This window comes from Cetorhinus maximus, chromosome 17, assembly GCF_964194155.1.
Source record: "Cetorhinus maximus chromosome 17, sCetMax3.hap1.1, whole genome shotgun sequence".
In the NCBI taxonomy this organism is placed as follows: Eukaryota; Metazoa; Chordata; class Chondrichthyes; order Lamniformes; family Cetorhinidae; genus Cetorhinus; species Cetorhinus maximus.
This window is the reverse complement of record NC_135895.1, coordinates 78083938-78156026: the sequence shown is the minus strand read 5'-3', so window position 1 is coordinate 78156026 and position 72089 is coordinate 78083938. Positions and strand designations below refer to the sequence as shown.

The 72089-nt window shown below is 46.1% G+C and overlaps 1 protein-coding gene across 1 annotated transcript; it reads right to left on the bottom strand.

Moving 5' to 3' along the window:
• Nucleotides 1–32887: 32887 nt before the first annotated feature.
• On the bottom strand, nucleotides 32888–58276 carry LOC144692693 (uncharacterized). Its single transcript, XM_078561785.1, has 6 exons — nucleotides 58198–58276; nucleotides 49970–51090; nucleotides 44468–44540; nucleotides 37146–37286; nucleotides 33692–35652; nucleotides 32888–33003 (listed from the first exon to the last, which is right to left on the bottom strand). Exons 2-6 carry the CDS (start codon nucleotides 51036–51038, stop codon nucleotides 32888–32890), a joined length of 3360 nt encoding a protein of 1119 aa, XP_078417911.1. The 5' UTR covers nucleotides 51039–51090; nucleotides 58198–58276.
• Between the last annotated feature and the right edge of the window lie 13813 nt (nucleotides 58277–72089).

The window sequence follows — 72089 nt, the reverse complement described above, 5'->3', positions numbered from 1 at the left end:
ACTCTTGGTAACCTGCAATCCAGCACTGACTCTGGGTTCACTGTAATCCAACACTGACTCTGGGTACACTGTAATCCAACACTGACTCTGGGCACTGTAATCCAACACTGACTCTGGGTATACTGCAATCTATCACTGCATCTGGGTACACATCAATCCAACACTGACTCTGGATACACTGTAATCTAGCACTGACTCTGGGTACACCGCAATCCAGCACTGATTCTGTGATCACTGTAATCCAACACTGACCCTCGGTACACTGCAATCCAGCATTGACGCTGGGTTCTCTGTAATTCAACACTGACTCTGCGTACACTGTAATCCAACACTGACTCTGTACACTGCAATCCAACACTGACTCTGGGTTCACTGTAATCCAACATTGACTCTGGGTACACTGTAATCCAACACTGACTCTGGTACACTGTAATCCAACACTGACTCTGGGTACTCTGCAATGCAACACTGACTCTGGGTACACTAAAATCCAACACTGACTCTGGTACACTGTAATCCATCACTGAATCTGGTGCACTGTAATCCAACACTGACTTTGGGTTCACTATAATCCAACACTGACTCTGGCTACACTGTAATCCAACACTGACTCTGGGCACTGTAATCCAACACTGTCTCTGGGTATACTGCAATCTATCACTGCATCTGGGTACACATCAATCCAAAACTGACTCTGGGTACACTGTAATCTAGCACTGACTCTGGGTACACCGCAATCCAGCACTGATTCGTGATCACTGTAATCCAACACTGACCCTCGGTACACTGCAATCCAGCACTGACACTGGGTTCTCTGTAATGCAACACTGACTCTGCATACACTGTAATCCAAGACTGACTCGGTACACTGTATTCCAACACTGACTCTGGGTTCACTGTAATCCAACACTAACTCTGCGTAAACTGTTATGCAAAACTGACTCTTGGTAACCAGCAATCCAGCACTGACTCTGGGTTCACTGTAATCCAACACTGACTCTGGGAACACTGTAATCCAACACTGACTCTGGTTTCACTGCAATCCAACACTGACTCTGGTACACTGTTATCCAACACTGACTCTGGTACACTGTAATCCAACACTGACTCTGGTACACTGTAATCCAACACTGACTCTGGGTCTACTGCAATTTATCACTGCTTTTGGGTACACATCAATCCAACACTGACTCTGGGTACACTGTAATCTAGCACTGACTCTGGGTACACTGCAATCCAGCACTGACTCTGGGTTCTCAGTAATGCAACACTGACTCTGCGTACACTGTAATCCAACACTGACTCTGGGTTCACTTTAATCCAACACTGACTCTGGGTACTCTGCAATCCAACACTGACTCTGGGTACACTGCAATCCAGCACTGACTCTGGTACACTGTTATCCAACACTGACTCTGGTACACTGTAGTCCAACACTGACTCTGGATCTGCTGAAATCTATCACTGCTTTTGGGTACACATCAATCCGACACTGACTCAGGGCACACTGCAATCCTGCACTGATTCTGTGTTCACTGTAATCCAACACTGACTCTGGGTACACTGTAATCCAACACTGACTCTGTACGCTGTAATCCAGTACTGATTCTGGGTACATTGTAATCCAGCACTGACTCTGGGAACTCTAATCCAACAGTGACTCTGGGTATACTGTAATCCAACACTGACTCTGGGTTCACTGTAATCCAACACTGACACTGGGCAATCTGCAGACCAACACTGACTCTGATAAACTGCAATCCAACACTGACTCTGGGTACACTGTATTCCAAAACTGACTCTGGGTATTCTGTAATGCAACACTGACTGCGTACACTGTAATCCAACACTGACTCTGTACACTGCATTCCACAACTGACTCTGGGTATTCTGTAATCCAACACTAACTCTGCGTACACTGTTATCCAACACTGACTCTGGGTACACTTCAATCCAACACTGACTCTGTGTTCACTGTAATCCAACAGTGACTCTGGGTTCACTGTAATCCAACACTGAGTCTGGGTACTCTGCAATCCAGCACTGACTCTGGGTACACTGCAATCCAACACTGACTCTGGGTACACTGTCATCCAACACTGACTCTGAAAACACTGCAGTCCAACACTGATTCTCGTACACTGTAATCCAACAATAACTCTGGGTACACTGCAATCCAACACTGACACTGGGTTCACTATAATCCAACACTGACTCTGGGTACACTGTAATCCAACACTGACACTGGTACACTGTTATCCAACACTGACTCTGGGTATACTGCAATCTATAACTGAATCTGGGTACACTGCACTCCAATACTGATTCTGGGTACACTGTAATCTAGCTTTGACTCTGGGAACACTGCAATCCAGCATCGACTCTGTGTTAACTGTAATCCAACACTGACTCTGGGTACACTGTAATACAACACTGACTCTGTACACTGTATTCCAACACTGATTCTGGATATACTGCAATCCAACACTGCCTCTGGGTTCACTGTAATCCAACACTGCCTCTGGGTTCACTGTAATCCAACACTGACTCTGGTACAATGTAATCCAACACTGACTCTGGGTACTCTGCATTCCAACACTGACTCTGGGTACACTGTATTCCAACACTGACTCTGGGTATTCTGTAATCCAACACTAACTCTGCTTACACTGTTATCCAACACTGACTCTGGGTACATTGCAATCCAACACTGACTCTGGGTTCACTGTAATCCAACATTGACTCTGGGTACACTGTAATCCAACACTGACTTTGGTACACTGTAATCCAACACTGACTCTGGGTACTCTGCAATCCAACACTGACTCTGGGTACACTGTCATCCAACACTGTCTCTGGGTAAACTGTACTCCAGTACTGATTCTGGGTACACTGCAATCCAGCACTGACTCTTGGTACACTGTAATCCAACACTGACACTGGGTTCACTGTAATCCAACACTGACACTGGGTAAACTGCAGTCCAACACTGACTCTCGTACACTGCAATCCAACACTAACTCTTGGTACACTGCAATCCAGCACTGACTCTGGGTTCTCTGTAATGCAACACTGACTCTGTGTACACTGTGATCCAAGACTGATTCTGTACACTGTATTCCAACACTGACTGTGGGTATTCTGTAATCCAACACTAACTCTGCATACACTGTTATCCAACACTGACTCTGGGTACTCTGCAATGCAACACTGACTCTGGGTACACTGCAATCCAACACTGACTCTGGAACACTGTAATCCAACACTGACTCTGGTACACCGTAATCCAACACTGACTCTGGGTATACTGCAATCTATCACTGCATCTGGGTACACATCAATCCAACACTGGCTCTGGGTACACTGTAATCTAGCACTGACTCTGGGTACACCGCAATCTAGCAATGATTCTGTGTTCACTGTAATACAACACTGAACTCGGTACACTGCAATCCAGCACTGACGCTGGGTCCTCTGTAATGCAACACTGACTCTGCGTACACTGTAATCCAAGACTCACTCTGTACACTGTATTCCAACACTGACTCTGGGTTCACTGTAATCCAACACTGACTCTGCGTACACTGTAATCCAACACTGACTCTGTACACTGCAATCCAACACTGACTCTGGGTTCACTGTAATCCAACAGTAACTCTGGTACACTGTAATCCAACACTGACTCTGGGTACTCTGCAATGCAACAATGACTCTGGGTTCTCTGTAATGCAACACTGACTCTGTGTACACTGTGATCCAAGACTGATTCTGTTCACTGTATTCCAACATTGACTGCGGGTATTCTGTAATCCAACACTAACTCTGCATACACTGTTATCCAACACTGACTCTGGGTACTCTGCAATGCAATACTGACTCTGGGTACACTGCAATCCAACACTGACTCTGGGTACTCTGCATTCCAACACTGACTCTGGGTACACTGTATTCCAACACTGACTCTGGGTATTCTGTAATCCAACACTAACTCTGCTTACACTGTTATCCAACACTGACTCTGGGTACATTGCAATCCAACACTGACTCTGGGTTCACTGTAATCCAACATTGACTCTGGGTACACTGTAATCCAACACTGACTTTGGTACACTGTAATCCAACACTGACTCTGGGTACTCTGCAATCCAACACTGACTCTGGGTACACTGTCATCCAACACTGTCTCTGGGTAAACTGTACTCCAGTACTGATTCTGGGTACACTGCAATCCAGCACTGACTCTTGGTACACTGTAATCCAACACTGACACTGGGTTCACTGTAATCCAACACTGACACTGGGTAAACTGCAGTCCAACACTGACTCTCGTACACTGCAATCCAACACTAACTCTTGGTACACTGCAATCCAGCACTGACTCTGGGTTCTCTGTAATGCAACACTGACTCTGTGTACACTGTGATCCAAGACTGATTCTGTACACTGTATTCCAACACTGACTGTGGGTATTCTGTAATCCAACACTAACTCTGCATACACTGTTATCCAACACTGACTCTGGGTACTCTGCAATGCAACACTGACTCTGGGTACACTGCAATCCAACACTGACTCTGGTACACTGTAATCCAACACTGACTCTGGTACACCGTAATCCAACACTGACTCTGGGTATACTGCAATCTATCACTGCATCTGGGTACACATCAATCCAACACTGGCTCTGGGTACACTGTAATCTAGCACTGACTCTGGGTACACCGCAATCGAGCACTGATTCTGTGTTCACTGTAATACAACACTGAACTCGGTACACTGCAATCCAGCACTGACGCTGGGTCCTCTGTAATGCAACACTGACTCTGCGTACACTGTAATCCAAGACTCACTCTGTACACTGTATTCCAACACTGACTCTGGGTTCACTGTAATCCAACACTGACTCTGCATACACTGTAATCCAACACTGACTCTGTACACTGCAATCCAACACTGACTCTGGGTTCACTGTAATCCAACAGTAACTCTGGTACACTGTAATCCAACACTGACTCTGGGTACTCTGCAATGCAACACTGACTCTGGGTTCTCTGTAATGCAACACTGACTCTGTGTACACTGTGATCCAAGACTGATTCTGTTCACTGTATTCCAACATTGACTGTGGGTATTCTGTAATCCAACACTAACTCTGCATACACTGTTATCCAACACTGACTCTGGGTACTCTGCAATGCAATACTGACTCTGGGTACACTGCAATCCAACACTGACTCTGGTACACTGTAATCCAACACTGACTCTGGGTGCTCTGCAATGCAACACTGACTCTGGGTACACTACAATCCAACACTGACTCTGGTACACTGTAATCCATCACTGAATCTGGTGCACTGTAATCCAACACTGACTTTGGGTTCACTATAATCCAACACTGACTCTGGCTACACTGTAATCCAACACTGACTCTGGGCACTGTAATCCAACACTGACTCTGGGTGTACTGCAATCTATCACTGCATCTGGGTACACATCAATCCAACACTGACTCTGGGTACACTGCAATCCAACACTGACTCTGGTACACTGTTATCCAACACTGACTCTGGTACACTGTTATCCAACACTGACTCTGGTACACTGTAATCCAACACTGATTCTGTGATCACTGTAATCCAACACTGACCCTCGGTACACTGCAATCCAGCACTGACGCTGGGTTCTCTGTAATGCAACACTGACTGTGCATTCACTGTAATCCAAGACTGACTCGGTACACTGTATTCCAACACTGACTCTGGGTTCACTGTAATGCAACACTAACTCTGCGTACACTGTTATGCAACACTGACTCTTGGTAACCTGCAATCCAGCACTGACTCTGGGTTCACTGTAATCCAACACTGACTCTGGGAACACTGTAATCCAAAACTGACTCTGGGTTCACTGTAATCCAACACTGACTCTGGGTACTCTGCAATCCAGCACTGACGCTGGGTTCTCTGTAATGCAACACTGACTCTGCATACACTGTAATCCAAGACTGACTCGGTACACTGTATTCCAACACTGACTCTGGGTTCACTGTAATGCAACACTAACTCTGCGTACACTGTTATGCAACACTGACTCTTGGTAACCTGCAATCCAGCACTGACTCTGGGTTCACTGTAATCCAACACTGACTCTGGGAACACTGTAATCCAAAACTGACTCTGGGTTCACTGTAATCCAACACTGACACTGGGTACTCTGCAATCCAACACTGACTCTGGGTACACTGCAATCCAACACTGACTCTGGTACACTGTTATCCAAAACTGACTCTGGGTTCACTGTAATCCAACACTGACTCTGGGTACTCTGCAATCCAACACTGACTCTGGGTACACTGCAATCCAACACTGACTCTGGTACACTGTTATCCAACATTGACTCTGGTACACTGTTATCCAACACTGACTCTGGTACACTGTAATCCAAGACTGACTCGGTACACTGTATTCCAACACTGACTCTGGGTTCACTGTAATGCAACACTAACTCTGCGTACACTGTTATGCAACACTGACTCTTGGTACACTGTAATCCAGTACTGATTCTGGGTACATTGTAATCCAGCACTGACTCTGGGAACTCTAATCCAACAGTGACTCTGGGTATACTGTAATCCAACACTGACTCTGGGTTCACTGTAATCCAACACTGACACTGGGCAAACTGCAGACCAACACTGACTCTGATAAACTGCAATCCAACACTGACTCTGGGTACACTGCAATCCAGCACTGACTCTGGATTCTCTGTAATGCAACACTGACTCTGCGTACACTGTAATCCAACACTGACTCTGTACACTGTATTCCAAAACAGACACTGGGTATTCTGTTATCCAACACTGACGCTGGGTACACTTCAATCCAACACTGACTCTGGGTTCACTGTAATCCAACACTGACTCTGGGTTCACTGTAATCCAACACTGTGTCTGTGTACTCTGCAATCCAGCACTGACTCTGGGTACACTGCAATCCAACACTGACTCTGGGTACACTGTCATCCAACACTAACTCTGGGAACACTGCAGTCCAATACTGATTCTCGTACACTGCAATCCAACAATAACTCAGGGTACACTGCAATCCAGCACTGACTCTGGGTTCTCTGTAATGCAACACTGACTCTGATAAACTGCAATCCAGCACTGACTCTGGGTTCTCTGTAATGCAACACTGACTCTGCGTACACTGTAATCCAACACTGACTCTGTACACTGTATTCCAAAACTGACTCTGGGTATTCTGTAATCCAACACTAACTCTGCGTACACTGTTATCCAACACAGACACTGGGTACACTTCAATCCAACACTGACTCTGGGTTCACTGTAATCCAACACTGACTCTGGGTTCACTGTAATCCAACACTGAGTCTGGCTACTCTGCAATCCAGCACTGACTCTGGGTACACTGCAATCCAACACTGACTCTGGGTACACTGTAATACAACACTGACTCTGTACACTGTATTCCAACACTGATTCTGGATATACTGCAATCCAACACTGCCTCTGGGTTCACTGTAATCCAACACTGCCTCTGGGTTCACTGTAATCCAATACTGACTCTGGTACAATGTAATCCTACACTGACTCTGGGTACTCTGCAATCCAACACTGACTCTGGGTACACTGTATTCCAACACTGACTCTGGGTATTCTGTAATCCAACACTAACTCTGCTTACACTGTTATCCAACACTGACTCTGGGTACATTGCAATCCAACACTGACTCTGGGTTCACTGTAATCCAACATTGACTCTGGGTACACTGTAATCCAACACTGACTTTGGTACACTGTAATCCAACACTGACTCTGGGTACTCTGCAATCCAACACTGACTCTGGGTACACTGTCATCCAACACTGTCTCTGGGTAAACTGTACTCCAGTACTGATTCTGGGTACACTGCAATCCAGCACTGACTCTTGGTACACTGTAATCCAACACTGACACTGGGTTCACTGTAATCCAACACTGACACTGGGTAAACTGCAGTCCAACACTGACTCTCGTACACTGCAATCCAACACTAACTCTTGGTACACTGCAATCCAGCACTGACTCTGGGTTCTCTGTAATGCAACACTGACTCTGTGTACACTGTGATCCAAGACTGATTCTGTACACTGTATTCCAACACTGACTGTGGGTATTCTGTAATCCAACACTAACTCTGCATACACTGTTATCCAACACTGACTCTGGGTACTCTGCAATGCAACACTGACTCTGGGTACACTGCAATCCAACACTGACTCTGGTACACTGTAATCCAACCACTGACTCTGGTACACCGTAATCCAACACTGACTCTGGGTATACTGCAATCTATCACTGCATCTGGGTACACATCAATCCAACACTGGCTCTGGGTACACTGTAATCTAGCACTGACTCTGGGTACACCGCAATCTAGCACTGATTCTGTGTTCACTGTAATACAACACTGAACTCGGTACACTGCAATCCAGCACTGACGCTGGGTCCGCTGTAATGCAACACTGACTCTGCGTACACTGTAATCCAAGACTCACTCTGTACACTGTATTCCAACACTGACTCTGGGTTCACTGTAATCCAACACTGACTCTGCATACACTGTAATCCAACACTGACTCTGTACACTGCAATCCAACACTGACTCTGGGTTCACTGTAATCCAACAGTAACTCTGGTACACTGTAATCCAACACTGACTCTGGGTACTCTGCAATGCAACACTGACTCTGGGTTCTCTGTAATGCAACACTGTCTCTGTGTACACTGTGATCCAAGACTGATTCTGTTCACTGTATTCCAACATTGACTGTGGGTATTCTGTAATCCAACACTAACTCTGCATACACTGTTATCCAACACTGACTCTGGGTACTCTGCAATGCAATACTGACTCTGGTTACACTGCAATCCAACACTGACTCTGGTACACTGTAATCCAACACTGACTCTGGGTGCTCTGCAATGCAACACTGACTCTGGGTACACTGCAATCCAACACTGACTCTGGTACACTGTAATCCATCACTGAATCTGGTGCACTGTAATCCAACACTGACTTTGGGTTCACTATAATCCAACACTGACTCTGGCTACACTGTAATCCAACACTGACTCTGGGCACTGTAATCCAACACTGACTCTGCGTGTACTGCAATCTATCACTGCATCTGGGTACACATCAATCCAACACTGACTCTGGGTACACTGTAATCTATCACTGACTCTGGGTACACCGCAATCCAGCACTGATTCTGTGATCACTGTAATCCAACACTGACCCTCGGTACACTGCAATCCAGCACTGACGCTGGGTTCTCTGTAATGCAACACTGACTCTGCATACACTGTAATCCAAGACTGACTCGGTACACTGTATTCCAACACTGACTCTGGGTTCACTGTAATGCAACACTAACTCTGCGTACACTGTTATGCAACACTGACTCTTGGTAACCTGCAATCCAGCACTGACTCTGGGTTCACTGTAATCCAACACTGACTCTGGGAACACTGTAATCCAAAACTGACTCTGGGTTCACTGTAATCCAACACTGACTCTGGGTACTCTGCAATCCAACACTGACTCTGGGTACACTGCAATCCAACACTGACTCTGGTACACTGTTATCCAACACTGACTCTGGTACACTGTTATCCAACACTGACTCTGGTACACTGTAATCCAACACTGACTCTGGTACACTGTAATCCAACACTGAATCTGGGTCTACTGCAATCTATCACTGCTTTTGGGTACACATCAATCCAACACTGACTCTGGGTACACTGTAATCTAGCACTGACTCTGGGTACACTGCAATCCAGCACTGACTCTGGGATCTCTGTAATGCAACACTGACTCTCGTACACTGTAATCCAACACTGACTCTGTACACTGTATTCCAAAACTGACTCTGGGTATTCTGTAATCCAACACTAACTCTGTGTACACTGTTATCCAACACTGACTCTGGGTTCACTGTAATCCAACACTGACTCTGGGTTCACTGTAATCCAACACTGACTCTGGGTACTCTGCAATCCAACACTGACTTTGGTACACTGTTATCCAACACTGACTCTGGTACACTGTTATCCAACACTGACTCTGGTACACTGTCATCCAACACTGACTCTGGATCTACTGAAATCTATCACTGCTTTTGGGAACACATCAATCCGACACTGACTCTGGGTACACTGCAATCCAGCACTGATTCTGTGTTCACTGTAATCCAACACTGACTCTGGGTACTCTGCAATCCAACACTGACTCTGGTACACTGTTATCCAACACTGACTCTGGTACACTGTTATCCAACACTGACTCTGGTACACTGTAATCCAACACTGACTCTGGATCTACTGAAATCAATCACTGCTTTTGGGAACACATCAATCCGACACTGACTCTGGGTACACTGCAATCCAGCACTGATTCTGTGTTCACTGTAATCCAACACTGACTCTGGGTACACTGTAATCCAACACTGACTCTGTACACTGTAATCCAGTACTGATTCTGGGTACATTGTAATCCAGCACTGACTCTGGGAACTCTAATCCAACAGTGACTCTGGGTATACTGTAATCCCACACTGACTCTGGGTTCACTGTAATCCAACACTGACACTGGGCAAACTGCAGACCAACACTGACTCTGATAAACTGCAATCCAACACTGACTCTGGGTACACTGCAATCCAGCACTGACTCTGGGTTCTCTGTAATGCAACACTGACTCTGCGTACACTGTAATCCAACACTGACTCTGTACACTGTATTCCAAAACAGACTCTGGGTATTCTGTTATCCAACACTGACTCTGGGTACACTTCAATCCAACACTGACTCTGGGTTCACTGTAATCCAACACTGACTCTGGGTTCACTGTAATCCAACACTGTGTCTGTGTACTCTGCAATCCAGCACTGACTCTGGGTACACTGCAATCCAACACTGACTCTCGGTACACTGTCATCCAACACTGACTCTGGGAACACTGCAGTCCAACACTGATTCTCGTACACTGCAATCCAACAATAACTCAGGGTACACTGCAATCCAGCACTGACTCTGGGTTCTCTGTAATGCAACACTGACTCTGATAAACTGCAATCCAGCACTGACTCTGGGTTCTCTGTAATGCAACACTGACTTTGCGTACACTGTAATCCAACACTGACTCTGTACACTGTATTCCAAAAATGACTCTGGGTATTCTGTAATCCAACACTAACTCTGCGTACACTGTTATCCAACACTGACTCTGGGTACACTTCAATCCAACACTGACTCTGGTTTAACTGTAATCCAACACTGACTCTGGGTTCACTGTAATCCAACACTGAGTCTGGGTACTCTGCATTCCAGCACTGACTCTGAGTACACTGCAATCCAACACTGACTCTGGGTACACTGTCATCCAACACTGACTCTGGGAACACTGCAGTCCAACACTGATTCTCGTACACTGCAATCCAACAATAAATCTGGGTACACTGCAATCCATCACTGATGCTGGGTTCTCTGTAATGCAACACTGACTCTGGTACACTGTAATCCAACACTGACTCTGGGCACTGTAATCCAACACTGACTCTGGGTATACTGCAATCTATCACTGCATCTGGGTACACATCAATCCAACACTGACTCTGGATACACTGTAATCTAGCACTGACTCTGGGTACACCGCAATCCAGCACTGATTCTATGATCACTGTAATCCAACACTGACCCTCGGTACACTGCAATCCAGCATTGACGCTGGGTTCTCTGTAATTCAACACTGACTCTGCGTACACTGTAATCCAACACTGACTCTGTACACTGCAATCCAACACTGACTCTGGGTTCACTGTAATCCAACACTGACTCTGGGTACACTGTAATCCAACACTGACTCTGCTACACTGTAATCCAACACTGACTCTGGGTACTCTGCAATGCAACACTGACTCTGGGTACACTACAATCCAACACTGACTCTTGTACACTGTAATCCATCACTGAATCTGGTGCACTGTAATCCAACACTGACTTTGGGTTCACTATAAACCAACACTGACTCTGGCTACACTGTAATCCAACACTGACTCTGGGCACTGTAATCCAACACTGACTCTGGGTATACTGCAATCTATCACTGCATCTGGGTACACATCAATCCAACACTGACTCTGGGTACACTGTAATCTAGCACTGACTCTGGGTACACCGCAATCCAGCACTGATTCTGTGATCACTGTAATCCAACACTGACCCTCGGTACACTGCAATCCAGCACTGACGCTGGGTTCTCTGTAATGCAACACTGACTCTGCATACACTGTAATCCAAGACTGACTCGGTACACTGTATTCCAACACTGACTCTGGGTTCACTGTAATCCAAAACTAACTCTGCGTAAACTATTATGCAACATTGACTCTTGGTAACCTGCAATCCAGCACTGACTCTGGGTTCACTGTAATCCAACAATTACTCTGGGAACACTGTAATCCAACACTGACTCTGGTTTCACTGCAATCCAACACTGACTCTGGTACACTGTTATCCAACACTGACTCTGGTACACTGTTATCCAACACTGACTCTGGTACACTGTAATCCAACACTGACTCTGGTACACTGTAATCCAACACTGACTCGGGGTCTACTGCAATTTATCACTGCTTTTGGGTACACATCAATCCAACACTGACTCTGGGTACACTGTAATCTAGCACTGACTCTGGGTTCTCTGTAATGCAACACTGACTCTGCGTACACTGTAATCCAACACTGACTCTGTACACTATATTCCAAAACTGACTCTGGGTATTCTGTAATCCAACACTAACTCTGCGTACACTCTTATCCAACACTGACTCTGGGTTCACTGTAATCCAACACTGACTCTGGTTCACTGTAATCCAACATTGACTCTGGGTACTCTGCAATCCAACACTGACTCTGGGTACTCTGCAATCCAGCACTGACTCTGGTACACTGTTATCCAACACTGACTCTGGTACACTGTAATCCAACACTGACTCTGGATCTGCTGAAATCTATCACTGCTTTTGGGTACACATCAATCCGACACTGACTCTGGGTACACTGCAATTCAGCACTGATTCTGTGTTCACTGTAATTCAACACTGACTCTGGGTACACTGTAATCCAACACTGACTCTGTACACTGTAATCCAGTACTGATTCTGGGTACATTCTAATCCAGCACTGACTCTGGGAACTCTAATCCAACACTGACTCTGGGTATACTGTAATCCAACACTGACTCTGGGTTCACTGTAATCCAATACTGACACTGGGCAAACTGCAGACCAACACTGACTCTGATAAACTGCAATCCAACACTGACTCTGGGTACTCTGCAATGCAACACTGACTCTGGGTACACTACAATCCAACACTGACTCTGGTACACTGTAATCCATCACTGAATCTGGTGCACTGTAATCCAACACTGACTTTGGGTTCACTATAATCCAACACTGACTCTGGCTACACTGTATTCCAACACTGACTCTGGGCACTGTAATCCAACACTGACTCTGGGTATACTGCAATCTATCACTGCATCTGGGTACACATCAATCCAACACTGACTCTGGGTACACTGTAATCTAGCACTGACTCTGGGTACACCGCAATCCAGCACTGATTCTGTGATCACTGTAATCCAACACTGACCCTCGGTGCACTGCAATCCAGCACTGATGCTGGGTTCTCTGTAATGCAACACTGACTCTGCATACACTGTAATCCAAGACTGACTCGGTACACTGTATTCCAACACTGACTCTGGGTTCACTGTAATGCAACATTAACTCTGCGTAAACTGTTATGCAACACTGACTCTTGGTAATATGCAATCCAGCACTGACTCTGGGTTCACTGTAATCCAACACTGACTCTGGGAACACTGTAATCCAACACTGACTCTGGGTTCACTGTAATCCAACACTGACTCTGGGTACTCTGCAATCCAACACTGACTCAGGGTACACTGCAATCCAACACTGACTCTGGTACACTGTTATCCAACACTGACTCTGGTACACTGTTATCCAACACTGACTCTGGTACACTGTAATCCAACACTGAATCTGGTACACAGTAATCCAACACTGACTCTGGGTCTACTGCAATTTATCACTGCTTTTGGGTACACATCAATCCAACACTGACTCTGGGTACACTGTAATCTAGCACTGACTCTGGGTACACTGCAATCCAGCACTGACTCTGGGTTCTCAGTAATGCAACACTGACTCTGCGTACACTGTAATCCAACACTGACTCTGTACACTGTATTCCAAAACTGACTCTGGGTATTCTGTAATCCAACACTAACTCTGCGTACACTCTTATCCAACACTGACTCTGGGTTCACTGTAATCCAACACTGACTCTGGGTTCACTGTAATCCAACACTGACTCTGGGTACTCTGCAATCCAACACTGACTCTGGTACACTGTTATCCAACACTGACTCTGGTACACTGTAATCCAACACTGACTCTGGTACACTGTAATCCAATGCTGACTCTGGATCTACTGAAATCTATCACTGCTTTTGGGTACACATCAATCCGACACTGACTCTGGGTACACTGCAATCCTGCACTGATTCTGTGTTCACTGTAATCCAACACTGACTCTGGGTACACTGTAATCCAACACTGACTCTGTACGCTGTAATCCAGTACTGATTCTGGGTACATTGTAATCCAGCACTGACTCTGGGAACTCTAATACAACAGTGACTCTGGGTATACTGTAATCCAACACTGACTCTGGGTTCACTGTAATCCATCACTGACACTGGGCAAACTGCAGACCAACAGTGACTCTGATAAACTGCAATCCAACACTGACTCTGGGTACACTGTATTCCAAAACTGACTCTGGGTATTCTGTAATGCAACACTGACTCTGCGTACACTGTAATCCAACACTGACTCTGTACACTGCATTCCACAACTGACTCTGGGTATTCTGTAATCCAACACTAACTCTGCGTACACTGTTATCCAACACTGACTCTGGGTACACTTCAATCCAACACTGACTCTGGGTACACTGTAATCCAACAGTGACTCTGGGTTCACTGTAATCCAACACTGAGTCTGGGTACTCTGCAATCCAGCACTGACTCTGGGTACACTGCAATCCAGCACTGACTCTGGGTACACTGTCATCCAACACTGACTCTGAAAACACTGGAGTCCAACACTGATTCTCGTACACTGTAATCCAACAATAACTCTGGGTACACTGCAATCCAACACTGACACTGGGTTCACTATAATCCAACACTGACTCTGGGTACACTGTAATCCAACACTGACACTGGTACACTGTTATCCAACACTGACTCTGGGTATACTGCAATCTATAACTGAATCTGGGTACACTGCAATCCAATACTGATTCTGGGTACACTGTAATCTAGCATTGACTCTGGGAACACTGCAATCCAGCATCGACTCTGTGTTCACTGTAATCCAACACTGACTCTGGGTACACTGTAATACAACACTGACTCTGTACACTGTATTCCAACACTGATTCTGGATATACTGCAATCCAACACTGCCTCTGGGTTCACTGTAATCCAACACTGACTCTGGGTTCACTGTAATCCAACACTGACTCTGGTACAATGTAATCCAACACTGGCTCTGGGTACTCTGCAATCCAACACTGACTCTGGGTACACTGTATTCCAACACTGACTCTGGGTATTCTGTAATCCAACACTAACTCTGCTTACACTGTTATCCAACACTGACTCTGGGTACATTGCAATCCAACACTGACTCTGGGTTCACTGTAATCCAACATTGACTCTGGGTACACTGTAATCCAACACTGACTTTGGTACACTGTAATCCAACACTGACTCTGGGTACTCTGCAATCCAACACTGACTCTGGGTACACTGTCATCCAACACTGTCTCTGGGTAAACTGTACTCCAGTACTGATTCTGGGTACACTGCAATCCAGCACTGACTCTTGGTACACTGTAATCCAACACTGACACTGGGTTCACTGTAATCCAACACTGACACTGGGTAAACTGCAGTCCAACACTGACTCTCGTACACTGCAATCCAACACTAACTCTTGGTACACTGCAATCCAGCACTGACTCTGGGTTCTCTGTAATGCAACACTGACTCTGTGTACACTGTGATCCAAGACTGATTCTGTACACTGTATTCCAACACTGACTGTGGGTATTCTGTAATCCAACACTAACTCTGCATACACTGTTATCCAACACTGACTCTGGGTACTCTGCAATGCAACACTGACTCTGGGTACACTGCAATCCAACACTGACTCTGGTACACTGTAATCCAACACTGACTCTGGTACACCGTAATCCAACACTGACTCTGGGTATACTGCAATCTATCACTGCATCTGGGTACACATCAATCCAACACTGGCTCTGGGTACACTGTAATCTAGCACTGACTCTGGGTACACCGCAATCGAGCACTGATTCTGTGTTCACTGTAATACAACACTGAACTCGGTACACTGCAATCCAGCACTGACGCTGGGTCCTCTGTAATGCAACACTGACTCTGCGTACACTGTAATCCAAGACTCACTCTGTACACTGTATTCCAACACTGACTCTGGGTTCACTGTAATCCAACACTAACTCTGCGTACACTATTATGCAACACTGACTCTTGGTACCCTGCAATCCAGCACTGACTCTGGGTGCACTGTAATCCAACACTGACTCTGGGTGCACTGCAATCCAACACTGACTCTGGGTACACTGTAATCCAGAACTGACTCTGGGTACACTGTAATCTAGCACTGACTCTGGGTACACTGTAGTCCAACACTGACTCTGGGTACACTGTAGTCCAACACTGACTCTGGGTACACTGTAATCTAGCACTGACTCTGGGTACACTGTAATCTAGCACTGACTCTGGGTACACTGTAATCTAGCACTGACTCTGGGTACACTGCATCCAACACTGACTCTGGGTACACTGTATTCCAACACTGACTCTGGGTATTCTGTAATCCAACACTAACTCTGCTTACACTGTTATCCAACACTGACTCTGGGTACATTGCAATCCAACACTGACTCTGGGTTCACTGTAATCCAACATTGACTCTGGGTACACTGTAATCCAACACTGACTTTGGTACACTGTAATCCAACACTGACTCTGGGTACTCTGCAATCCAACACTGACTCTGGGTACACTGTCATCCAACACTGTCTATGGGTAAACTGTACTCCAGTACAGATTCTGGGTACACTGCAATCCAGCACTGACACTGGGTTCTGTGTAATGCAACACTGACTCTGCGTACACTGTAATCCAAGACTGACTCGGTACACTGTATTCCAACACTGACTCTGGGTTCACTGTAATCCAACACTAACTCTGCGTAAACTGTTATGCAACACTGACTCTTGGTAACCTGCAATCCAGCATTGTCTCTGGGTTCACTGTAATCCAACACTGACTCTGGCTACACTGCAATCCAACACTGACTCTGGGCACTGTAATCCAACACTGACTCTGGGTATACTGCAATCTATCACTGCATCTGGGTACACATCAATCCAACACTGACTTTGGTTACACTGTAATCTAGCACTGACTCTGGGTACACCGCAATCCAGCACTGATTCTGTGATCACTGTAATCCAGCACTGACCCTCGGTACACTGTAATCCAGCACTGACGCTGGGTTCTCTGTAATGCAACACTGACTCTGTGTACACTGTAATCCAACACTGACTCTGTACACTGCAATCCAACACTGAATCTGGTACACTGTTATCCAACACTGACTCTGGTACACTGTTATCCAACACTGACTCTGGTACACTGTAATCCAACACTGACTCTGGTACACTGTAATCCAACATTGACTCGGGGTCTACTGCAATTTATCACTGCTTTTGGGTACACATCAATCCAACACTGACTCTGGGTACACTGTAATCTAGCACTGACTCTGGGTACACTGCAATCCAGCACTGACTCTGGGTTCTCTGTAATGCAACACTGACTCTGCGTACACTGTAATCCAACACTGACTCTGTACACTATATTCTTAAACTGACTCTGGGTATTCTGTAATCCAACACTAACTCTGCGTACACTCTTATCCAACAATGACTCTGGGTTCACTGTAATCCAACACTGACTCTGGGTTCACTGTAATCCAACACTGACTCTGGGTACTCTGCAATCCAACACTGACTCTGGGTACACTGCAATCCAGCACTGACTCTGGTACACTGTTATCCAACACTGACTCTGGTACACTGTAATCCAACACTGACTCTGGATCTGCTGAAATCTATCACTGCTTTTGGGTACACATCAATCCGACACTGACTCTGGGTACACTGCAATCCAGCACTGATTCTGTGTTCACTGTAATCCAACACTGACTCTGGGTACACTGTAATCCAACACTGACTCTGTACACTGTAATCCAGTACTGATTCTGGTTACATTGTAATCCAGCACTGACTCTGGGAATTCTAATCCAACAGTGACTCTGGGTATATTGTAATCCAACACTGACTCTGGGTTCACTGTAATCCAACACTGACACTGGGCAAACTGCAGACCAACACTGACTCAGATAAAATGCAATCCAACACTGACTCTGGGTACACTACAATCGAACACTGACTCTGGTACACTGTAATCCATCACTGAATCTGGTGCACTGTAATCCAACACTGACTTTGGGTTCACTATAATCCAACCCTGACTCTGGCTACACTGTAATCCAACACTGACTCTGGGCACTGTAATCCAACACTGACTCTGGGTATACTGCAATCTATCACTGACTCTGGGTACACCGCAATCCAGCACTGATTCTGTGATCACTGTAATCCAACACTGACCCTCGGTACACTGCAATCCAGCACTGACGCTGGGTTCTCTGTAATGCAACACTGACTCTGCATACACTGTAATCCAAGACTCACTCTGTACACTGTATTCCAACACTGACTCTGGGTTCACTGTAATGCAACACTAACTCTGCATAAACTGTTATGCAACACCGACTCTTGGTAACCTGCAATCCAGCACTGACTCTGGGTTCACTGTAATCCAACACTGACTCTGGGAACACTGTTATCCAACACTGACTCTGGTACACTGTTATCCAACACTGACTCTGGTACACTGTAATCCAACACTGACTCTGGTACACTGTAATCCAACACTGACTCTGGATCTACTGAAATCTATCACTGCTTTTGGGTACACATCAATCCGACACTGACTCTGGGTACACTGCAATCCTGCACTGATTCTGTGTTCACCGTAATCCAACACTGACTCTGGGTACACTGTAATCCAACACTGACTCTGTACACTGTAATCCAGTACTGATTCTGGGTACATTGTAATCCAGCACTGACTCTGGGAACTCTAATCCAACAGTGACTCTGGGTATACTGTAATCCAACACTGACTCTGGGTTCACTGTAATCCAACACTGACTCTGGGAACACTGTAATCCAACACTGACTCTGGTTTCACTGCAATGCAACACTGACTCTGGTACACTGTTATCCAACACTGACTCTGCGTACACTGTTATCCAACACTGACTCTGGTATACTGTAATCCAACACTGACTCTGGTACACTGTAATCCAACACTGACTCTGGGTCTACTGCAATTTATCACTGCTTTTGGGTACACATCAATCCAACACTGACTCTGGGTACACTGTAATCTAGCACTGACTCTGGGTACACTGCAATCCAGCACTGACTCTGGGTTCTCTGTAATGCAACACTGACTCTGCGTACACTGTAATCCAACACTGACTCTGTACACTATATTCCAAAACTGACTCTGGGTATTCTGTAATCCAACACTAACTCTGCGTACACTCTTATCCAACACTGACTCTGGGTTCACTGTAATCCAACACTGACTCTGGGTTCACTGTAATCCAACACTGACTCTGGGTACTCTGCAATCCAACACTGACTCTGGGTACACTGCAATCCAGCACTGACTCTGGTACACTGTAATCCAACACTGACTCTGGTACACTGTAATCCAACACTGACTCTGGATCTGCTGAAATCTATCACTGCTTTTGGGTACACATCAATCCGACACTGACTCTGGGTACACTGCAATCCAGCACTGATTCTGTGTTCACTGTAATGCAACACTGACTCTGGGTACACTGTAATCCAACACTGACTCTGTACACTGTAATCCAGTACTGATTCTGGGTACATTGTAATCCAGCACTGACTCTGGGAACTCTAATCCAACAGTGACTCTGGGTATACTGTAATCCAACACTGACTCTGGGTTCACTGTAATCCAACACTGACACTGGGCAATCTGCAGATCAACACTGACTCTGATAAACTGCAATCCAACACTGACTCTGGGTACTCTGCAATGCAACACTGACTCTGGGTACACTAAAATCCAACACTGACTCTGGTACACTGTAATCCATCACTGAATCTGGTGCACTGTAATCCAACACTGACTCTGGGCACTGTAATCCAACACTGACTCTGGGTATACTGCAATCTATCACTGCATCTGGGTACACATCAATCCAACACTGACTCTGGGTACACTGTAATCTAGCACTGACTCTGTGTACACCGCAATCCAGCACTGATTCTGTGATCACTGTAATCCAACACTGACCCTCGGTACACTGCAATCCAGCACTGACGCTGGGTTCTCTGTAATGCAACACTGACTCTGCATACACTGTAATCCAAGACTGACTCGGTACACTGTATTCCAACACTGACTCTGGGTTCACTGTAACCCAACACTAACTCTGCGTAAACTGTTATGCAACACTGACTCTTGGTAACCTGCAATCCAGCACTGACTCTGGGTTCACTGTAATCCAACACTGACTCTGGGAACACTGTAATCCAACACTGACTCTGGGTTCACTGTAATCCAACACTGACTCTGGGTACTCTGCAATCCAACACTGACTCAGGGTACACTGCAATCCAACACTGACTCTGGTACACTGTTATCCAACACTGACTCTGGTACACTGTTATCCAACACTGACTCTGGTACACTGTAATCCAACACTGACTCTGGTACACTGTAATCCAACACTGAATCTGGTACACTGTAATCCAACACTGACTCTGGGTCTACTGCAATTTATCACTGCTTTTGGGTACACATCAATCCAACACTGACTCTGGGTACACTGTAATCTAGCACTGACTCTGGGTACACTGCAATCCAGCACTGACTCTGGGTTCTCAGTAATGCAACACTGACTCTGCGTACACTGTAATCCAACACTGACTCTGTACACTGTATTCCAAAACTGACTCTGGGTATTCTGTAATCCAACACTAACTCTGCGTACACTCTTATCCAACACTGACTCTGGGTTCACTGTAATCCAACACTGACTCTGGGTTCACTGTAATCCAACACTGACTCTGGGTACTCTGCAATCCAACACTGACTCTGGTACACTGTTATCCAACACTGACTCTGGTACACTGTAATCCAACACTGACTCTGGTACACTGTAATCCAACGCTGACTCTGGATCTACTGAAATCTATCACTGCTTTTGGGTACACATCAATCCGACACTGACTCTGGGTACACTGCAATCCTGCACTGATTCTGTGTTCACTGTAATCCAACACTGACTCTGGGTACACTGTAATCCAACACTGACTCTGTACACTGTAATCCAGTACTGATTCTGGGTACATTGTAATCCAGCACTGACTCTGGGAACTCTAATACAACAGTGACTCTGGGTATACTGTAATCCAACACTGACTCTGGGTTCACTGTAATCCAACACTGACACTGGGCAAACTGCAGAGCAACACTGACTCTAATAAACTGCAATCCAACACTGACTCTGGGTACACTGTATTCCAAAACTGACTCTGGGTATTCTGTAATGCAACACTGACTCTGCGTACACTGTAATCCAACACTGACTCTGTACACTGCATTCCACAACTGACTCTGGGTATTCTGTAATCCAACACTAACTCTGCGTACACTGTTATCCAACACTGACTCTGGGTACACTTCAATCCAACACTGACTCTGTGTTCACTGTAATCCAACAGTGACTCTGGGTTCACTGTAATCCAACACTGAGTCTGGGTACTCTGCAATCCAGCACTGACTCTGGGTACACTGCAATCCAACACTGACTCTGGGTACACTGTCATCCAACACTGACTCTGAAAACACTGCAGTCCAACACTGATTCTCGTACACTGTAATCCAACAATAACTCTGGGTACACTGCAATCCAACACTGACACTGGGTTCACTTAATCCAGCACTGACTCTGGGTACACTGTAATCCAACACTGACACTGGTACACTGTTATCCAACACTGACTCTGGGTATACTGCAATCTATAACTGAATCTGGGTACACTGCAATCCAATACTGATTCTGGGTACACTGTAATCTAGCATTGACTCTGGGAACACTGCAATCCAGCATCGACTCTGTGTTCACTGTAATCCAACACTGACTCTGGGTACACTGTAATACAACACTGACTCTGTACACTGTATTCCAACACTGATTCTGGATATACTGCAATCCAACACTGCCTCTGGGTTCACTGTAATCCAACACTGACTCTGGGTTCACTGTAATCCAACACTGACTCTGGTACAATGTAATCCAACACTGACTCTGGGTACTCTGCATTCCAACACTGACTCTGGGTACACTGTATTCCAACACTGACTCTGGGTATTCTGTAATCCAACACTAACTCTGCTTACACTGTTATCCAACACTGACTCTGGGTACATTGCAATCCAACACTGACTCTGGGTTCACTGTAATCCAACATTGACTCTGGGTACACTGTAATCCAACACTGACTTTGGTACACTGTAATCCAACACTGACTCTGGGTACTCTGCAATCCAACACTGACTCTGGGTACACTGTCATCCAACACTGTCTCTGGGTAAACTGTACTCCAGTACTGATTCTGGGTACACTGCAATCCAGCACTGACTCTTGGTACACTGTAATCCAACACTGACACTGAGTTCACTGTAATCCAACACTGACACTGGGTAAACTGCAGTCCAACACTGACTCTCGTACACTGCAATCCAACACTAACTCTTGGTACACTGCAATCCAGCACTGACTCTGGGTTCTCTGTAATGCAACACTGACTCTGTGTACACTGTGATCCAAGACTGATTCTGTACACTGTATTCCAACACTGACTGTGGGTATTCTGTAATCCAACACTAACTCTGCATACACTGTTATCCAACACTGACTCTGGGTACTCTGCAATGCAACACTGACTCTGGGTACACTGCAATCCAACACTGACTCTGGTACACTGTAATCCAACACTGACTCTGGTACACCGTAATCCAACACTGACTCTGGGTATACTGCAATCTATCACTGCATCTGGGTACACATCAATCCAACACTGGCTCTGGGTACACTGTAATCTAGCACTGACTCTGGGTACACCGCAATCGAGCACTGATTCTGTGTTCACTGTAATACAACACTGAACTCGGTACACTGCAATCCAGCACTGACGCTGGGTCCTCTGTAATGCAACACTGACTCTGCGTACACTGTAATCCAAGACTCACTCTGTACACTGTATTCCAACACTGACTCTGGGTTCACTGTAATCCAACACTAACTCTGCGTACACTATTATGCAACACTGACTCTTGGTACCCTGCAATCCAGCACTGACTCTGGGTGCACTGTAATCCAACACTGACTCTGGGTGCACTGCAATCCAACACTGACTCTGGGTACACTGTAATCCAGAACTGACTCTGGGTACACTGTAATCTAGCACTGACTCTGGGTACACTGTAGTCCAACACTGACTCTGGGTACACTGTAGTCCAACACTGACTCTGGGTACACTGTAATCTAGCACTGACTCTGGGTACACTGTAATCTAGCACTGACTCTGGGTACACTGTAATCTAGCACTGACTCTGGGTACACTGCATCCAACACTGACTCTGGGTACACTGTATTCCAACACTGACTCTGGGTATTCTGTAATCCAACACTAACTCTGCTTACACTGTTATCCAACACTGACTCTGGGTACATTGCAATCCAACACTGACTCTGGGTTCACTGTAATCCAACATTGACACTGGGTTCACTGTAATCCAACACTGACACTGGGTACACTGCAGTCCAACACTGACTCTCGTACACTGCAATCCAACACTAACTCTTGGTACACTGCAATCCAGCACTGACTCTGGGTTCTCTGTAATGCAACACTGACTCTGTGTACACTGTGATCCAAGACTGATTCTGTACACTGTATTCCAACACTGACTGTGGGTATTCTGTAATCCAACACTAACTCTGCATACACTGTTATCCAACACTGACTCTGGGTACTCTGCAATGCAACACTGACTCTGGGTACACTGCAATCCAACACTGACTCTGGTACACTGTAATCCAACACTGACTCTGGTACACCGTAATCCAACACTGACTCTGGGTATACTGCAATCTATCACTGCATCTGGGTACACATCAATCCAACACTGGCTCTGGGTACACTGTAATCTAGCACAGACTCTGGGTACACCGCAATCTAGCACTGATTCTGTGTTCACTGTAATACAACACTGAACTCGGTACACTGCAATCCAGCACTGACGCTGGGTTCCTCTGTAATGCAACACTGACTCTGCGTACACTGTAATCCAAGACTCACTCTGTACACTGTATTCCAACACTGACTCTGGGTTCACTGTAATCCAACACTGACTCTGCGTACACTGTAATCCAACACTGACTCTGTACACTGCAATCCTACACTGACTCTGGGTTCACTGTTATCCAACACTGACTCTGGGTACACTGTAATCCAACAGTGACTCTGGTACACTGTAATCCAACACTGACTCTGGGTACTCTGCAATGCAACACTGACTCTGGGTTCACTGTAATCCAACACTGAGTCTGGGTACTCTGCAATCCAGCACTGACTCTGGGTACACTGCAATCCAACACTGACTCTGGGTACACTGTCATCCAACACTGACTCTGAAAACACTGCAGTCCAACACTGATTCTCGTACACTGCAATCCAACAATAACTCTGGGTACAATGCAATCCAACACTGACACTGGGTTCACTATAATCCAACACTGACTCTGGGTACACTGTAATCCAACACTGACACTGGTACACTGTAATCCAACACTGACTCTGGGTATACTGCAATCTATAACTGAATCTGGGTACACTGCAATCCAATACTGATTCTGGGTACACTGTAATCTAGCATTGACTCTGGGAACACTGCAATCCAGCATCGACTCTGTGTTCACTGTAATCCAACACTGACTCTGGGTACACTGTAATACAACACTGACTCTGTACACTGTATTCCAACACTGATTCTGGATATACTGCAATCCAACACTGCCTCTGGGTTCACTGTAATCCAACACTGACTCTGGGTTCACTGTAATCCAACACTGACTCTGGTACAATGTAATCCAACACTGACTCTGGGTACTCTGCATTCCAACACTGACTCTGGGTACACTGTATTCCAACACTGACTCTGGGTATTCTGTAATCCAACACTAACTCTGCTTACACTGTTATCCAACACTGACTCTGGGTACATTGCAATCCAACACTGACTCTGGGTTCACTGTAATCCAACATTGACTCTGGGTACACTGTAATCCAACACTGACTTTGGTACACTGTAATCCAACACTGACTCTGGGTACTCTGCAATCCAACACTGACTCTGGGTACACTGTCATCCAACACTGTCTCTGGGTAAACTGTACTCCAGTACTGATTCTGGGTACACTGCAATCCAGCACTGACTCTTGGTACACTGTAATCCAACACTGACACTGGGTTCACTGTAATCCAACACTGACACTGGGTAAACTGCAGTCCAACACTGACTCTCGTACACTGCAATCCAACACTAACTCTTGGTACACTGCAATCCAGCACTGACTCTGGGTTCTCTGTAATGCAACACTGACTCTGTGTACACTGTGATCCAAGACTGATTCTGTACACTGTATTCCAACACTGACTGTGGGTATTCTGTAATCCAACACTAACTCTGCATACACTGTTATCCAACACTGACTCTGGGTACTCTGCAATGCAACACTGACTCTGGGTACACTGCAATCCAACACTGACTCTGGTACACTGTAATCCAACCACTGACTCTGGTACACCGTAATCCAACACTGACTCTGGGTATACTGCAATCTATCACTGCATCTGGGTACACATCAATCCAACACTGGCTCTGGGTACACTGTAATCTAGCACTGACTCTGGGTACACCGCAATCTAGCACTGATTCTGTGTTCACTGTAATACAACACTGAACTCGGTACACTGCAATCCAGCACTGACGCTGGGTCCTCTGTAATGCAACACTGACTCTGCGTACACTGTAATCCAAGACTCACTCTGTACACTGTATTCCAACACTGACTCTGGGTTCACTGTAATCCAACACTAACTCTGCGTACACTATTATGCAACACTGACTCTTGGTACCCTGCAATCCAGCACTGACTCTGGGTTCTCTGTAATGCAACACTGACTCTGCGTACACTGTAATCTAACACTGACTCTGTACACTGCAATCCAACACTGACTCTGGGTTCACTGTAATCCAACACTGACTCTGGGTACACTGTAATACAACAGTGACTCTGGTACACTGTAATCCAACACTGACTCTGGGTACTCTGCAATGCAACACTGACTCTGGGTACACTACAATCCAACACTGACTCTGGTACACTGTAATCCATCACTGAATCTGGTGCACTGTAATCCAACACTGACTTTGGGTTCACTATAATCCAACACTGACTCTGGCTACACTGTAATCCAACACTGACTCTGGGCACTGTAATCCAACACTGACTCTGGGTATACTGCAATCTAATACTGCATCTGGGTACACATCAATCCAACACTGACTCTGGGTACACTGTAATCTAGCACTGACTCTGGGTACACTGCAATCCAGCACTGATTCTGTGATCACTGTAATCCAACACTGACCCTCGGTACACTGCAATCCAGCACTGACGCTGGGTTCTCTGTAATGCAACACTGACTCTGCGTACACTGTAATCCAAGACTGACTCGGTACACTGTATTCCAACACTGACTCTGGGTACAATGCAATCCAACACTGACACTGGGTTCACTATAATCCAACACTGACTCTGGGTACACTGTAATCCAACACTGACACTGGTACACTGTTATCCAACACTGACTCTGGGTATACTGCAATCTATAACTGAATCTGGGTACACTGCAATCCAATACTGATTCTGGGTACACTGTAATCTAGCATTGACTCTGGGAACACTGCAATTTAGCATCGACTCTGTGTTCACTGTAATCCAACACTGACTCTGGGTACACTGTAATACAACACTGACTCTGTACACTGTATTCCAACACTGATTCTGGATATACTGCAATCCAACACTGCCTCTGGGTTCACTGTAATCCAACACTGCCTCTGGATTCACTGTAATCCAACATTGACTCTGGTACAATGTAATCCAACACTGACTCTGGGTACTCTGCAATCCAACACTGACTCTGGGTACACTGTATTCCAACACTGACTCTGGGTATTCTGTAATCCAACACTAACTCTGCTTACACTGTTATCCAACACTGACTCTGGGTACATTGCAATCCAATACTGACTCTGGGTTCACTGTAATCCAACATTGACTCTGGGTACACTGTAATCCAACACTGACTTTGGTACACTGTAATCCAACACTGACTCTGGGTACTCTGCAATCCAACACTGACTCTGGGTACACTGTCATCCAACACTGTCTCTGGGTAAACTGTACTCCAGTACAGATTCTGGGTACACTGCAATCCAGCACTGACACTGGGTTCTGTGTAATGCAACACTGACTCTGCGTACACTGTAATCCAAGACTGACTCGGTACACTGTATTCCAACACTGACTCTGGGTTCACTGTAATCCAACACTAACTCTGCGTAAACTGTTATGCAACACTGACTCTTGGTAACCTGCAATCCAGCATTGTCTCTGGGTTCACTGTAATCCAACACTGACTCTGGCTACACTGCAATCCAACACTGACTCTGGGTATACTGCAATCTATCACTGCATCTGGGTACACATCAATCCAACACTGACTTTGGTTACACTGTAATCTAGCACTGACTCTGGGTACACCGCAATCCAGCACTGATTCTGTGATCACTGTAATCCAGCACTGACCCTCGGTACACTGCAATCCAGCACTGACGCTGGGTTCTCTGTAATGCAACACTGACTCTGTGTACACTGTAATCCAACACTGATTCTGTACACTGCAATCCAACACTGACTCTGGGTTCACTGTAATCCAACACTGACTCTGGGTACACTGTAATACAACAGTGACTCTGGTACATTGTAATCCAACACTGACTCTGGGTACTCTGCAATGCAACACTGACTCTGGGTACACTACAATCCAACACTGACTCTTGTACACTGTAATCCATCACTGAATCTGATGCACTGTAATCCAACACTGACTTTGGGTTCACTATAATCCAACACTGACTCTGGCTACACTGTAATCCAACACTGACTCTGGGCACTGTAATCCAACACTGACTCTGGGTATACTGCAATCTATCACTGCATCTGGGTACACATCAATCCAACACTGACTCTGGGTAAACTGTAATCTAGCACTGACTCTGGGTGCACCGCAATCCAGCACTGATTCTGTGATCACTGTAATCCAACACTGACCCTCGGTACTCTGCAATCCAGCACTGATGCTGGGTTCTCTGTAATGCAACACTGACTCTGCATACACTGTAATCCAAGACTGACTCGGTACACTGTATTCCAACACTGACTCTGGGTTCACTGTAATCCAACACTGACTCTGGGAACACTGTAATCCAACACTGACTCTGGGTTCACTGTAATCCAACACTGACTCTGGGTACTCTGCAATCCAACACTGACTCTGGGTACACTGCAATCCAACACTGACTCTGGTACACTGTTATCCAACACTGACTCTGGTACACTGTTATCCAACACTGACTCTGGTACACTGTAATCCAACACTGACTCTGGTACACTGTAATCCAACACTGACTCTGGGTCTACTGCAATCTATCACTGCTTTTGGGTACACATCAATCCAACACTGACTCTGGGTACACTGTAATCTAGCACTGACTCTGGGTACACTGCAATCCAGCACTGACTCTGGGTTCTCTGTAATGCAACACTGACTCTGCGTACACTGTAATCCAACACTGACTCTGTACACTGCTTTCCAAAACTGACTCTGGGTATTCTGTAATCCAACATTAACTCTGCGTACACTCTTATCCAACACTGACTCTGGGTTCACTGTAATCCAACACTGACTCTGGGTTCACTGTAATCCAACACTGACTCTGGGTACTCTGCAATCCAACACTGACTCTGGGTACACTGCAATCCAACACTGACTCTGGTACACTGTTATCCAACACTGACTCTGGTACACTGTTATCCAACACCTACTCTGGTACACTGTAATCCAACACTGACTCTGGATCTACTGAAATCTATCACTGCTTTTGGGTACACATCAATCCAACACTGACTCTGGGTACACTGTAATCTAGCACCGACTCTGGGTACACTGCAATTCAGCACTGATTCTGTGTTCACTGTAATCCAACACTGACTCTGGGTGCACTGTAATCCAACACTGACTCTGTACACTGTAATCCAGTACTGATTCTGGGTACATTGTAATCCAGCACTGACTCTGGGAACTCTAATCCAACAGTGACTCTGGGTATACTGTAATCCAACACTGACACTGGGTTCACTGTAATCCAACACTGACACTGGGCAAACTGCAGACCAACACTGACTCTGATAAACTGTAATCCAGCACTGACTCTGGGTTCACTGTAATCCAACACTGACACTGGGCAAACTGCAGACCAACACTGACTCTGATAAACTGCAATCCAACACTGTCTCTGGGTACACTGCAACCCAGCACTGACTCTGGGTTCTCTGTAATGCAACACTGACTCTGCGTACACTGTAATCCAACACTGACTCTGTACACTGTATTCCAAAACTGACTCTGGGTATTCTGTAATCCAACACTAACTCTGCGTACACTGTTATCCAACACTGACTCTGGGTACACTTCAATCCAACACTGACTCTGGGTTCACTGTAATCCAACACTGACTCTGGGTTCACTGTAATCCAACACTGAGTCTGGGTACTCTTCAATCCAACACTGACTCTGGGTACACTGCAATCCAACACTGACTCTGGGTACACTGTCATCCAACACTGACTCTGGGAACACTGCAGTCCAACACTGATTCTCGTACACTGCAATCCAACAATAACTCTGGGTACACTGCAATCCAGCACTGACTCTGGGTTCTCTGTAATGCAACACTGACTCTGGTACACTGTAATCCAACACTGACCCTGGGTACTCTGTAATCCAACACTGACTCTGGGTACACTGCAATCCAACACTGACACTGGGTTCAGTATAATCCAACACTGACTCTGGGTACACTGTAATCCAACACTGACACTGGTACACTGTAATCCAACACTGACTCTGAGTATACTGCAATCTATAACTGAATCTGGGTACACTGCAATCCAATACTGATTCTGGGTACACTGTAATCTAGCATTGACTCTGGGTACACTACAATCCAACACTGACTCTGGTACACTGTAATCCAACACTGACTCTGGGTACTCTGCAATGCAACACTGACTCTGGGTTCACTGTAATCCAACACTGAGTCTGGGTACTCTGCAATCCAGCACTGACTCTGAGTACACTGCAATCCAACACTGATTCTGGGTACACTGTCATCCAACACTGACTCTGAAAACACTGCAGTCCAACACTGATTCTCGTACACTGCAATCCAACAATAACTCTGGGTACAATGCAATCCAACACTGACACTGGGTACATTGGAATCAAACACTGACTCTAGGTACATTGGAATCAAACACTGACTCTAGGTTCACTGTAATCCAACACTGACTCTGGGTACACTGTAATCCAACACTGACTCTGGGTACACTGTAATCCAACACTGACTCTGGGTACACTGTAATCCAACACTGACTCTGGGTTCACTGTAATCCAACATTGACTCTGGGTACACTGTAATCCAACACTGACTCTGGGTACACTGTATTCCAACAGTGACTCTGGTACACTGTAATCCAAAACTGACTCTGGGTATTCTGTAATCCAACACTAACTCTGCTTACACTGTTATCCAACACTGACTCTGGGTACATTGCAATCCAACACTGACTCTGGGTTCACTGTAATCCAACATTGACTCTGGGTACACTGTAATCCAACATTGACTTTGGTACACTGTAATCCAACACTGACTCTGGGTACTCTGCAATCCAACACTGACTCTGGGTACACTGTCATCCAACACTGTCTCTGGGTAAACTGTACTCCAGTACAGATTCTGGGTACACTGCAATCCAGCACTGACTCTGGGTACTGTAATCCAACAGTGACTCTGGGTAAACTGCAGTCCAACACTGACTCTCGTACACTGCAATCCAACACTAACTCTTGGTACACTGCAATCCAGCACTGACTCTGGGTTCTCTGTAATGCAACACTGACTCTGTGTACACTGTGATCCAAGACTGATTCTGTACACTGTATTCCAACACTGACTGTGGGTATTCTGTAATCCAACACTAACTCTGCATACACTGTTATCCAACACTGACTCTGGGTACTCTGCAATGCAACACTGACTCTGGGTACACTGCAATCCAACACTGACTCTGGTACACTGTAATCCAACACTGACTCTGGTACACCGTAATCCAACACTGACTCTGGGTATACTGCAATCTATCACTGCATCTGGGTACACATCAATCCAACACGGACTCTGGGTACACTGTAATCTAGCACTGACTCTGGGTACACTGCAATCTAGCACTGATTCTGTGTTCACTGTAATACAACACTGAACTCGGTACACTGCAATCCAGCACTGACGCTGGGTCCTCTGTAATGCAACACTGACTCTGCGTACACTGTAATCCAAGACTCACTCTGTACACTGTATTCCAACACTGACTCTGGGTTCACTGTAATCCAACACTAACTCTGCGTACACTATTATGCAACACTGACTCTTGGTACCCTGCAATCCAGCACTGACTCTGGGTGCACTGTAATCCAACACTGACTCTGGGTGCACTGCAATCCAACACTGACTCTGGGTACACTGTAATCCAGAACTGACTCTGGGTACACTGTAATCTAGCACTGACTCTGGGTACACTGTAGTCCAACACTGACTCTGGGTACACTGTAGTCCAACACTGACTCTGGGTACACTGTAATCTAGCACTGACTCTGGGTACACTGTAATCTAGCACTGACTCTGGGTACACTGTAATCTAGCACTGACTCTGGGTACACTGCAATCCAACACTGACTCTGGGTACACTGTAGTCCAACACTGACTCTGGGTACGCTGTAGTCCAACACTGACCCTGGGTACACTGTAGTCCAACACTGACTCTGGGTACACTGTAATCTAGCACTGACTCTGGGGAACGCTCTTTCGAATTTCATGCGAATACCAAGAGCTATGGCTGTATCTACACATATATTTGAATTTGGCATGACAAGGGGAGAAGCCTATTAAAAACTGTGTATCGAATCCCTGGGGCGGAATTTTACAGCAGAGGATTTTATGATACCGTCAAAGTCCAGTGACATCCTTACTGCGATGGGGCCATAAAACTCTGCCCATGGCTCTATTAAAAGCAAGGAGGCTAATGAGAAACCTTCAGAAAACACTTGATTGACGTGAACTGGAGTATTCCATGATTCTGGGCACCGCAGGAAGGCCTTGGAGATGAAGGGGAGATTTACCAGAATGGCACAAAGGATGAGGGTCCACAGTTATGTGGAGAAACTGGAGGAGCTGGTGTTGTTCTGCTTGAACCATAGAACCATAGAAAAGTTACAGCACAGAAGGAGGCCATTCGGCCAATCTTGTCCATGCCAGCCCGAGGACACCCAGGTGCCCATTCTAATCCCACCTTCCTGCACCCGGCCCATAGCCCTGCAGATTCGGGAAGGCATTTGGATGGAAGGGAGCGTGGAGGCCAAGATTGTCGCCATTAGGCTGTTTGATTACCTTAGTTTTCTGACCATAGTTTGCATCATGGCAACTCAATGTAGCAGACAGGACCCCAAGCAGGGGCTAGGCCCATTATTTACATATTCGTAGGTCCTACCGTCTGTTTTGGGCACTGGGAATAGACACTAGTGTGTACACCAATATGGCGTGAAAGCCACTTCCTACCCACCATCTTGGAGATGGAGGACGCCAAACAACACCCAAAAAACAGGTCGTACCCCATTGAATTTCTAGGCCATGAGTTTCATAATACCATTGCCCTGCCCTTTCAGCAGATACCGTACAGAGTGTCCACTTACCTGTTTTGTTATTTGTTTCAGCACTCTGTTCAGCACTGGCACTGGTAAGACAGTTTCTGTTCTTGGTGGGCTCGACGGAGTCATGGTGTTCAGGGCGCGACAGCCCCCCACTTGCATCAGTGAACTGATTGGCTACCTGCGAACTTCTCATTCCGACCTCTGACCTGTAGTTCCCTAAACTTTGACTGCTGCAGCCAATGGTCACTGTGTCCTTCGGCAGCCGAATGGCAGAACTGGACAGACAGTGAGCTGAAGGGTCTGAAGTGTGCAAAGCAAGAATGTGGTCATTTGGCATTGGTTGCTGAGGTTGGAGAGAAGAAGTTTCCAGAACAGCTTGGGAATTAGGCAGGCTTCCATCATTACCAGGCGGATCTAAATGAACGAGCCTATACTGAGGAGATGAGCAGGTACTAAGGTGCGTTGCAGGCTGGCTCTTGAGGGTTAGGGGCACGCCGCTCTGCTGGGAAGTGGATGGGATTGTCAGGTTAGCTCTGTTGATCAGTGGCCTTTTGAGAAGAGGATGTTGACAGGAAGTCTTATTCATAAACTGTGAGGGAAGTGTTGGGTCGGTGGGGTGTGAGTTGAGCACCCTGGATCTGTTTTGGGAATGGAGAGAGGGTGGAATCTCCTTGACCTGACCACTTCCGAGCGACCTTGTGCCCCTTTTCCGAGGGACAGGTGAGCTGTGTACGGTTACTCGCTCCCTACTCTGCTTGGAGCTTTGGTCTGACGTTGGAGATGGGGACTGCGGAGTAGGCTGCAGCAGGTCAGGAGAGGTCTCCGTAACCCGCTCTGAGCCTGGGCTTGCTACATGACTGTCCTTTGACATACTGATCACTGGCTTGGGATCAGCAGAGTTCCTTAGCTCCTGACTGCTGTTGACAAGCTCCTTCCTTTGGCACTGAACTTGCTGGGTGCAGACTCCCCTTCCATCCATGGTTTTCCTTCTAGACTTTGATTTGCAGTCGGCTGTGGCACTTGCAGGTTCAAAGGCGACACTCTTCTCCCCAGTGCCTCTCCTTGGCCAATCTATGTCTTTGGCATTCAGCTTCAAACCATCTGTAGTCCTCATGTTGCTGCCCGATACGATGGCATAACAGTAGGCGGAGACTGTGGCGCCTTCCCTATCGTTCACCTCAGTAGCATTGTCTTGGCAAGAAATAGCCACCTCCTCCCCGTCAACCACAGAGATGTCATCAATGGAAGTCACATCTCCAATGTACGTTTCCCTGATGGGCTCAGTTCTGATCCTGTGCTCTGATGGAAGAACCCAGCAGGGCACGGCCCTGGTGGACAGCGACCCAACATCTCCAGCCTCCACAGTCAAGTTGGTCTTTACCCTTGTTGCAGTATCCAGGGGAAGTTCATGCCATTTGGGCAGGTAGAGTTCCTTTTCTTGGGGGACGGTCCTAATATCTGGAAATGTATAAGAAGGAGGTGCAAAGCTACCAGATTTGGAATCTGAAATGATGTGAGACCCACAAGAACTGCACTTTCCATCGATGCAGATTGCTGTGTTGATATGAGAAATGTTTGTCTTGTCTGGGGGTTTTTCTCCATTGGTTATCGGATTGCCACCGCTCCTCCAGGTCCCCCGGCCCTGCCTATTTTTACAGTAAGTTTTGCTGCCATCTCCTGAGCTAGCCTTCGGCAAGCCCTCCTTCCCGGGCAGCCCATAGGCCGGAAGGCCGGGCCTTGGCATCAACACCTTCGGGCCATGGTGGGCTGAGTACTCGGTGCCGCACTTCCTCCGCAGCTGGTAGCGCACTTCAGCCTCCTGCGTGGACTCGTCCTCGAACCTCACGCGGCTCGGGGACTGGCTCCGCTTCTTCCGCAGCCCGCAGTGCGACTCGCCGCTGGAGGAGTCGCTGAGGTAGCCGCTGTTACGGGCGTTTGAAGAGGGTCCATCTCTGGAGAATGGGCCTCTCTTTGGTGAAGAGGTGCTGTCTGTACTGGCTTCCCTGCCAAGTGAGCAGAAATAAGTGGTTATTTTACCAGGCTGCGCCTTTACTGAACCAAGAGTCCGACCCAGTGGAATACCAAGGCAGCTCAGTGGCATAATGTGGGTATTTATCAATGCACAATGCCACAAAATGGCAATACATTGCTTCTCATTGACACTCTCTTGGGCAGTCATGGGAGCAACTAAGACTCAACATTTCTCCAATGAGAAAGAAAATGGAAAGAATATTGTTGTCCATGACAGTCATGTCTCCGTGGTACCACGCTACCCTCTGAGTTCGAAGGTCATGACATCAGGTACTCACTCCAAAGTCTCGCGCACAGAAGTTAGCTTTAAGTTGGCAGTGCAGCACTGAGAGTGTGCTACACTGTCAGAGGTGTCATCTTCCAAATGAAACATTAAACCAAGGCCCCATCTGCCCTCCCAGGAGGACATCACGATCCCAAGGCGCTATTTCAAAGGAGAATGAGTTTGAAAGTAAGGCCTTCTCTTTGCCAGTGTCACTATTTTCATTCAGTTTTTCACAGTGTCAGGGAACAACACTGACAATCTGAACACAAATATGAAGGTGATTAGGTTAGAACAGCAGCTCTGATCCTGACAGGAATGCGCCCATTCTCAGTTCAATTATCCCATTTCCAAATCCGTCCATGCAAACATCAACATCCTTCTCTGTTTTTCTGCCCATCCTAGGAACACATTTCCCTGGACAGAGATAGCTGCTTACATCTCCGGTTCTCACTGCTTAACCAGAAACTTTTGATCGCATGAGGGAAATGGTGACTTAGGGGTAATGTCACTGGACTAGTAATCCAAAGGCCTAGGCTGCCTGGGGACATGGGTTCAAACCCCATCATGGCAGTTGGTGGAATTTAAATTCAATTAATAAAAATCTGGAATTTAAAGCCAAAAAACTATCATTGATCATGAGGGGAAGACCCATCTGCCTCACTAATGCCCTTTAGTGAGGGAAATCCGCCATCCTTACTTGATCGACCCTACATCTGACTGCAAACCCACAGCAATGTGGCTGACTTTTAACTGCCCTCTGCAATGGCCTAGCAAGCATACAACTCAAGGGCAATAAATGCTGGCCTTGTCAGTGACACCCACATCCCACGAAAGAATAAAAAAAATTCACCATAATGCACCACAATCAAACCCCCTAAGGTATTACTGTCGCGTGGGAGCTAGCTTTTGGCACTGGGGTTAATTGTGGAGCCCACCCTCAGTGTGGAGATGGTGGTGGGGGTGAAGAAGGAGTGGGGGGGGTGACATGTGGCTCTCTCGACTCTGCTCCCATCGAGGGAGGCTCAGCAGGTTGAGATGGCCTCCTCCTGTTCCTAAGTGAATAGAGATTGTTCAGTTTAAGCTTGTAGTTAACTATAGATCGACTGATGTTAGTGATCTTACTGGGGCCCTGCTAAATTTAGCGTCTGTTCCTGTGTTGCAGGCTCATTGAGGTTGAAGACAGCTAAGAGTGACACTTACAGAGGGTTCCTCTCTATGGGCAGAATGCTGTGGTCGGCTTTGAGAGGGCTGGCTCGGGCCTTCATCCGAGCTCTCTCCAGCAGTCTCTTCGCCTGCTCGTGTCTGCGACTCAGTGGCAGCTGGCTGGACGACACAAAGACTCTGTCAGGTAGATTAGGAACACACAGTGATTAGCAGAGTTAACAAAGCTACAAGGCAGCACACACACACACACAGACACAGGCACACACACACGCAGGCACACACACACACACACGCAGGCACACACACACACACACACACACACACAAGCACACACAGACACAGACACAGACACACATACACACGTAGACAGACACACACACACACACACACACACACACGCAGACAGACACACACACAAACACGCAGACAGACACACACACACTGACACGCACATACACAGACATATGCACAAACACAGACACATGCACACAGACACAGACATAGACACACACACACACAATGACACACTCATACACATACAAACACAGACGCACACATATACACAGACACACATACAAACACACAAACACAGACACACACATAAACAAACATACACACAAATACAGACACATACACACACACACACACACACGCGCACACACACAGACAAACCTTTGTGTACAGGCGCAAGAGTGCTGAAGAAAGAGCCAAGGGGGCCGGAATTTGGAGAAACTGGAGGACGATTTAATTGGGGATAACAGTAACTTATCCAAATAAAGAAAACCAGCAGCTCAAAGAAAAGCAAGCCGACGGGCAAAGGAGACACACTGATCCAGAGCTCAGAATGCAGGAGAGCTTTCTCACACTGGCTGCTATCTATTGGCCAGCCCGTTAACAAGCCCAGCACTCAGACCCCATCTGAATTCTCAGGTCTGGATTTATAAGTGGAGGCACGTGGGGAGTTAGCCTAAACCTCACAAACCCGTCTACACCCAGGGAGCTAACAGGCTGCCCGCGTTACATTCCATTCACTGACATAGAAAATAATCCCCACAGGGAGGATCCTTCTGAAGTCAGCATTCACACATTTCAAGGCACCGTAACACCCAGTCCTGGATAGGACTGTGTAAACTCACACCCAGTCCTGGATTAGACTGTGTACACTCACACTCAGTCCTGGATTAGACTGTTTAAACTCACACCCAGTCCTGGATTAGACTGTGTACACTCACAATCAGTCTTGGGTTAGACTGTTTAAACTGACAGCCAGTCCTGGATTAGACTGTGGACACTGACAGTCAGTCCTGGATTAGACTGTGGACACTGACAGTCAGTCCTGGATTAGACTGTGGACACTGACAGTCAGTTCAGGATTAGATTGTGTACACTGACAGTCAGTCCTGGATTAGAATGTGGACACTGACAGTCAGTCCTGGATTAGACTATGTACATTGACACTCAGTCCTGGATTAAACTGTCTACACTGACACCCAGTCCTAGATTAGACTGTGTACACTGACACTCAGTCCTGGATTAAACTGTCTACACTGACAGCCAGTCCTAGATCAGATGGTGTACACTGACACCCAGTTCAGGATTGGATGGTGTTCACTGACATCCAGTCCTGGATTAGACTGTGTACACTGAAGTCAGTCCTGCATTAGGCTGTGTATATTGACAATCAGTCCTGGATTAGACTGTGTACACTGGCAGTCAGTCCTGGTTTGGACGATGTACACTGACAGCCAATCCTGGAATGGACTGTGTACACTAACACCCAGTCCTGGTTTGGACTGTGTACACTGACAGCCAATCCTGGAATGGACTGTGTACACTAACACCCAGTCCTGGAATGGACTGTGTACACTAACACCCAGTCCTGGAATGGACTGTGTACACTGACAGCCAGTCCTGGAATGGACTGTGTACACTAACACCCAGTCCTGGAATGGACTGTGTACACTAACACCCAGTCCTGGAATGGACTGTGTACACTAACACCCAGTCCTGGAATGGACTGTGTACACTGACAGCCAATCCTGGAATGGACTATGTACACTAACACCCAGTCCTGGAATGGACTGTGTACACTAACACCCAGTCCTGGAATGGACTGTGTACACTGACAGCCAATCCTGGAATGGACTATGTACACTAACACCCAGTCCTGGAATGGACTGTGTACACTAACACCCAGTCCTGGAATGGACTGTGTACACTAACACCCAGTCCTGGAATGGACTGTGTACACTGACAGCCAGTCCTGGAATGGACTGTGTACACTGACAGCCAATCCTGGAATGGACTGTGTACACTAACACCCAGTCCTGGAATGGACTGTGTACACTGACAGCCAATCCTGGAATGGACTATGTACACTAACACCCAGTCCTGGAATGGACTGTGTACACTAACACCCAGTCCTGGAATGGACTGTGTACACTAACACCCAGTCCTGGAATGGACTGTGTACACTGACAGCCAGTCCTGGAATGGACTGTGTACACTGACAGCCAATCCTGGAATGGACTGTGTACACTGACAGGCAATCCTGGAATGGACTGTGTACACTGACAGTTAGTCCTGGAATGGACTGTGTACACTGACAGCCAATCCTGGAATGGACTGTGTACACTGACAGCCAATCCTGGAATGGACTGTGTACACTGACAGGCAATCCTGGAATGGACTGTGTACACTGACAGCCAATCCTGGAATGGACTGTGTACACTGACAGCCAGTCCTGGAATGGACTGTGTACACTGACAGCCAGTCCTGTAATGGACTGTGTACACTGACAGCCAGTCCTGTAATGGACTGTGTACACTGACAGCCAGTCCTGGAATGGACTGTGTACACTGACAGCCAGTCCTGGAATGGACTGTGTACACTGACAGCCAGTCCTGGAATGGACTGTGTACACTGACAGCCAATCCTGGAATGGACTGTGTACACTGACAGCCAGTCCTGTAATGGACTGTGTACACTGACAGCCAATCCTGGAATGGACTGTGTACACTGACAGCCTTTGACGGATGTTTTAGCTGCTTTCACTTTGCAAAATATCTCATGACCCTTAACAGCAGCATTAAATAGTTAAATCACAAATATGATAAGTAAAAAATAAGCTGAGGTGTTTGATCCCAAGCCGCAGCAGAAGGTATCTGGACCAATGTCCAAACTTGTGAGGAAAGAAATCAAATTTGGGGAGCATCTTGACAGAGGTGAAATAGTTCGGGAGGCGGAGAGGGGCAAGGATGCAATTCCAGAGTTTCGCGCCATGGCAGATGTGAGCAAAGCCACCATTGGTGGACCAATAAAATGAGGAATATTCTCAAGACCCGAATCTGAGGAGCAGCAAAGATCCCAAAGGCTTGGAGGCCAGAGGGAGATTACACAGGTCACGAGGGGCTGAGATTTGAAAGCGAGGGTGAGGATTTGATAAATTGTGCTGTTGTCAGACCAGGAGCTGGTGTTGGTCAGCTGGCACTGAATTAGGACCATAGAACCATAGAAAAGTTACAGCACAGAAAGAGGCCATTCGGCCCATCGTGTCTGCACCAACCAAGAAAGAAAAATTAAAAAGAAACTAGCCGCTCATTTTAATCCCACTTTCCAGCTCCTGGTCCGTAGCTTTGCAGGTTCCAAAGCTTCAGGTCCAGGTCCAGGTTCCTTTCAGATGAGTCGAGTGTTTCAGCCTCAACCAGCAAACCAGGAAGCAAATTCCAGACACCCACCACCCTCTGGGTGAAGAAGTTTTTCCTCATGTCTCCTCTAATCCTTCTCCCAATCCCCTTAAATCTGTGCCCCCTGGTAACTGACCCCTCAGCTAGGGGAAACAGGTCTTTCCTGTTTTTTTATTCATTCACGGGATGTGGGTTTCGCTGGCTGGGCCTGCATTTATTGCCCATCTCTAGCTGCCCTTGAGAAGGTGGTGGTGAGCTGCCTTTTCTAGGCCCCTCATCATTTTGTGCACCTCAATCAGGTCACCCCTCAGCCTCCTCTGTTCCAAGGAAAACAACCCCAGCCTATCCAATCTCTCCTCATAGCTACAATTTTCAAACCCTGGCAACATTCTTGTAAATCTCCTCTGCACTCTCTCCAAAGCAATTATGTCCTTTCTGTAGTGTGGTGACCAGAACTGTACACAAAATTCCAGCTGTGGCCTAACCAGCGTTTTATACAGCTCCAGCATTACATCCCTGCTTTTGTGTTCAATACCTCGTCCAATAAAGGAAAACATTCCATATGTTTTCTTTACCACCTTGTCCACCTGTCCTGCCACCTTCAAGGACCTGTGGACATGAACTCCAAGGTCTCTCACTTCCTCTACCCCTCTCAATAACTTCCCAATTATCGAGTATTCCTTGCTTTGTTTGCCCTCCCCAAATGTATCACCTCACACTTTTCTGGATGGAATTCCATTTGCCACTTTTCCGCCCATTCAACCAAACCATTGATATCATTCTGGAGTTGACAGCTATCCTCTTCATTGTCAACCGTATGGCCAATTTTTGTGTGACCTGCAAATTGATGGGTAAATGAGACTTGGCATGATTTAAGATACAGGCAACAGCGTGTTGGAAGAGCTGATGTTTTGTGTGGGCTGGAAGAGCAGCGGAGAGCATTGCAATAGTCCGCTTGGAGGTGACAAAAGTGTAGATGAGGGTTGCAGGAGCAGGTAGGTTGAGGCAGGGGATGAGTCGTGGAATATTGGTCAGTAATGAGCCTCATCCTCTACTGCTATCAGGTCCAGGAGGATTGAAAGGAGTTTTAATTCGGGGGGTGGGGAGGGGGCGTTCAGAGGAGAGTGAAAGGGGCCATCGCAGTTCTTGATCTACGAGCCATGAGAGATCTTTCCGAAATGAACCGAGTAAAGACGGAAAGAGAACATAACCCAGTTTTTAAAATGATTACATGACCATTTGAAATTGTTGGTTGCCTTGTTTCGAATTTGAGGAGATGGATGAATCTCATATTTGTGTGTATCTTAAAACATGCCACAGAAAATAAAGTATAGTCACTGTTGCAATGTAGGCAATGCAGGGGAGAACCACAGTGAATACGGAGAGTATGGACAGAGCTAAAAAAAGGAAATAAGTAGCAACAAAATAAAAATAAGTCTTCACTCGAACGACAGAGAATTGACTTCCTAACTGAGGTCATCCCCTACTGTCTAGTCATCCCTACAAGCCTGTGGGCAATGCGTGAGTACATGATGCCTCTTGATGGTTGAATAGCCTGCCAGACTCGCATGTGAAAACAGAGCAGTTGGGATCAGACCCTGAGGACACCAGTGATACCAACATACGAATTAGGAGTAGGAGTAGACCACTTGGCCCCTCAAGCCTGCTGCACCAGTCAATAAGATCATGGCTGATCTGATTGTAACCTCAATTCTACATTCCCACCTACCCCCTCAATAACATATCACCCCCTTGTTAATCAAGAATCTATGCACCTCTGCCTTAAAAACATTCAAAGACTCTGCTTCCACCGCCTTTTAAGGAAGAGAGTTCCAAAGACTCAGAACCGCCTGAGAGAAAAACATTTCTCCTCATCTCTGTCTTAAATGGGCGACCCCTTATTTTTAAACAGTGATCCCTAGTACTAGATTCTCCCACAAGAGGAAACACCCTCTCCACATCCGGCCTGTCAAGACCCCTCAGGGTCTTAAAGGTTTCAATTAAGTCATCTCTTACTCTTCTAAGATAGAAGACTCACCTGTCTAACCTTTCGTCATAAAACAACCCACCCATTCCAGGGGAAGAATTTTCCCCGCGTTGGGGGTGAAGTGCAGGAGTGGGCGCGTGCATGTGCGCCTCCGATCGGTGCCCTCAATCGGTGGGGTGGGGGGGGCACCGCCATTTTACATGGGGGGGGCCAATTAAGGCCTGCCCAGCGTGACGTCCACCAGGAAGCGCTATGCACTCCCTGTGCGGGGGGGGATTCCCTCAGCCGAGAGTGCGCTCTTTCACACATGCGCACGAAAAAGCGCACTCACCTCGCTGAGGCTAAGTGCTGCCTCAGGGGGATCAGCGCCAAATTTAAAAATGGTCAATGTACAAAAACAAAATTCCCCTGACATGTCCCATGTGACACTGTCACATGTGTTGGGACATGTCCATCACTTTTAATCATACTTTTATTAAATTATTAAAAACCCTCATGAAACCTCATCCCACCCGTGGATGAGGTTTCGTGCTTTTTCTGAAGCCCGCCAGGGCTCCCGGCCTGCCCGCTAACCTTAAGGTTGGACAGGCAGGTCCATTAATTACTGTTTTAAATGGCCTCAATTGGCCGTTGACAGGTCGGCGGGCGCACAACTGACTTAGCCACACCCCTGCCGACCTGAAAATTGAAATGAGGCGGGGTGACGTCGGGAGTTCCGTCCGACATCATCGCGCGTAATTTTACACGTCAGCGAGCAGGCCCCACCCCCACCCGCTCGCTGAACTAAATATCCTGGCCCAGGTATTATTGTGCTAAACCTTCCCTGAACTGCTTCGAACACATCTACACCCTTCATTAAATAAGGAGACCAATACTGTACACAGTACTATGTACAAAGTGATGGAGAACCTGTACCCCTCATACGAGAAGGACATCTTTATAATGGGAGAGGGGTAAACCGCTGGACAAAGGGTGCTCTATTTAATAAAATGCTTACTACACAATATGAAATATGAAAACATAGGCTCCCCTAGTGGACAGGAGGTATAAGCATTATATTGCATTATGTGGCGTCATCTAACTGTGATGTTGACATAGACATTAATTTAGTGGGCCAAGAACTATTTGGACATTTTGTTTTCTTTTAGTTTATGTGAAAAGAAAGTGACAGCGCAAAGATCAGAAATATGTGCGAGGTGGGGGTTTAGGTGATTATTATATTCACTTCTAAAACAGCTAAAAGAAAGCATTATACGCAAGGTTGAAGGGTGATTTAATTGAATTGAAATGATTAAGATGAATAAAGGATTGATAGGTACTATTTTCTCTGGTGGGAAGGTACAGAACGAGGCAGTGCAACCTTAAGCTTAGAGCTAGGCTGTTCAGAGGTGAAATCTGAAAGCACTTCTTCACACAAAGGCTAGTGGAAATCTGGAACTCTCTCCCTCACCATGTTCAATCTCCCAAGACAGGTTATTAGATATTGTTGGGTAAGGATATAAAGATAAATGGAGAGAAAGTGGGTAAATAGTCTCGAGGAACAGGCTTGAGAAGCTGAATGATTTGCTCCTTTTACTATAGGTGGTCCCTTTAAAAAGAGTTCAACATCTGGCACAGCAGTGTGTACCCTCAGCCACCAAACCCTGGAAACAGTATGAACAGATCGACAGCAATATGCTCCATACCTCATTCCACAATCAGGCTCCTGCAGTGAAATCCCCGAGTCCCAGTCACTGTCGCTCTGCACTGTCCCGCAGCCTGGGGAAAGAAAGAATGGTTCAAATCAAAGGTGTGGACTCGGCATTGGGGAGCACAGTCTCAGAAACTGCTCCATTGAAAAAAGGCAGGGCGTAGCTTCAGAAAACAGAGAAGCAGGGCAATGGAAGGCTCCAAGAGGACAAAGGCAGGCTGGAGAGGGGGCAAGCTGGTGGCAGCTACAAGCTCATGAGGGAAAGTCTACAGTTCGGGAGTGAAATCGAGGAATGGAAGATTACACTCAATGTAAAGGGGTGTGTGAATGAGCACAGAGACCTGAGGACTTAAATGCAGAGAGGTAGAAATTAGTGTCTATCGCACCCATTTATTAAGCGTGAAATGGACAATGTGGGGTCACAGGCCTTCATCCCACTGCTGAATATGTCAGGCCCAATTTTTAGCCGCCCTATATGTTTAGCTACCTAGGCCGGCCTAAATTCTGGAAATTAAACCTCTTCACCTCTCTCTCTCTCTCTCCCTCACTTCCTTTAAGATACTCCATTCAGTAAATGCCAACCCCACCATCTTATAACTCATGGGACAAACTCTTAAAAGTCAAGAGATTTGATCTAAAAGTCACGAGTGTCTATTTTTTTCAAACATAAATTGATTTATGTTGACAGTTGGCTTATAAACCTCATTCGTGGCTTACTTAATCGCTTTACAAAAAACTAAATACATACATATGAATTAGGAGGAGTAGACCACTCAGCCCCTCAAGCCTGCTCTGCCATTCAATAAGATCATGGCTGATCTGAATGTAACCTCAACCTCACATTTCTGCCTACCCCCAATAACCTTTCAACCCCTTGTTTATCAAGAATCTATCGAGCTCTGCCTTAAAAATATTCTAAGACTCTGCTTCCACCACCTTTTGACGAAGAGAGTTCCAAAGACTCACAACCCTCTGAGAGAAAAAATTTCTCCCCATCTCGGCCTTAAATGAGAGACCCCTTCTTTTTAAACTGTGACCCCTAGTTCTAGATTCTCCCACAAGAGGCAACATCCTCTCCACATCCACCCTGTCAAGACCCCTCAGGATCTTATATGTTTCAGTCAAGTGGCCTCTTACTCTTCTAAACACCAGCAAATACAAAACTAACCTGTCCAACCTTTCCTCATAAGATAACCCTTCCATTCTTGGCATTAGCCCAGTAAACCTTCTCTGAACTGCTTCTAATGCATTTGCATCTTTCCTTAAATAAGGAATCCAATACTGTACACAGTACTCTAAATGTGGTCTCACTTGTGCCCTGCACAACTGAAGCATAACCTCCCTACTTTTGTATTCAAATCCCTTGCAATAAATAACATTCTATTAGCTTTCCTAATTACTTGCTGTGCCTGTATGCTAGCCTTTTGTAATTCATGCACTAGCACACCCAGATCCCTCTGAATTTGGATAATTTGGTCACTTTGTAGCCTCCTTACTTCCTCTTTACATTACTCTTCATGTTACTGCATCTGAAAATACATTATGAAAAACGTTTTAAAAATCCAACTTGTTATCCTCCCACACGTGAAAGAAGGATCCATTCTCCCAGCACAGCCATTATTGGCTGAAATAACTGTGTCCTTATAGGTTAAAACCTAACCCATGTGTCCCATCTTAATGCATTAACACATCAAAAACATATGCATCAATGGTGGAGTAACTTTTAACACCTATAAATTTGAGTTATTCAAAAATGATAGCGACAGTTAAGTCAATACACAAATATATGGATAATAACTAATAGCTTATCCAGCCTATCCCACGCAATAATGTTACCTTGTGTATCACCATGCTCACCACCATAAAATGTAAAAATGTCAATTATTGGTTTCCATGATGAGTTTTAATCATTATTTTCATTTTCAATGTCTTCAGATAATTTAATGCAACAAATGCCTGGATGAGTGAAACTCCATCAACACTCAAGAAGCTCAACACCATCCAGGGCAAAGTAATCCACTTGATTGGCACCCCATCCACCATCTGATGCACACTGGCAAAAGTGTGTACCACCTGCAAGATGCACTGCAGTAACTCATAAGACTCCTTCAACAGCATCTTTCAAACCCATGACCACTACCATCTAGAAGGACAAGGGCAGCAGACACATGGGAACACCACCGCCTGGAAGTTCCCCTCCAAGTCACTCACCATCCTGACCTGGAAATATATCGCCGTTCCTTCACTGTCGCTGGGTCAAAAACCTGGAACTCCCTCCCTAACAGCACTGTGGGTGTACCTACACCACATGGACTGCAGCAGTTCAAGAAGGCAGCTCACCACCACCTTCTCAAGGGGCAATTAGGGATGGGCAATAAATGCTGGCCTAGCCAGCAGCTCCCAATTCCTGTGAACAAATAAAAAAATAGACATGGCTATGTCGAGCAGGGAGGCAAGAGGAGGAATGGGGAGGGGTAAGAGGGAAGGAAGAGTAGGGTGGAGGGGAAGAGAGGGTAGGGAGAAGTGCAGCAGAGTGGAGTGGGAATGACAGGAGGGGAAGTGAAGGGGAGTGAGAGGCAGGGGTAAGTGAGGGGAGGGAGAGGGAAGGGGGAAGGGAAGGGGAGGGATGGAGTGAGGAAGGGCAGGGGAGGGAGAAGGAGAGAATGGGGAAGGGGAGGAGAAAGGGGAAGAGGAAGGGTAGGAGAGAGGGAGGGGCAGGAGAAAGGGTAGGAGGGGGTAGGAAGGGTAGGAGAGGAAGGAGAGGAGAGGGAAGGGTAAGGGGAGGAGGGAGGGGAAGGGCAAGGAGGGGGGAAGGGTATGTGAAAGAGGAGAGGAGCAAGAAGGGGATGAGGAAGGGAGGAGAGGGAAGAGGAGGAAGGAAGGAGGCATTAGAGGTAGGGAGGAAGATGGGACCAGAAAGTGAAGGATCAATTGAAGGGAGGGAAGGGGAGGGGGAGGAAGGGGTGTTGATTGGCTGGCAAATCGACTCTGATTGGCTGAAGTGTGGCCATGGGGAATGCAATGGGGAATTCATAACATGGCTCATTTATACTTGCTAGAAGTGACATACATTCATACACAGGGACCCGTTCTCTGCAAATAAAAGGAATATGTTCAAGCCTTGCATCTTTTTTGAATTACCCGAAAACTTGGGGAGTCTATGGTTCCCTATTGCTTTCTCCATGGTAATGCCTTGGCCAATCAGAGTCAACTTCCTAACCAATTTGGCACCCTTTTCTCCTGTAACATAAATTGTTGTGATTGTTTGAAATTTTGTATTCTTGTGTTTGTCCTGATGAGTGCAAGATGAAAAGCTTCAGTAACATGTCTCTCTTTTCAGCAATATTCAAGTTTTGATAAAGTAAATTTATTTAATCTTTTATGAGATGCGGGCATTGCTGCCAGCATTCATTGCCCATCCCTAATTCCCCTTGATCCAAGTGGCTTGCCACACCCATTCAGAGGGTGAGAATCAACCACTTTTCTGTGGGTCTGGAGTCACATGTAGGCCAGGCTGGGAGATTTCCTTTCTTTAAGTGCATTAGTGAACCAGACAAGTTTTTTCAACAATGGTTTCATAGTCACCATTACTGAGAGTAACTTTCAATTCCAGATTTATACAGTGAATTTAAATTCCACCAGCTACTATGGTGGGATTGGAGCCCATGGACCCAGAGCATTAGCCTGTGCTTCCAGGTTGCTAGTCCAGTGACATTACCACTACAACACTGTCTGCATTGTCTCTGTTCAATAACTGGAGGATATGGGCTGATTAGCAAAAACCAGGCGTGATGAGAATTTTCTTTTTACACAGTGAGTTAGTATGATCTGGACTGCCGTGCAGGTAAGTGGTGGGGTGGGGGAGGGTGGGGGGGTGGGGGCAGGGGGGTCATGGAAGCAGATTCAATATTGAATAAATACTTGAGGGGGAAGAATTTGCAATGCTTCAGTTGAATGTCGCATCCAGAAGACCGGTGAGGTGTAGTTTCACATGCACACCCAGATGGAGAGTGAACCAGTCCAGTCCCTTACCCCACCATTGGAGATCACAGCTGCCAATGGAGCAGTCACCATAATGATGCTCGTGTGCAAATCGTAGTGCAGTGCAAAGATAAACAACTCAGTGTGTGATAACGGTGGCTGAGTGTCCGTACAGCTCTCGCCTCTCAGTCAAGTGACTTGAGTCAATGACTCAAGTTCCACTCTACAGACTTGAGCGCATCATCCAGGGTAACACCCTGGTGCCATACTGAGGGAGTGCTACATTGTCGGAGGTGCCCTCGGTCTGCCCTCTCAGGTTATTGTAAAAAACAAGACACGGTTCTATCTTGAAGAAGAGCAGGGGAGCTCTCTCCAGTGTTCTAGTCAATATTTATCCCACAACTGATTTCAGTCATATCACTAACTCAGTGCTGTCTGTGGGATCTTGCTGTTCACATTGGCTGCTGCCTCTCCCGCCTTACAACAATTTAAAAGCGCTTTGTTGGCTGGGAAGCACTTTGGGATATCCTGAGGTTGTGAAAGGCACTATAGGAATACAAATCTTTCTTTCAGACGAGGGGAGACTTCTGGGGAGCTGAGTCAATGGGTTCAGTGACACACTGATTTTTAAAAATTCTTTTCACAGGATGTGGGATTCGCTGGCTGGGCCAGCATTTATTGCCCATCCCTAATTGCCCTTGAGAAGGTGGTGGTGAGCCGCCTTCTTGAACCGCTGCAGTCCCTGTGGTGTAGGTACACCCACAGTGCTGTTAGGAGGGGAGTTCCAGGATTTTGACCCAGTGACAGTGAAGGAACGACGATATATTTCCAAGTCAGGATGCTGAGTGACCTTTAGGGGAACTTCCAGGTGGTGGTGTTCCCATGTATCTGCTGCCCTTGTCCTTCTCGAGGGTAGTGATTGTGAGTTTGGAAGGTGCTGTTGAAGGATGCTTGCTGAGTTGCTACAGTGCATCTTGTAGATGGTACCCACACTGCTGCCACTGTGCATTGGTGGTGGAGGGAGTGAATGTTTGTGGATGGGGTGGGCTGCTCTGTCCTTGATGGTGTCAAGCTTCTCAGAGCCGATGGAGCTGCACTCATCCAGGCAAGTGGAGAATATTCCACTAATCACTGAAATACAAGAGCAAAATCTGAACAAACTTATCACTTTGTAAGGTTAGATTTTCACCTTGTATGATAGTAGCTTTGTGGTTTGAACATGATGTAGAACCTGCCCCATTTTAATTTCCATAATCAGCACTATGGTGGACTCTCTCCCAAAGGCCACTGAAATGTAGCAGCAATTTCCATACTGAGTCAAAGGCAGAACATTACAGTAATGGGCCTTCAGTGATGGTGTTAGATAGGGAATCCCAGGATCCAGACACACACAAAGGTAATGAAATGACTGCTTGGAAGCACTAGAGTGAAAGTACTGTGCAAAAACACAGCTAATCCATTGAAGGAGGATTGAACGTTCCAGGCACTGTCAAGCACCATGTAGGAAAGACTTTACCTTGCTTAATACATGCCTTCCCTGGTAAGATGTCATCCAGCAGGTTGGGTTGGAATTGGCAGTGAGGTGCTGTGAGTTTCTGCTGGGGCAGGCTTTCAACACCAGGCCCTGGCTGGAGGTGAGCAGGCCTCAGTGTCCACTTGAGGATGGAGCGGTTCAGCTCCACCCTTTCTGTCAGAGATAACAAACTGGCATTACTGCTGACACTCTCCCAGCTGTCTGTCCTCCAGAGGCCCTCCAGATGGCCGGGTTTGTGCGCATTCCATTTCTCTGCAGTCCACTCTCCATATCTGAGTGTGGAGATGTCAAAGCTTTCAGCCCCCAGCAGCTCCTCTGACGGGCCCCTTTGCCCAGGCCCATTGCCATAGTCGGCATTGGGATGCTCTGAGCCGTTGGCATTCCAAGTTTCCTTCTGGAGAATTTCATTGTCAAAAGTATCCCCCCTATCATGCGACGCTCCGCTTTCCGTCCCAAGAACTTTCCAGAACCCTTTTGGAGGACTCCAATTCTTTGCATTCGATTTTTGAGGCTTCTCCCCAATCAGCCAAGGAGCGTTTTCCGCATTGGCCAATCCCGCTGCCCCTCTCGACATACCCTGTTTGGTACACTTTCTTAAGGTGCCCTTGCCTCCATCGAGCGGACCCTCCTCACAGTTAAGGATCCTGTCCGTTAAGTAGGTGCGTTTCTGTAAACAGGGATGCAGCTCTCCCTCCTGCCTCCTGTCCCTCTGGCCATCTCCTGAAGGGGGACACTCTTCTGAAGGGGTGCACTCTCCTGGTTTGCCCGGGTCAGGGCAGCCTCGGCTCTCTGGCTGTCGGACAGCAGCTCTGCCCGCTGACATGTTCGCTCTCCGGACCCGCTGATTGGGCTGGAGGACCGAGACGTTTGGACCTGGCATCCACTGACAGAGTGCAGGGTAGTTCTTGGAGAACTCTAAGGACACGTTTGTCTCGGGCTCACTGGCAGAATTAGCTGCTCTCTTCCCTTTGTGAGGAGCGGAGCCAACGATGCCTCTTTGGTCATGTGACCTTGGAAGCTGCCCATTGGGCGAGACACCACTCTCTGCCATCTTGATATCCCACGGTTTCTGATAATGATGTCTTGCAACAACTCAAATGTATCTGGAAGGAAAACAGACAGAATATCAGCTACAGGTAAAGAAAAATGTTTCTTGTTTTATGGGTGCTGGATTTCATGGCCCCTACTTGCAATACTCATTAAACATCGAGAACTATAGAACTAGAGGGCCCAGCCTGTGATTTGAAAGGAGGTAAATTCAAAACAAACCTGTGGAAACAACAATAAAAACAGAAACTATAGGAAATATTCAACTGGTCAGGCAGCAGCTGGAGGGAGAAACAGAATTCAGGTCAGCAACTTATCATTGGAGCTTTCCTGATGAAAGATCATTAACCTAAAACATCTCCCTCTCCACCAATGCTGCCAGACCTGCTGAGTATTTCCAGCATTTTCTGTGGTATTTCTGATTTTCAGCATTCCCAGCAGAAGCTACATTTCAGTGAGCAAGTGAAACAGGATTCCAGGCGGAGGCAGTTAATATTGATTCATCCAAATAGTTATTGGATAGAAAGGCCTTCTGAAAATAATATTTTGGAATAAAGCGTAAGAGAGATTCGAGACACATCGTGTGGTAAGTGCTGGGGCTCGAGGGACAGGTGACTTTGGACTCCCATGTTTTCCAGAGTTCCCAAGACTGTGAGCTCTCCTGGTCTTTTGCCTCTTGGAGGCGGATGCTAAGATTAGGTAACAGCTCCAATATTGTTGTATTGTGCGATTATCAGGATGGGTGCAAATGAACTAGACCGGCCTTGGTCTTTTACCCACTAACAATTCCTATGCAGTCCATGTCCAAATACAGCAAGACCTGGACAACATCCAGGCTTGGGCTGCTAAGTGGCAAGTAACATTCGTGCCACACAAGTGCCAGGCAATGACCATCTCCAACAAGAGAGAATCTAACCATCGCACTTTGACATTCAATGGCATCGCTGAATCCCCCACTATCGATATCCTGGGGGTTACCATTGACCAGAAACTGAACTGGACTAGCCATACAAATACTGTGCCTACAAGAGCAGGTCAGAGGCTAGGAATCCTGCGACGAGTAACTCATCTCCTGACTCCCCAAAGCCTGTCTACCGCCACAAGGCACAAGTCAGGAGCGTGATAAATACCCACCACTTGCCTGGATGAGTGCAGCTCTAAAAACACTTAAGAAGCTTGACACCATCAAGGACAAAGCAAAAGCAGCCCATTTGATCGGCACCACATCCACAAACTTTCACTCCCTCCACCACCAACGTACAGTAGCAGCAGTGTGTACCATCTACATGATGCACTGCAGAAGCTCACCAAGGCTCCTTAGGCAGCACTTTCCAAACCCACGACCACTACCATCTAGAAGGACAAGGGCAGCAGATAGATGGGAACACCACCACCTGGAAGCTCCCCCCCAAGCCACACACCACCCTGACTTGGAAATATATCGCCGTTCCTTCACTGTCACTGGGTCAAAATCCTGGAGCTCCCTCCCTAACAGCACTGTAGGTGTACCTACACCACATGGACTGCAGCGGTTCAAGAAAGCAGCTCACCACCACCTTCTCAAGGGCAAATAGGGATGGGCAATAAATGCTGGCCTAGCCAGCGAAGCCCACATTCTGTAAATTAATTTTTTAACAATCAGATTTAAAGTTGGATTCCCACTGTTCTGCCGAGAGAAAGCTTAGTGTTGGTTTCATTACAACAGCACGTGAAAATAAAGGAGCATTTTCTCAATGTTCTGAAGCTGTAAGCCTCAACTTGACAAGTGTATTTCGGGTTCTGCCATACATGGCACATGAAGGAAATATTCCCTTTTATATGAGAGTTGTGTGTCAGTGGGCAGCATTCTCACCTCAGAATCTGAAAGTTGTGAGTTTAAGCCAAACTCCAGAGACTCAACCACATAATCTATGCTAAAGCTCACAGTGTCGCACTGAGGGACTGCTGCACTGTAGGAGGTACCAGCTTTCTGCTTGCGAGACCTTGTTGAGAGCAAATTACAATAGTGTCTATCCTTGAAAAATATTTGACTGTAAAGTACTTTGGGACTTCCTGTAGTTGTGAAAGGCGCTAACTAAATGCAAGCTCTTTCTTCCTACTGAACTGTGCACTCTGAATCCCCATAAAAACTACAGCATAACCTTTTATTCCATGTCACAGATTAGTGACACTTGCCTTCCACACCATTCTACCTCACTGCTCCCCGTCAATGACAATGGTTACTCAACAACCAGTTTGAATAAGGTTGATAGGCTAGGCCCGATGCCTGCGCTGACTGATGACCCACACAGGCCAAGGGCTCTGAAATTCAATCTCAGGCAACACTGCAATGCATTGTTTTGACCCGGGGCCATTGGTCCAGGTGCCAGCTAGGTATCTTTTGCCAGGCCGATACGTGACTCCAGTCCTGTGCTTACGCAGTTTATAGGGGAGAAAGTGGCATAGTGGCAATCTCACTAGACTAGTAATCCAGAGGTCCAAACTAATGCTCTGGGGATGTGGGTTCAAATCCCACCAGAAGAAATGGTGGAATTTAAATTGAACTAATAAAAATCTGGAATATAAAGCTAGTCTCAGTAATGGTGACCATTGGTTGTTATAAAAACCCATCTGGTTCACTAATGTCCTTTAAAGGAGGAAATGTACTGTCCTTACCCGGTCTGGTCTACGTGTGACTCCAGACTCACAGCAATGTGGCTGACTCTTAACTATCCTCTGAAATGACCTAGCAAAAGCCAGTCAGTTCAAGAACAAATAGTGGTGGGCAATAAATGCTGACCTTGCCTGCAATGCCCACATGAAAAAGCAAAGGGGAAAAAAAAAACCTCTTTACTGACCTCTGAAGTGGTTGAAGAAGGTGGCCCATCACCACCTTTACAGGGCATCTCGGGATGGACAGTAAGTGCCAGCCATATGATGAGATTGAATGAAAGCAAAAGTGGTTGATATCAGCAGAAGAGAAAGTGGGTGAAAAATCAAACAATCAGGTAAGAGGATGTTTGGACAATTATACACAGTCAGTGTTTACTCAGCTAGCTTACTGCCAAGATAAGTCATTTCCTGACATCTGGAGTCAGAAAGCCTGATGACTCAGTAATGACCCAAGAAAACCTAATATAACTGATTGGGTTAGTGACTAGACTACATTATTAAAACACCGCGTCCCAGAATTTCCTGCCAGCTGGCAACTAAAAACCGTGCATTGGTTGTGCCCTTACAATGATCTCCTGCACAAACGATCAAGGAAATTCTGGCGGAAATGACTTGTGCTCTGTATTTGCACTACACCAGAATTTCCTCGATTCTGGGAAATTTCAGCAGCCACTATTCAGCAGTGTAGATCCACGTCCCCGATAAAAGTGCAGCTATGGGCAAATCTCCTGAATTTATGCCAGTTCGGAACAACTTATCAATTTGTATTTAAAATGTAGGCCTCACTTCTGGTGCCTTCTAGTGATTTATGCAATTTTTTTTGGATTTCCCCTTGCTAATGATGCATTTTCTGCAGTTTTATTGCGTCAAAATCGGCCACATTAAAAACGGCCATGATCATATTTCCCTCGGTCGCTGTGCCTCATGAGTGCCCCAGTTCAATGACTTCTTTTGGGCACTGAGGGCTTGGAATGATTTTCATTTGTGCTGCATTGGTGTTTTTTTAGGACATGCTAATGAGATTCTCAAGATGAGGCCCAAATTTTAGGCCTGCCTCAGAACTCATGATTTCAACGAAAGACCTCAAACCTCTACCTTTTTCTATTTGGACATTTACTGAAATGCAACTTAAATGTTGACTCATGCTCTGCATGTTGAGACTGTTACAACCGCCCCCTCCCCGGGCAAGGTCCCCCACCTTGGTAACTCCCTGAACAGGATCCCAATTTTGTTAAGCTCCCTGGTGAGGAGGAATGAGCTGGCTCCCCTTCGTTATTCAACACCGTTGGTTGGTTAATTTAAAAGGGATCTGATCCCTCGCGGGTACCTTTTCCCAGTCCAAATGTATTTATTTTTTAAAAGGAGCCAGGCTTTCTTGAGTCAAAGAAAGAGTAAGTTTATTAGTTACTAAAACCAGAGAAAAATAATAAAAATGCGACACACATGCACACAGGTCAGAAATGAGAATGTAAGAGTCCAAATAAAATAAATTTTAAAAATGAATCAGCCTACGACCAGTCTGCGAGGCGTAGATGGTGGTACATTGCAGCCAATAAGTTGGGTGATTCCGGTAGAGATGACTTTGGCAGTTTCGCAATGAGTTTGGAGACACTTGGTTCTGCAGGGTAGCTGAAGAGGCTGTCCTATTTCCTGTTTGATTGCAGCTTCTGCCTCCAGCAGCAGAGAGAGAGAGAGACTTCGCCTGCAACTGTCGGGGTGATTAGTTGGTCTTCTTGTGTTGTCACTCTCACAGCACACTAGCTTTTTAACCCTTTTGCCCCTCTGCGTATTCCAGGAGAGGAAATAGTCGTCTTACATTCATATCAGAACTATTTACACATTCTGATATATAAATCAACAGGAGATGGATTTTTGGGTGACTGCTGAGACGTGCAAATCAATCTTTTGTCTCCACTACCACAGGAGATTAAAGATCAGTCTTTTGCATCTTCCCTATCTCCCTTTCAAGTGTCTCTGCTTGAAAAAGGCCATGACACCTTTTCAGGTGCGACATTCCATGTTCTCTCAGGACAGGTCTGTCAGTATAATCCGCATAGAAATTTTCCAGAAAGTGGTCACCTTACATTATCAGCCATCTTTGGCTCAGTGTCTTTGTTCGTATTTCTTTAAAAACACACAAGTCTTTCTTAAAAAGTTCAATGTTCCCGTAAGTAATTCATGGCTGCAATTGGCTTTTCACAACAAGACCCAGGGCTTTTGGGAGGAAATATTTGCCTTTACACAGTAGCTTATCAGTGTTGATAGCTGTCAAAAGGGGGTTAATTTTAAATTTTAACACCACGTGGACCGTGATATAATCTCCATGTGGAAACCATAAACCAAAGCAACCAAATTTACTGTAAGGCCCTCAAGTGAGGAAATTACCAATGAGATTTCACCTTTTGCAACTTTTAGTTTAACACAAACCAGAACCAAAGCAAATTAAACATGAATTAACAAGCAAATGATATTTCAAATAAAAAAGTAAATTTCACTTTAAATAGTTGATACAACAAAGGCCCATCTTACACAACAGCAAGCACCTGCATCGGTCCTGTAGGCATCTAATACCACGTGCAGTTCCAAGGTTCTCTAATTTGGCCTCTGGTATGTAGGATCTCTCACTTTCCCATTCAATTGATTCGGCCTTCAAGTCGCAGTCGCTGGCAAATGTATTCCATCCAAGTTTCCTGGACGTGGTTGTCACCCGAACAGCACATTTCCGCAGAATGTTCTTAGCTAGGTTCACAGCAGCCTTGATGGCACAGATTACCCAGAGACTCTTTTATCCCATCCCCTTCATACATCCGGTTAAATGGTCTGGGCGGTTCTGGCAAAACTGAAGCGGCAGCAGCAAAATTGTCCAATTGACGATTCCTGCTCTAACCCTTTCTTTGGCTTCTGTCCTGTTTAACTGTATTACACACACACACACACACACAAGCTCCTTGTAAATGTGCTTTCCCTGTTCTCCTCTCCTCCTCTGTCTACAGCCTTCCTTTATGTCTGGCAGCACGGCTTTTGGTCTTAACTTCCTTCCAGTTGGTGCTGCTTCCAGGACAAGGATCACCAGGTCACGTGGACTAGTGTTTCTTATTATCCAGCAAAATTATAACTGATCCCTTTACAGTTCATGCAAACTCTTAAAAATCCTTTTCAAACATTCTTAAAACCAATTACAGATTACACATGCATTTTAAAGAAATTAAAAATTTTCCTTACTGTACTATTCGCATCAAAGGTTGTCACGACAGTGAGTGTTTGTGGGCAGGTAGCCCATTATAGCCCCATAAATGTATGCTTCCTTTGACTTCAACAATATAATGCACTTTTACCACTAGGCCCGAATTTGAGCCTCAGTCCTCATTAAAATCAAAGTTGCAGGTTAGCGGGGCCTGTAGGTTCTCCACAGTCAATTTGCCCCGTTTGAAGAAAAGAATTTCAAGCCAGCTGCCTCGCCAAGGTTAGGTCCCAGGAAGGACCCTCCTGGCTCCACAGCTGGGGCTTACTTATCTCCTGGTGATGGTCACCGAGCAACCATTTATAAATCCCAAGCAGAGCAGGTCATGTCAAATATCAGCGAGTGGGCCTGAAAGCCAGGGCTAGGCCCCTCAATTAGGTCTCCACCAACAAAGCCTGAAAAACGGGCTGACCCAATAACGGATCAGGCCATACAACAAGGCCTAATTTCCACCTCAAATGTTTCCATCAAACTCTAGCTTTGTAATTCTGACATTTGAACTCATCCACCCCCACCGGCACCCACAGCCTTGCCCCCCTCTGTCTCTGTGACCTCCTCGAACTGAGATCAATAGATTTCTATATATTACAAACAGCAGGGGATACGGGGATAGCGCAGGAACATGGTGTTGAAGTAAAAGATCAGCCATGATCTCATGGAATGGCGGAGCGGGCTCGAATGGCTGAATGGCTCCTATTTCTTATGTAACCCTACAACCTCCCACCACTGCCTTGAGCATTCTTCTTACTCTCCTGCGCATCTTCTCCCAGCCTTCACTCCACCAATGGCTGCTGAACCTTCAGCCAGGATCCTCTCGCTAAAACCCATCCGCTTTCCTCTGTTCCTTTAAGAGTTTCCTTGCAAAGCCACCTCTTTGACCAATCCGTCCACCCTAGCCGCTCCATCCCCAACTCGGCAATGCACTTCACATCTCGTTCAACTTGCGAGGAGCTCCTCCGGACATATTTCGATATTAGAGATACGGTGGGCACATGTCTCGGTTTTGCCAAGACAGTCCCGCTTGTTCATTAAGCATCCCGGTGTCCTGACATTTCCCTAAAAAAAAAGCTCAAATGTCCCGGTTTTCACCCTTTCCCATTTTGTCAGATATAAACTGGGCCTGGGAAGGAAGAAAATCTGTGTGAAGTTTTGTCCTTCTTCCAGTAAACACCCATCACATCACATTGCTGCGCACGCAGTGGACCTTATCCCTCCCCCCCAATCCCCCTCCCCGCCACCCACTTGACATCTCCAAGGAAGTTGCCGCTACGTCTTTGGCACCGAGGGTTCCGCTGCTGGTGACACCCTTTAAACGATCTACTGAATAGCATTGCCAACTCTGACCGGACATATTCCAGGAGATGTCATCACATGACCTCCCACCTTCCACTGCCCCTCCCCCAGACTCCCACCATTGGTCACCCACCATGTTGCGCATCACAGACCCCCCCGCCTTCCCATGGATTTTCGTTGTTGTTCTGGTTTTGATTTTTGAAAGCCTGGTCGCCCTATTTAAAATTGATTTATAAATGTTGCTGAGGCTATATTAGACACACTATGACCAAAGAGGTACAATGTTCGACTACACATATTACATACAAATACTTTTGTTAAAAAGCAGCCACACAAGCTCTTAACCCGAGCCTTCTGTTGATTTAGTGAGTGTTAGCGACTGCTAGGAGCCATTCAGCCATTTGACTGCAGACTCCTTATCCTGAGTAAGTTCTGATTAACAGCCAAGTCAAAGTCTGGATCCCCTCACACAAGCTGCAGTTTGTAACCTCATTACTGTCACTCTAGCCATTTCATTTTGCAGGTTTTCTCTGCATGTTCTGCATGCGTACACACCTGAGTAAAATCCATCCCACCTTCAGCTCCTGTACACGGCCATCTTTAAGTGGATCTCGACATTACCGACAGTCCTTTCTTTTTAATAAAACTTTTCTTCCAGTGGCCTGCAGGCACACAATGCGTGCGTGTGTGTGTGTGTGTGTGTGTGTGTGTATATGTGCGTGTGAGAGAGTAGCTGTATTAGTTCAAACTGCATACCAGCGCACCCAACTAATACCCAAAGGGGAAAAAAAACGACTGACTATAAAAGGCAAAAATGTGTGTAAATCTAACTGGTCTCCATGGCGACAGGCAAAACTGACAGGGGCAGACGATTGGAGGCAGCCCAGAGTCAGCCTGAAGAGTTCGGCTGCCAACTAATTTATTTCCTGAGACTGCTGAGGTTCAGTTTAAGGAGTGGTGTTGTTGTAATTCTATACCTGCAGACTGAGTTTGCTGCTGGAAAAGAATCTAAAACGAACTACACTTGGAGATTGATAAGAAGATTAATCCTGCCTTTGCCAACAAACCTCACTGGGTTTCGCAGTTGAGGCTTTGACACGTTTCACGCTCTCTTTCCTAATTGCTGCTCTCCCCCTGTAGATAAGGCCAGCAGGATAGGCCCCGAGCCTGCGGGGATTAAGATTAATCTCTCGGATAGCCCTGCAGGCCAAATGAAAACACAGGGAGAGAAAATTTGCTGGGACAGGGATAGCAATAAAGCGCTTTATTTTAATTTATTTGAAGGCTCCTGTTCATCGGTTATAAAAATATCAGGGAAGAGAGAAAAAAGCTGATTGGCCAAGTGGGGTGGCTAGAGGTCATGTGATTTAAAACCTCCAGAAATATGGCCAACCAAAGTTGGCAACCCTCGGTGTAAACCAGTGAACTTCTCAGTCATGTGCCTTTCAAATGCCGATTACTCTTAGCAAGTATTTACCAGTGTTTATGTACCGATCATGGACAGTATAGGCACCCATGCATACAGGAATCCTGCTTAATATTTGGTCAGCTCAAGGATAGACCCCCTTGGGCCTCAAGAGTTTTATTTTCGCATGCGTTTCAGTATGTGCTGCATGGCTCGCAGGCCTCTGTTTATCAGTTAACTTAATAACTAGTGAGGAATCCTTCATTACTGATTTCATACATTTGCTGTACCAAAGTGCCAACTGTGGCTCAGTTGAGTGGAACTCTCACCCCCGAGTCAAAAGTAGAAGGTTCAAGCCCCACTCCAGAAACCACAGCCCAGAATCCAGGCTGATACTCCCAGTGCGCTACTGAGAGAGTGCTGCACCACAACAGGCACTTTCCTCTGGATGAGGCATTAAACTGAGGTCCCATCCACTCCCTCAGATGAATGCAAAAGATCCTACAGCATCATTCCAAAGAAAAGTACATGCACTCTCGCCCATGTCCTGTCCAATATTTGTCACTCAAAAAGATTATCTGGTCATACTCTCATCGCTGGTTGTGGGAGTTTGCTGTTTTGCTCAGTATGGCTGAGGTATTAAAAAAATACTTTGCATCTGTCTTGACTAAAGAAGATGCTACCTTGGCCATGGTGAAAGATTAATGCACTAGAAGGATTAGAGGAGGAGGTATCAGATAGTCTTTCTATATTTAAAGTTGACAAGGCACTGGGACTGGATGAGGTGCATCCAAGGATACTGAAGGAAGTGAGAGTGGAAATTGCAGAGGCACTGGCCATAATCTTTCAGTGTTCCCTGGACTCAGGCGGTGGTGCCAGAGGACTGGAGAATGGCAAACATTACACTCTTGTTCAAAAAAGGGTATAAAGATAAGCCTGGCAACTACAGGCCAGGCAGTTTAACTTCGGTGGTGGGGAAGCTTCTAGAAACAATAGATTGGGACAAAATTAATAGTCACATTACCAAAGGCGGGTTAATTAAGGAAAGCCAGCATGGATTTGTTAAGGGAAAATCATGTTCAACTGACTTGCTGCAGTTTTTTGAAGGGGTAACAGAGAGAGTAGATGAGGGAAATGCTGTTGATGTGCTGTACATGGACTTCCAAAAGACATTTGATACAGACCTGTGAACAAAGTTATAGCTCATAGAATAAAAGGGACAGTAGCAACATGGATGCGAAATTGGCTGTGTGACAGGAATCAGAGAGTAAAGGTTAATAGATGGTTTTTGGGCTGGAGGATGTTTGCAGTGGAGTTCCCCAGGGATCGGTATTGGGGCCCTTGCTTTTCCTGACACATATTAATGACTTAATTAATAATCTGTGGTGCACAGGGCACAATTTCAACATTTGCAGGTGATACAAAACTTGTAACATTGTGAACTGTGAGGAGGACAGTGCAGAACTTCAAAAGGACATAGACAAGCTGGTGGAATGGACGGACAGGTGACAGGTGAAGTTCAATGTGGAGAAACGTGAAGTGATTCATTTTGGTAGGAAGAACATGGGAGAGACAATATAAAATCAGGGTTACAATTTTAAAGGGTGTTCAGGAACAGAGGGACCTGGGTGTACATGTGCATCAGTCATTGAAGATAGCAGGATATGTTGAGAGTGTGGTTAATAAAGCATTCAGTATCCTAGGCTTTATTAATAGGGGCATAGAGTACAAGAGCAAGGAGCCTATGTTGAACTTGTAGAAGTCACTAGTTCGGTCTCAGCTGGAGTATTGTGTCCAGACCCGGGCTCGGCACTTTAGGAAGGATGTGAAGGCATTGGAGCCGGTGCAGAAAAGATTCACAAGAATGGTTCCAGGGATGAGAAACTTCAGTTATGAAGATAGATTGGAGAATTTGGAACTGTTCTCCTTGGAGAAGAGAAGACTGAGAGGAAATTTGATAGAGGTATTCAAAATGACAAGGGGTCTGGGCAGAGTGGATAGGGAGAAACTGTTCCCATTGCTGGAAGAATCGAGAACAAGAGGGCACAGAGTTAAGATAATTGGCAAAGGAAGCAATGGCAATATGAGGAAGAACATGTTCACACAGCGAGTGGTTAAGATCTGGAATGTACTGCCTGAGAGTGTGGTGGAGGCAGGTTCATTCGAAGCATTCAAAAGGGAATTAAACTGTTATCTGAACAGGAAGAATGTGACAACCCTTCAAAAGTATTTCATTGGCTGTAAAGCACTTTAGCATATCCTGAGATTGTTACAGGTGCTGTGCAAGTGCAATTAAGTTTTTTCTTTCCTTTGTTTCTGAAGATGTTTGATATCTGTTGGGATCCATTGTCTGGCCTTGCAGACCTCCATAGACCATCTGCGGGTGGGTCCTCTAGCCAGTTCTGTGCCAACATGGTAGCTCCAGCATTCGATAGGAAAAGGGAGAACGGAAGTTTCAGTGCCTTTGATGGCGTCGCACTGCTTTGATTCTGAAGGTAAAAGCAAAAAACTGCTTTTTGGATGCTGGAAATCCAAAACAAAAACAAAATTACCTGGAAAAACTCAGCAGGTCTGGCAGTATCTGCGGAGAGGAACACAGTTAACGTTTCGAGTCCGCATGACTCTTCAACAGAACTAAGTAAAAATAGAAAAGGGGTGAAATATAAGCTGGTTTAAGGGGGGTGGGACAAGTAGAGCCAGTGATAGGTGGAGATAACCAAAAGATGTCACAGACAAAAGGACAAAGAGGTGTTGAAGGTGGTGATATTATCTAAGGAATGTGCTAATTAAGGGTAGAAAGCAGGGCGAGCAAGGTACAGATAGCCCTAGTGGGGGTGGGGTGGGGGGAAGGAATCGAAAAAGGCTAAAAGGTAGAGATAAAACAATGGATGGAAATACATTTAAAAATAATGGAAATAGGTGGGAAAAGAAAAATCTATATAAATTATTGGAAAAGACAAAAAGGAGGGGGAAAATCGGAAAGGGGGTGGGGATGGAGGAGAGAGTTCATGATCTAAAATTATTGAACTCAATATTCAGTCCGGAAGGCTGTAAAGTGCCTAGTCGGAAGATAAGGTGCTGTTCCTCCAGTTTGCGTTGAGCTTCACTAGAACAATGCAGCAGGCCAAGGACGGACATGTGGGCATGTGAGCAGGGTGGAGTGTTAAAATGGCAGACGACAGGGAGGTCTGGGTAATGCTTGCGGACAGACTGAAGGTGTTCTGCAAAGCGGTCACCCAGTCTGCGTTTCAACACTCCACCCTGCTCTCATGCCCACATGTCCGTCCTTGGCTTGCTGCATTGTTCCAGTGAAGCTCAATGCAAACTGGAGGAACAGCGCCTCATCTTCCGACTAGGCACTTTACAGCCTTCCGGACTGAATATTGAGTTCAACAATTTTAGATCATGAACTCTCTCCTCCATCCCCACCCCCTTTCCGATTTTCCCCCTCCTTTTTGTTTTTTCCAATAATTTATATAGATTTTTCTTTTCCCACCTATTTCCATTATTTTTAAATGTATTTCCATCCATTGTTTTATCTCTACCTTTTAGCCTTTTTCGATTCCTTCACCCCACCCCACCCCCACTAGGGCTATCTGTAACTTGCTCGTCCTGCTTTCTACCCTTAATTAGCACATTCCTTTAGATAATATCACCACCTTCAACACCTCTTTGTCCTTTTGTCTGTGACATCTTTTGGTTATCTCCACCTATCACTGGCCCTTTATCCAGCTCTACTTGTCCCATCCACCCACCCACCCCCCCGCCCCCCTTAAACCAGCTTATATTTCACCCCTTTTCTATTTTTCCTTAGTTCTGTTGAAGAGTATTGCGGACTCAAAACGTTAACTGTGCTCCTCTCCACAGATGCTGCCAGACCTGCTGAGTTTTTCCAGGTATTTTTGTTTTTGTTTTTGATTCTGAAGGATTTGGTTTGCAAACACTTCTCAAGAGACACCAGTATACTGAGCTGTCAGATTCCTACAGAGTTCCCACACAATGAATCACCAGTTTCACCAAATCACCCAGGATGATGTCAAAAAGGGGCCAGGGGTCATCCTATGGGGCGGGTCGTGATCTCCAGGAGCGGTCCGCACACGTTTACCAGTCACGAGGAGCACTGACAGAGGGTTGGGGGCAGGTCAACCTTGGCCCTACACTTACTTTCTTTGGCAAGCTGATATCACTTGGGGAGATAGGAAGAAACGCAAAAAGAATCAGAAGAATCTAGTCTGCTGGTCTACTCGAGCAACACTAGCAATGAGTGACCCTAAATACCAGTCTATTATCTCCGGAATGCAAGGATGTTCATCTACTGTAAACGGACAGTGAATCCCATGGATTCAGCACAGAGTGACCTTACAGCTTCTGTGGCGACTGAAGTTACTGCCTGTCACAGGGAATGACACTACGCTATGCCCTTGGGCTAGTAATCCAGCTATTTTGGGTTCAAAGCCCAGCATGGCCATTTGTGAACTTTAAATTCAATTCATTGCAGAAGTAAAAATCTGGTGCCAGTAAAAGTGACCCTGAAACTGTCAGATTATTGTTAAAAACCCAACTGGTTCACTAAAGTACCTTAAGGGTAAAGAAACCTGTTCAGACCTTTACGGGACTGTAGTTTCACACCCATGTGGTTGACTCCTAACTACCCTCTGAAGAGGCCGAGTGAGCCACTGGGTTACATCAAGCTGCTGCAGTTCAAGAGCACCTTCTTATTCTTTCACAGGATGTGGGTGTCACTGGCTGGGCCAGCATTTATTGCCCATCCCTAGTTGCCCTTGAGAAGGTGGTGGTGAGCTGCCTTCTTGAACCGCTGCAGTCCATGTGGTGTAGGTACACCCACAGTGCTGTTAGGGAAGGAGTTCCAGGATTTTGACCCAGTGACAGTGAAGGAACGGCGATATATTTCCAAGTCAAGTTGGTGAGTGGCTTGGAGAGGAACTTCCAGGTGCTGGTGATGTTCCCATCTATCTGCTGCCCTTGTCCTTCTAGGTGGTAGTGGTCGCAGGTTTGGAAGGCTCTGTCTAAGGAGCCTTGGTGAGTTGCTACAATGCATCTTGTAGATGGTACACACTGCTGCTACTGTGCATTGCTGATGGAGGGAGTGGATGTTGAAGGTGGTGGATGGGATGCCAATCAAGCGGGCTGCTTTGTCTTGAACGGTGTCAAACTTCTTGAGTGTTGTGGGGTCTGCACTCAGCCAGGAAAGTGGAGAATTTTCCATCACATTCCTGACTTGTGCCTTGTAGATGGTTGACAGGCATTGGGGAGTCAGGAGATGAGTTATTCGCCACAGCATTCCCAGCCTCTGACCTGCTCTTGTAGCTATAGTATTTACATGGCTAGTCCAGTTCAGTTTCTGGTCAATGGTAACTCCCAGGATGCTGATAGTGGGATCAAATTCCTACTTGATTGAATGTCAAGAGGAGATGGTTGGATTATCACTTGTTGGAGATGGTCATTGCCTGGCACTCGTGTGGCGTGAATGTGACTTGCCACTTGTCAGCCCAAGCCTTGAGGTTATCGAGGTCTTGCTGCATTTGGACATGGACTGCTTTACTCTCTAAGGAGTCGTGAATGGTGCTGAACATTGTGCAATCATCAGCGAACATACCCACTTCTGACCTTATGATGGAAGGAGAGAGCCATCTTCCTTTGTGCTAGGTATGACGCCAACCTGTGAAGAGTTTTTCCCCACCATTGACTCCAGTTTTGCTAGGGCTCCTCGGTCAAATGCAGCCTCGATGTCCAGGGGAGTCACTCTCACCTCACTTCTGGAGTTCAGCTTTTGTCTATGTTTGAACCAAGGCTGTAATGAGGTCAGGAGCTGAGTGGCCCTGGCGGAACCCAAACTGGGTATCGGTGAGCAGGTTATTGCTAAGCAATTGCCATTTGATAGCACTGTTGTCGACACCTTCCATCACTTTACTGATGATTGAGAGTAGACTGATGGGGCGGTAATTGGTCAGGTTGGATTTGTCCTGCTTTTTGTGTACAGGACATACCTGGGCAATTTTCCACATTGCCAGGTAGATAGCCAGTGTTGTAGCTGTACTGGAACAGCTTGTCTAGGGGTGCTGCAAGTTCTAGAGCACAAGTTTTCAGTACTATTGCTGGGATATTGTCAGGGCCCAAAGCCTTTGCAGTATCCAGTGCCTTCAGCTGTTTCTTGATATCACGTGGAGTGAGTCAAATTGGCTGAACACTGGCATCTATGATGCTGGGGACCTCTGGAGGAGGCCGAGATGGATCACCCACTCGGCACTACTGGCTGAAGATTGTAGCAAATGCTTCAGCCTTATCTTTTGCACTGATGTGCTGGGCTCCTCCATCATTGAGGATGGGGATATTTGTGGAGCCTCCTCTTCCAGTGAGTTGTTTATTTGTCCACCACCATTCACGACTGGATGTGACAGGACTGCAGGGCTTAGACCTGATCCGTTGGTTGTGGGATCACTTATCTCTGTCTATCACTTGCTGCTTATGCTGTTTGGCATGCAAGTAGTCCTGCATTGTAGCTTCACCAGGTTGACACCTCATTGTTAGGTATGCCTGCTGCTGCTCCTGGCATGCCCTCCTGCATTCTTTATTGAACCAGGCTGATCCCCTGGCTTAGTGGTAATGGGTGGAGTGGGGGATATGCTGGGCCATGAGGTTACAGATTGTGTTCGAGTACAATTCTGCTGCTGCTGATGGCCCACTGCGCCTCATGGATGCCTAGTCTTGAGTTGCTGGATCTGTTCGAAATCTATCCATTTAGCACGGTGGTAGTGTCACAGAACACAATGTGAAGGCGGGACTTCATCTCCACAAGGACTATGCGGTGGTCACTCCTACCGACAGTGTCATGGACAGATGCATCTGCGGCAGGCAGGTTGGTGAGGATGAGGTCAGGTATGTTTTTCCCTCTTGTTGGTTCCCTCACCACCTGCTGCAGACCCAGTCTAGCAGCTATGTCATTTAGGACTTGGCCAGCTCGGTCACTAGTGGTGCTACCGAGCCACTCTTTGTGATGGATATGGAAGTCCCCCACCAGAGTACATTCTGTGCCCTTGCCACCCTCAGTACTTCCTCTAAGTGATGTTCAACATGGAGAAGCACTGATTCATCAGCTGAGGGAGGGCAGTACGTGATAATCAGCAGGAGGCTTCCTTGCTCATGTTTGACCTGATGACATAAGACTTCATGGGGCCTGGAGTCGATGTTGAGAACTCCCAGGGCAGCTGCCTCCCAACTGTATCCCACTGTGCCACTGCGTCTGCTGGGTCTGACCTGCCAGTGGGATAGGCAAGATAATGCCCACACCCTGAAAATGATTAAGAAAAGAATGAATACTTTTTCTTCTCCAGCTTGGAAAAAATTAACACTGACTTGAGATACTGCCATAACTATGTTGTCCTCTGTGGGGCGGTGTTGATCTCTGACTGAGTTGGGTGCGTGCATTAATAAAGAGCTGCTTTGGAATTCCACATATTGCTTTAAGGCAACTAATCAGGGCCAAGTCTAACTAATTAACAAGGATTCTACACTTGTGCTTTTATAAAATTTTTTTTTTCATAAGTGGCGGATTCACTAGCTCTGAAATCTTCAGATTAATCCATATAATCTTTTTACCAATTAACTCACACGGTGTCAGTTGCTCAGTGGTAGCAGGCTTGACCCTGACTCCAAAGGCCCAGGGCTCAATGACCTGACTACAAAATCCAGGCTGCCAATCCCAGTGCGATACTGAGGGAGTGCTGCACTGTCCAAGCCACCTATTGGATGGGACATAAAACCGATGTGGATGTTAGAGATCCCAATCCACTATTTCAAAGAAGAGCAGGGGAGTTTCCTGGCCAATATTAATTCCCCGACCATCATTACTAAAACAGATTAACTGATCATGTATCTTATTGCTGTTTCTGGGATCTTGCTGTGTGCAGACTGGCTGCTGCAGTTTCCTACATCCCGACAGTGACTGTACTCCAAAAGTACTTCATTGGTTGTAAAGTATCTTGAGATGTCCTGCCTCATGGAAGATGACATATAAATGCCTGTTGTTTTGCTTTCGGTCTTCCTCTGTTGGTTTCCTTCCTTTCCACTTTCCATTTGATGAAGAGTATATAACCCAAAACACCAATGTGTCTTGAACATAGAAGTGAAACATTGCAGGTGTTGACCATTGAAGCAGAAACCGGCAGAGATATTTGATCTGTGAGACTGCACTTGCTGAGAGTGCTTTGCTATTCTCTACCCCAGAGGGTTGTGGATGCTCCATTGTTGAATACACTTAAGGCTGAGATAGACAGAATTTTGGTCTTTCAGGGAAGTAAGCGATATGGGAAGCGGGCAGGAAAGTGGAGTTGGAGCCCAAGACCAGCCACGATCATATTGAACAGCAGAGCAGGCTCGATGAGCTTGGTGGTCTACTCCTGCTCCTATTTCTTATGTGTCTGTACGGGCAAGGTGAGGAGAGACCCTTCCTCATAACTGGAAGACATTACCGATGAATGGGACTTAAATATGGGCAAAATGAAGGGAAAGGGCAGGGGAGGGTGTTGGGAGCTGGGACCAAACAATGGCCACTGTACAATGCTGAGGTAGAGAAGAAGAGATGGTTGAATGACAGGATTGACCTCCACAGGAGGAGATAACAGAAGACACAACCGCTGGTAAGTTTGACTTTAGACAAAAGTATAAAGCAGGTGATATTGATTCAGATAGCCATTATACATCTTAACTGCTTTCATTTCTTTTGACTTCAGTTAGGCATGATGTACAACACGCAACCAAATCAATATCATTTCATTCTTTCGTTCAGGTCAAAATGACCCTGAGCCAGAGAAACCAATGAGCTAAAAAAACATATACAGGACACAGAAAGTGGTACTATTGCCCCACAGGAGAGATGGAAGAGAGGGCGGGGATGAAACCCACTCCCAATAAATTTTGGAATGAGAGGGCAGGAATAGTTAAAGGTGGGTCAGTGCTTGGAATTTTTGAAATTCATTCTGGCAGTGTGAGTGTGACTGACAAGGCCAGCATTTATTGCCCATTCTTAATTGCCCTTGAGTAGTTGTTGATGAACCACCTTCTTCAACACAACAGATAGGCCATTTCAGAAGGCACTCAAGGATCACATATTGACCAGACCAAGTAAGGACAACAGATTTCCACCCTCAATGGGCATTAGTGAACCAGATGGGATTTTAGCAGCAATCTGGTAGTTCTATGGCCACCATTACTGTAACTAGCTTTTTAATTCCAAATTCATTGAATTAAATGAATTTAAATTCCTCAGCTTCTAAGGAAGGATTTGAACTCACATGTCCAGATCATTATGGCCAGGCATCTGGATTACTGGTTCAGTAATATAACCACTATTCTACAATGCCACCCCACCCCCAAACCCCAACATCCCCACATGGGATGAAGCAGCCCCGGTGTAAGTGGAAGTGTGGTAGGGTGAAACAGGTGTAGACTAAGAGTGCAGACTCTCCTGTTAGCGTGGTGTTCTGTTACAAAGGGGCTGGTAGTCTCCAACACGTGGACCACTCTAATTTCCTCCACTCCAGCAATGTTCCACCATGAATAGTTTTTTGTAATACTTTCACAGGATGTGAGCATCGCTAGCTAGGCCAGCATTTATTGCCCATCCCTTAACTGCCCGTGAGAAGGTGGTGGTGAGCTGCCTTCTTGAACCGCTGCAGTCCATGTGGTGTAGGTACACCCACAGTGCTGTTAGGGAGGGAGTTCCAGGATTTTGACCCAGCGACAGTGAAGGAACGGCGATATATTTCCAAGTCAGGATGGTGTGTGGCTTGGAGGGGAAATTCCAGGTGGTGGTGGTGTTCCCATCTATCTGCTGCCCTTGTCCTTCTAGGTGGTAGTGGTCACAGGTTTGGAAGGAGCTGCCGAAGATTCTCTGTTTACAACCAGGTATGGCTCTTCTAATCTCTGCCTTGCAAGTCAAGGAGTGGTAGCTAACTGCAACTTTTAAAACTCCTCACTGTGTTTTGTGGAACCTTACTGTGCACAACATGGTTACCACTTTATCTCACAAAACTGCACCAAATAATTACTATACAAGGTGTTTTGAGGCATTTGAAAGATACAAGCAAGTGCTGATTAGGTGAAAGTCTATTTTGTAGTTAGGAAGCATCAGGAACAGGGAAAACCATAGGGATTAATGACCTTTTCATTTCACACCTTCTCTCATGCTAAAAGTCTTCAAAGGACGGCACTGACTGACCAGCTGAGTGCAAAAGCTGCAAAATTACTTCAGATTCATGTGGTAAACTCACGGAGGTGAAAAATGTCGCATCGGTGAAGTGATTGCTAATTGCAATTTTTTTAAACCTGATTCCATTTAGTGCATTCAATAAACTTTGAGATATGTGACTGTCCATGTGAGGCATGTTTACTTTTTGGTGCCATTTAAACCCAATGTTCTTACATGTGTACAGCTTTATGTAGCTTTTTCCAGTATCAGAAGATTGATTCTGTTAACCTTTTATGAAAGAATAACTAGGAATCCTGTATTTAAAGATGTCCTGTTACAAAAAAAACTACTTGTAATGGCACCCTCTTGAGGCCATCTGTGTATGTATGTATATATAGTCAAACTGGGATAAACTAGTTTTTCACTTGGATACTTTGAACTCCATGTGCTGTACACTGTATCTTTTCTATCCCGCAAAGATATCACAGCCTGACAACAAGGTGGGATTGTGAATGTCGCCAGCCAAACAAATTTGGATTGGAGAAACTTCCAGCAAACCAGCTGAGAAATAATTTTAAAAATCCAGTCTTAGAGAAAAGGTTGATTGTACAAGTGGGCGGACTGCCCTTCGAAGGTGGCTGCATCAATAGGTATTGTTGGGTGACTGGGAGACTATAGCCATGACTGAGAGTTTTTCAGTGCATATGTGGAGTGGCCAGAGATATATTTCATAATAATAATAGCCTCAATGTTCTTGATAACCCGGCTGTTAATCAGGCAGTGGGGGAAAAGGAAAAGGGTGATATTTCTGACTGAAGCAGGCCCAAGAGTGTATGAAACAGTCAAGAATTTGGTCGCCCCTGCTAAGTCAAAAGACACAATGTAATATGTGTAAGCTCGAGCAGCACTACAGTCCCAAGCCTAGCTAAAAGCTGTCATTTTGGAACCAGTAAGGACGTTGTAATTTTGGAGAGTTTCAAGAGAGCGCACTATGGGACAGATTTGTAAACGGTTTAAAAAGTGAAGACAGTCACAGGAAGTTGCTGACATTGCCAAAGTTAAGTTTTGACCTGGCATCCCAAACAGCCTTGTCTATGGACATGGCAGGGCATGACTTGAGAGAAGGCAGAGTTAACAACTGCCAGTCGTCAGCTGAAGTAAATAAGCTACAGCTGAGTAAGCAGAAGGCCGTAACAGCAGCAGTTAACAGTGGCAGTAGTAGAAATAAAAAGTCCTGTTTCCAGTGCTTAGACCAACAATAGGCACAGAATTGTCCATTTGTAAAGGAAGAGTGCTACAGCTGCATGAATATGGGTCATCTTGGCAAGGTATGTCAAAAGAATGTAAATGGAAGAAACGCTGGCCGGAGGAAATGCATACAGTTGTTGAAAAGCACCAGGTTGATGATGGGTCAGCTGAGACCCATAGTATCCAAAGCACAAAGATGTCCAGTGGAAAGTCATAGGTTATCGTGGTCCAATTCGCATTGGATGGAGATCCGGTAAACAAATAGGTCAACATAGGGGCATCAGCCAATGTGATTCCTGAATTGCTATACCGTCAAACATTGAGTCAGCATCAGCTGGAAAAATCATCAACATACAAATTAGGAACAGGAGTAGGCCATTCAGCCCCTCGGGCCTGCTCCGTCATTCAATAAGATCACCGCTGATCTGATTGTGGCCTCAACTCCGCATTCCGCCTACCTCCATAATCTTTGACTCCCTTGTTAGTCAAGAATCTATCTACCTCTGTCTTAAAAATATTCATTGAACCTGCCTCCACCACTCTCTGGGGAAGACAGCTCCAAAGATTAATGTCCCTCTGAGAGAAAAAAATTCTTCTCACCCCTGTCTTAAATGGGATGATCTCCGTGTTAAGTCAGGCATGAAATTACAAAGTTATGGAGGAGAGAAAATCCCCATAATGAGGAATGTATTGGTTCCAGTCACATACAAGGAGCAATTGCCCAATTGCCCAACTTTGTAGTGAAGGGTGAAAAACCAGCCTTTTTAAGAAGGAACTGGTTTACAACGCTGAAGTTAAACTGGAAGGAGCTTTTGCGTAGGAAAAAATTCAAAAAGCAAGATGACGTAATCGCTAAGTACCCTCAGAGACTGGCAAACTGATTCAAGGTTATAAGACCAACCTTCGGGGCCAGAGGAACGCTTGACCAGTTTATTGCAGGCTATGTCCAGTACATTATGCTCTAAAAGAGAAAGCAGAGCAAGAGCTGAAAAGACTTGAGATCGAGAAC

Coding starts and splice junctions, on each gene's coding strand:
- LOC144692693 (XM_078561785.1), bottom strand. CDS start 51,038: ATGGCAGAGAGTGGTGTCTCGCCCAATGGGCAGCTTCCAAGGTCACAT. Junction 44,541..49,969: donor GAAGGCATGTATTAAGCAAG/GTAAAGTCTTTC, acceptor TTCTTTCCCCAG/GCTGCGGGACAGTGCAGAGC. Junction 33,004..33,691: donor TGAAACAAATAACAAAACAG/GTAAGTGGACAC, acceptor TGCTTTTAATAG/AGCCATGGGCAGAGTTTTAT.